This window comes from Sorex araneus, chromosome 8, assembly GCF_027595985.1.
Source record: "Sorex araneus isolate mSorAra2 chromosome 8, mSorAra2.pri, whole genome shotgun sequence".
NCBI classification, from domain to species: Eukaryota; Metazoa; Chordata; class Mammalia; order Eulipotyphla; family Soricidae; genus Sorex; species Sorex araneus.
The window spans coordinates 7429728-7497913 of record NC_073309.1 but is presented as its reverse complement, the minus strand read 5'-3'; the positions used below and the strand labels follow the sequence as shown (position 1 = coordinate 7497913).

The 68186-nt window shown below is 52.8% G+C and overlaps 5 protein-coding genes across 7 annotated transcripts in view; 2 read left to right on the top strand and 3 right to left on the bottom strand.

The window, feature by feature from the left end:
- The window catches only part of GABARAPL2 (GABA type A receptor associated protein like 2), an 8836-nt gene extending 5776 nt beyond the window's left edge, over positions 1 to 3060 (top strand). Inside the window, exon 4 of the mRNA XM_055146190.1 lies at positions 2460 to 3060. Coding sequence (XP_055002165.1) covers positions 2460 to 2550 — 91 coding nt within the window. The 3' untranslated portion in view covers positions 2551 to 3060. The remainder of the gene's footprint in view (positions 1 to 2459) is intronic.
- Positions 3061 to 11262: 8202 nt separating this feature from the next.
- On the bottom strand, positions 11263 to 25873 carry ADAT1 (adenosine deaminase tRNA specific 1). Of its 2 annotated transcripts, XM_004600865.2 has the most exons (10): positions 25765 to 25873; positions 23416 to 23606; positions 23140 to 23208; positions 22333 to 22387; positions 22000 to 22130; positions 18621 to 19128; positions 17637 to 17782; positions 17153 to 17252; positions 14903 to 14989; positions 11263 to 12640 (listed from the first exon to the last, which is right to left on the bottom strand). In XM_004600865.2, the coding sequence occupies exons 2-10, from the start codon at positions 23582 to 23584 to the stop codon at positions 12508 to 12510; spliced, it is 1398 nt and encodes a 465-aa protein (XP_004600922.2). In that variant the 5' UTR covers positions 23585 to 23606; positions 25765 to 25873; the 3' UTR covers positions 11263 to 12507. The 2 variants fall into 2 exon arrangements, with proteins under 2 accessions (XP_004600922.2, XP_055001740.1); XM_055145765.1 differs by lacking the exon at positions 17153 to 17252.
- Positions 25874 to 28903: 3030 nt separating this feature from the next.
- Positions 28904 to 42343, bottom strand: KARS1 (lysyl-tRNA synthetase 1). Of its 2 annotated transcripts, XM_004600515.2 has the most exons (15): positions 42185 to 42342; positions 39171 to 39347; positions 37133 to 37292; positions 36017 to 36182; positions 34681 to 34774; positions 34143 to 34329; positions 33931 to 34056; positions 33081 to 33200; positions 32012 to 32174; positions 31755 to 31928; positions 31533 to 31618; positions 31155 to 31240; positions 30177 to 30303; positions 29482 to 29625; positions 28904 to 29027 (listed from the first exon to the last, which is right to left on the bottom strand). In XM_004600515.2, the coding sequence occupies exons 2-15, from the start codon at positions 39314 to 39316 to the stop codon at positions 28929 to 28931; spliced, it is 1878 nt and encodes a 625-aa protein (XP_004600572.2). In that variant the 5' UTR covers positions 39317 to 39347; positions 42185 to 42342; the 3' UTR covers positions 28904 to 28928. The 2 variants fall into 2 exon arrangements, with proteins under 2 accessions (XP_004600572.2, XP_004600573.2); XM_004600516.2 differs by lacking the exon at positions 39171 to 39347 and having other exon boundaries at positions 42185 to 42343.
- A 47-nt stretch (positions 42344 to 42390) lies between these two features.
- On the top strand, positions 42391 to 48694 carry TERF2IP (TERF2 interacting protein). Its single transcript, XM_004600514.2, has 3 exons — positions 42391 to 43156; positions 45139 to 45266; positions 47424 to 48694. The coding sequence occupies exons 1-3, from the start codon at positions 42514 to 42516 to the stop codon at positions 47817 to 47819; spliced, it is 1167 nt and encodes a 388-aa protein (XP_004600571.1). The 5' UTR covers positions 42391 to 42513; the 3' UTR covers positions 47820 to 48694.
- A 2361-nt stretch (positions 48695 to 51055) lies between these two features.
- LOC129406778 (cytoplasmic polyadenylated homeobox-like protein 2) lies at positions 51056 to 53644 on the bottom strand. Its single transcript, XM_055145589.1, has 4 exons — positions 53641 to 53644; positions 52395 to 52585; positions 51238 to 51405; positions 51056 to 51106 (listed from the first exon to the last, which is right to left on the bottom strand). The coding sequence occupies exons 1-4, from the start codon at positions 53642 to 53644 to the stop codon at positions 51056 to 51058; spliced, it is 414 nt and encodes a 137-aa protein (XP_055001564.1).
- Positions 53645 to 68186: the final 14542 nt, after the last annotated feature.

Below are 68186 nucleotides of genomic sequence, written 5' to 3'. Positions count from 1 at the left end.
GGCCTTCTGCGCTCACCGCCTGCTGACCGGCGGCGCCTGCCTCCCTGCACTTCGCCGGACTGTCCTCCTCACGCAACTCTAAAGGAATGTCGAAACGGTGTGTGGCCAGCTCTGACTCCAGGCCAGGTTACTCCGTCTTTATCTCCCTCCCTCCTCTCTCTTCCTCTCTCTCTCTCTCTCTCTCTCTCTCTCTCTCTCTCTCTCTCTCTCTCTTTCTCTCTCTCCTCTCCGCCCAGGGACGCCTCCCAGTCGGGGGTTGCTCGAGGCTGCTGAAGTGCTCGTAGCTCCAGCAGTGAGCAGTGTCTGTTTCCAGGTTCCTTGACCAAGGGATCCCCTGGGTGTAAGGACGTGGCGCTGCCGCCAGTGAGACCGTAACTCGGCTGTCAGTGCCAGGACTGGCCACTCGGAGGGGTCTCGGGCTGGCCCACCCTCACCGACCAGTCACAGCAGCTGTGCTGTGCAGGCTGCCTGGGGTCCATGGTTTGGTGGCCAAGAGTGTCCGGGTGGATGATCTCGCCCGGGTGTGGCCGCTTCCTGTGTGTGAGCATCAGAGGATGGTGCCCGTTTCGCAGGACGGTCAGTCCCCAGAGTCACCTACAGCGCTGAGCACGGCTGGCTGTCGTGGTCGGGGTCTTAAGACAGACGGCGGAAGCCTGAGTATAGACACTCGGCGGGCGGAGAGAGGTCCTGGCAAGTCGGTGTCTTCCAGAAAGACCAGAATCTCCTGTCTGGGGGCCGTTTCTCAGCCCGCTTCTCGTAGAGTCAGCATTTTTTTTGGTGCCAGGGGTCAAAGCCAGGGCCTTGTACATGAGAAGCGCGTGCTCTGAGCACTGCCAGCCTTAGCTGTGGTATCACAGGCTGATGGGGGCCGGGGGCTTGCATGTGGGAGCCCTGGGCTTGGTCCCGAGCAGCCCCGGTGTAACGCAAAACCGAAGGGACAAACCGGAGTCTGGGTCGGACTCGAGACGGCCTTGCTCGGAGGGAGGAGGCCAGAGGGGTGTCCCAGCTCTGCAGGGCTCTGGGGCCCGGGGGTCCCCCTCTGCTCACTGCCAGCCGTGGCATCTGTGCCACAGGAGTGATGTGAAGTCTCCTAGTAGCCTCATTCCAAAAAGAAAGAGGCCGGGTTGATTTCACTATAAGGGATTCGCCCAGTATGTGAGTTTTCGGTGTAATCAAATCAAGGTATTTCACTCTTTAAATACCGTCTTCTTTTGACTCTTGTATATGTTTTACCTTCAGCGCATCCCAGCTCAGATGAGTCGCATTTGAGTGCTGACTGAGCCGTGGCCGGTCTGTGGGGCAGGGCCTCTGGGGGCAGTGCTCCGGGAGCGGCCTGCCTTGCCCCAGGCTGGCCACGGCGGCTCAGGGCCAGCGTCCTCCGCCACAGCGCGCAGACGAGCGGGGACGCACCCCTTTAGGACCTGGCCGTGATTCAGAGCGGCAGTTGGTGCCCCCGCCGTGGCCTGGCCCCCGCAGTCTGACACGGCCTTGAGGGGGCTCCCAGGTCACAGTCTCGCTGCTGTAGCCTCACTCCCTACAGCTTGTGTGTAGGGAGTGCGGCTACATGCGGCTCGCATGGCCCACAGACACCCGGTTCCCCGATGGCTTGCGTGGCCTGCACACACCTGGTTCCCCGACGGCCCGCGTGGCCCACAGACACCCGGTTCCCCGATGGCTTGCGTGGCCTGCACACACCTGGTTCCCCGACGGCCCGCGTGGCCCACAGACACCCGGTTCCCTGATGGCTTGCGTGACCCGCACACACCTGGTTCCCCAACGGCCCGAGTGGCGCACAGACACCCGGTTCCCCGATGGCCCGCGTGGCCCGAGCCCACCAGGTTCCCCCACGGCCCACGTGGCCCGTGCACACTCTTGTGGCCCTCACACACCCGGTTCCCTGACCACCTGCGTGGCCCGAGCACTCTTGTGGCCTTCACACACCCGGTTCCCGACCACTCGCGTGGCCCGCGCACGCCCAGCCCCGGGTGTTACTAGGCTCCTCTGGAGCTGGCCCAGCCCGGTCTCGCGGCAGCGCGCTCCCGCCCACACGTTTAGTTTGACAGCAGCTATTTCTGACGCTTCCTAGGAAGGGGGGCCGGGCCTCTCCGGATCCCCCACGCAGAGCCAGAGCTTTCTGCGTTCATGTGAGGGAACGCGTCCCCCTCAGAGCCGCACAGCGTCCTGCGGGGCGGCTTCCCCCAGGCGAGCCGGGACAGACTCCCTGGGCTGCCCTCCCCCCCCCCCCCGTCCTCCCACGCCGGGCACCAGCAGACTCTTCGGGGCTGGAGGCTGGGAGCGCGCAGGGGGGCAGTGGCCTGGGCTGGAAGGCTAAGGGGAGGCCAGTGCCGTGGCTCCGTCCCACTCCCGTCCCGCTGCAGTGCCTTAGCTGTCGCACAGCCCAGACAGGCGGGCTGGGTCTGCGTGCCCCCTCCTCAGCGTGTCTGTGTGTCTCCCTCCAGCCTAACGATGGGACAGCTGTACGAGAAGGAGAAAGACGAGGACGGGTTCTTGTACGTGGCCTACAGCGGAGAGAACACCTTCGGCTTCTGAGGGCCGTGCCGGGCCGCGCCTCCCGCTCGAGTCCCTTGTACATAGCCGGCCGCTTTCCGTTCCCGCCAGAACCGCCCACGACAGACGCCTGTTAGTGCATTTGTAACTGGATTTAGTTCTTTAATATATTATTGGAAGGTTTTGTTTCCTTAGAGTAGTAAATTATCATAGAGTTTTATTTCGAGTTTTCTTTTCTTGCTCTGGCCTCATGGCTTCCCTCTCCCGGGAGCTCGTTCCTCCGGGAGCCGTGGAGATGTTTCCATTCGGGTTATTCACGAGAAAGGGAGGAGCCGACACTTACTCTGGATTATGTTTGAAACACGAGATGGCTAGGTATTAAAAGCATCCAGATGCGAGATGGCTAAGTATTAAAGCATCCAAATTAAATCCTTCGCAATCAGAATGCTTCACTAGATTTTGCCAACTGCCAATCATGTTGGACTGAACTAATATGTTCCTCTTTCTGAAACTATTAAATAATTAACAATAAAATTTCCTCTTATAAAGGCATTGCAGTGTCCCTGTGTGCGTTATTCGCCCGTGTTTGGATGGGTGTGAGAAGCAGGTCCTGCATCTGCTGCTGCCAGAAGGGTTTGGGCCTGGGGCGCGGGGTTTACGGTCTGGGGAAAGAGTTTCTATCACGAAGGATTGTTAAAGTGGTTAGCAGAGTCACAGCACCCCAGTACCACGGCCAAGACCAGGTAGACTCTGAGAAGTTCTGATCTCACCACGGCCTTCTCGCTCCCCTAACCCTCTGCCTGATGGGAAATAACTTCCGCTGCTTCTGTTTCTCTTTGGAAGTACAATTAGGTATGAACATTTGCCTTATTGTTTTTCTGCTGTGCTGCGGGTCAAACCCAAGGTTTCCATATGAAGGCCGGGCTTCCACCACCAAGCTTCTCCAGGCTAGTAGACTTGTTCTTATAGAGAAGAAAACATACATACTTTTGCCTTTTCATTTAGCAGGCTGTCTCAGTGTCCTTTCCAGAGGTTTGAGAGTCTTCATCTATTTTTCTATCAAACAGTATTATACTGTCACTCTATGTTTATCACTTACCTAGTTCCCCATCAGAGGTACCTGGATTATTTGCAGCCTTTCACTGTTACACAGCGTGTCGTGATAAACCACCTCCATACAGGGAAGTGCTGCTCTTCAATCCCTTTTTAAAAAAACAATTTTTTTTTTCCAAACCCACTAGTTCCATGATTTCTCATAAATCACGGGGTCAGAGTGACAGAACAGCAAGCAGGATGCTTGCCCCTGCATGCAGCCAACGTGGGTTCAACCCTGGGCACCAGATAGTCCCACAGCCCCTCCAGGAATGATCCGAGTGCAGAGATAGGAATCAGCGAGCACCGTGGGTGTGGCCTTCCCGCCCCCAAAATGGACAAAGTCACATGTATGTCTAGGCTTGCCAGGACAATGCCTCGAAAGATGAAACGTTTAATTTCCTAAATCTGAGCTGGAGAAATACTACGTAGGGTGCTTGCCTTGCACATGACTGACTGACTGACCCGGATTTGAGCTTTGGCATTCCATATGTCCCCTGAGCACCCCAGGAGTGACTCCTGAGCAACATCGTGTGTGACCTAAAAACCACCATAAAATTCTTCCTTTTTTTTTTTTTTTTTGAAGTAACAGATTTTATTTAGAGGTTCCTGAGGGAAGGAGGAAGGGATAAGTGGAAAAGAAAAAACAGTAGGAGTAACGCACTCAAGAGAGAACGCGGGCTTCTCCAAGGGTGGAGGAAGCCCCTACACATAACCGAGCTTTAGACACAAAAGTATGAAAGCATAAAAGTACACATCTCGGGGGCTGGAGTGATAGCACAGCGGGTAGGGCGTTTGCCTTGCACGCGGCCGACCCGGGTTCGAATCCCAGCATCCCATATGGTCCCCCGAGCACCGCCAGGAGTAATTCCTGAGTGCATGAGCCAGGAGTGACCCCTGTGCATCGCTGGGTGTGACCCAAAAAAGCAAAAAAAAAAAAAAAAAAAAAAAAAAAAAAAGTACACATCTCAAGGGGGAGATGCGGGCGACACATGTGCTCGGGCACTACATGTGCTCGGCCACGAGGGCACAAGCAACACATGGGCTCAGGCAGCATATGTGCCTAAAATTCTTCCTTTCTGTATTGGAGGCCAGAGAGCCGTGCAGATGTGACATCATGAAGAAGCGATCACCCAGCCATCAGGGGATAAGGAGTTCAAATCACTGTCAAACTTCCTTACTGGGAAGCAACTGAGACCTTGAGCTTTACTTCACCAAATTAATCATCCCATCCCGTGTTAGCTTCTTGTGATCAAAAGATGGTTTTTGTTGTTGCTGGCAGTATCTTTTTGATGCCCCCTACCTGACTCAAGACCACCTATGGTCCTCTTTGTTTCGTTGCAAACGTGTGTGTGTGTGTGTGTGTGTGTGTGTGTGGAGTGGGGAGGGGGGAGGGACGAGGGAGGGAGAGAGGGAGAGAGATAAAGAAGTATATTGTAAATCATGGGCCCTTAAAAACAAGTTGCCTCGTCACTAGCCCAGAAGCAGAAAGGCCAGACCCCCTTGGGACCCAAATACTGAGCTCCTTGGAGATGCAGAAGATGAAGCACCACCTAGAGAAGGGGGGAGCCCCTCGGCAAAGGAGCCGCTTCCAGAGGAAAAAAGCTCCGGTCGGAACAGGAAGGCCTGGCAAGAGCCCGGCGCTCCCCTCCGTGCCGACGCCCTTTCCACACAGACAGCTCCGGGCCCAGCAGGCCTGATGGCAAAGCCGCCATCCGCAGCTGTGGATGCGCTCCCGCGCTGTGGCGATCCAGCCCTCAGTGCAGCGTCTGTGCTGGGGGGATGCCAGTGTCCACGTGTGCAGGGGCCTGTCACGCCCTCCTAAGACCCTCATGTGAGGCACCCAGGAGGCAAACGCCTTTGGGGAACTCCCACTAATGGGTGTCAGTTTCCAACTGGAAGCAGGTTGACACTGACTTCCGGGCGAGCGAGATGCAGGGCGGGCACCACGTCTGTGCACGCGGCACCGTGCTGGCCGCAGCGGGACCCCCTCAGCCGGGTGGGGCTCTTCCCACTGCCCTCCCTCCACCTCTCCCTGTGCTGCCTGCCTTTTAAAGCAGCTTGCTTTCTTCCTAGTTTTCCGGCCATACCCTGCAGCCTTCAGGATTTATTCCTTCCTGGCTTTGTGCTCAGCGGTCACTCCTGGCAGACTCAGGGGACCATATAGGGTGCTTGGGGGCCGACTCGGGTTGGCTGCAGGCAAGGCAAGCGCCCTGACCCACTGTACTCTTCCTAGCCCCCCAAGGCAGCCTTCCCCGCGCTATGAGACAATACAGAAAGCTCCATCCGCCTTAGCAAGTCCTGTTCGAGAAGAGCATTTCCTCACGGCACACAGCTGAACATGTCTGGGAGGACGCTGGCCTCTGGAGTCACCAGTCAGCCTCCACCCTATCAGGGGCCCAAACTGATGGCAATGGCTGGGGAACCCGTCCGCAGCCGGGAGAACGGAGCAGGGCATACACACGTGAAGTCACTTAGCACTTCAGAGCCACCTGTTTGCGTCACAACCACATGCCCACAGATGCACGAGAGTAGAGGGAAGAAGGTTAAGTGATATCAGGGCCTTGCATGCGGCCGACCCAAGTTCAATCCCAGCATCCCATGAGCCCACAAGAAATAATCTCAGAAATATAATACCTTACTAGACGATGTAAGTAAGTCCCACAACCACACTGCTGCCGAGTGGCAGGAGACACCAAATTTGAGATTTATTTATATATTTGGGAGCCACACCTGGCAGTGCTTGTGGGACCATGTGCGGTTTTATGCAACTGGAGTCAGCCTTAGCCGCTGTTCTGTCTCCCCAACCCCCAAACTTGAGATTTAAGAAGAGAGACAGTCGCCAAACCACCCTATTAGCAGTGGCTTCACACTGCTGGAGGCTGGGGCACAAATAGTATGAATAAAGCATTACTCCTTCCTCTGGGAGCTTACCGTATGTGATAAACAAGTCAGCACATAATCAAATAATTACAAAGCAATGTAGTAAGTGCTGGAACAGAAAGTATTACTGGAATGGAGGAGAAAATAGCTATTACCTATAAAGATAATGGGGAAAAAAAAGCTCTATATGTAATATCAAGCAATAAAAATAGATTGGCAATCTTTCTTTTAAAATGTAGTTTCTTGGTTGGAGCTCTGTGCTCAGGGTCACTCCCGGCAGGCTCAGGGGACCATATGGGGTACCGGGGATTGAACCTGGGTCGGCCTTGCCGACTGTATGATCTCTTTGGCCCCAAATGGGGTTCTTGGTGTTTTTCGTTTTGTTTTGGTTTTTGCATCACCCTTGCTGTAGGCTCAGGGCCTATTCCTTACTCTGCACTCAGGAATCACTCCTGGAGGTGCTGCTGGCATTGATCCCGGGTTGGCTGTATGCAAGGCAAGTGCCCTACTTGCTGTACTGTCTCTCCAGCCCCTATTTTGTTTGGGGGCCACACCCAGCAGTGCTGAAGGCTTACTCCTGGCTCAAGGGCCCTACCTGCTGTACTATCTCTCCAGCCCCTATTTTATTTGGGGGCCACACCCAGCAGTGCTGAAGGCTTACTCCTGGCTCAGGTGCCCTACCTGCTGTACTATCTCTCCAGCCCCTATTTTGTTTGGGGGCCACACCCAGCAGTGCTGAGGCTTACTCCTGGCTCTACACCCAGGGATCAGTCCTGATGAGCTAAGGGTCATATGGAGTGCCAGGGATCAAACGTGGATCAGTCTTATGCAAGGCAAAAGCCCTACCAGCCATTGTATCACTCAAAAAACTAAGAAATTTTGTAAAGGCACAGGACAGGTGGGCTGAAATAGACCCCCTGCGGAAGGGGTGAAATCCCGCACGCCATCTGCACATCAGATCACAGGCTAGTATCCAGGTGCAAAGCTCCCACAAGTGCACAACCACCCATCCAAAATGGGGGAGAGGAGATGGACGCACACTTCTCCAAAGAGCACACAAGATAAGGCAGAAGCGGGGCCAGAGCGATAGCACAGTGGGTAGGGCATTTGCCTTGCACGAGGCCGACCTGGGTTCTATTCCTGGCATCCCACATGGTCCCCCGAGCACCGCCAGGAGTAATTCCTGAGTGCAGAGCCAGGAGGAACCCCTGAGCATCGCTGAGTGTGACCCAAAAAGACAAAAAGGATGAAGCAGAAGCAGTATGGAAAAGGCCTTCATCATTACTGGCTAACAGACAGATGCAAGGCAGGGCGATAGGGAGGGCATCTTAGGCTGGGAGAGCAGCTCCGAACAGACCAGGAAGCAGGCAGTGTTGGCGCAGAGCTGGTGGGAATGTGGCGGGCGTGTCGTCGGGGCAGCCTCGGCGAAGACAGTCTGGAGACTTCTTCAGGTCCGACCGGAGTTTCCATGTGACCCAGCGCGCACCCAAAGAACACCAGCACTCATTTGAAGATGTGCGCGCCCCTGAGTGCTCAGGGCAGCCCCGGAGCAGTCAGGGGGCACAGGGCCAGCCCCTCTCCTGTACCAGGCTGTGCACCAAGGCCTGGCACACACTCCGGGTCCCTGCGGGGACAGGACGGCCCCCTAAGAGCCGAGAGCCTCTGAGCAGAGCCAGTGCACCTTCGCTTGACCACATGGTGAGCACGAGACTGCCCCGTGTTAGCGCCTCTTCCCTGCAGCCGAAGCTGGAGGGTTCCACGGCCCAGGCCCCTGCCGGTGGCACTGCCTGCTGGGTCCCAAGCACCACAGCCAAGTGCGACAACGACCGAGTGTGAGTTCTGGGAAACGAGGCGAGCACGGCAGCCCCTGGCCTTCAGCTGACTCGTGAGCACTGGGCGCGGCGGCCTGGCCGCAGCAGAGGCAGGGGGTGGCAGACGCGGGCTCTAAGGGCGGGAGGACTCTCTCCTGCTCTCCACCGGCAGGCTGCAGTGGGTGGGAGCGGGCAGAGCACGGCTGCGAGAGCCTCTGGCGGGGCAAAGCTGGGGCTGCCACCGTGCCATTGCTGGGGTGTCCCGGAGAGGTGGTGCGGGCAGGCCTCGCCGTGGCACTGTGGTCAGGTGCCAGGGGCCCACCGCCCGGCTCCCCCGGCACAGGATTCAGTGCGCTCTTCTCTCCTGGCCGCTGAGCAAACGGCCGTCACAGTTTCCATTGTGCAGTTCCCTCTGCCTGGAGCCCAGCCCAGGCTCGGGGAAGATGTCTGGAACCGGCAGACGGGCCCCCTGGACTCCCGGCCTCTGCTTTCCCCATCGGCCACGTCCCCAGGCTGGGCGGAACACGCCTATTCGTCCCCGAAGCTGATTTCTAACCGGAATGAGGGGCAGGAAGCCAGGCCCAGCTTAGAGCCTGGGGGGGCAGCTGAAGGCAAGGATGACGGCCAGCCGCCTCCTCCCTGCCCCCAGCCCCGGTTTCCCGGAGAAGGGCTCTCTGTGCCCAGTTATGAGAAATCCTACCTGGGATCGAACACTTACACGGAGCATTCTAATTGGAACCACGTTTTGTGGCACAGGCGACAGGCTGGGAAGCAGAGGAAATACTTTCCCCCACATTTAATAGGAACTGGCCGAGTTGGTACTAGCACACAATTACTTGAAAGTCCAGACCAGAACCGATTAAACTCTACCAAGGAATTAGTAAGCACATGTGATTAAAAATGGAAATAATTTTTTTTTTGGCGGGGGGGGGGGGAGACGACTTAACACTCAGCAGTGCTCAGGGAACTTCTTGTTTGCCGGGGATCAAATCCAGGGCAGCCACTTGCAAGGTAAGTGCCCTATCTGCCATACCCTCTCTCTGGCCCCCAAGGACACGGTGACTTGTAAAAACATGTTTAAAACTGAGGGGTAATGACAAACAAAATGCACAGATCCGAAGGGTGGAGCTTAGTAAGTATCTACCCATGATGCTCCAGTGAGAACAAAACGTTTCTCAGCCGAAGCACAGGCTCTCCCTGCCGGGGACCCAGTGTGGGCCGCAGGCACTGCAGAACAGACCACGATATCGTCACCCTGCAAGGTCCCCGTGACCCTGTCCGCTCAGCCCCTCCTCCTCCTCTTTCCTCCAGGCACCAGCCCGTCCCCTCCAGAACTCAGGCTGGTGCTGCCTGCAGCTTGTCCCCAGGACGCCCCCTTGTCTCCATGGACAGAGCTGCCGGGAGAGGAAGCACAGAGGGAAGCTGCTGGCCTTGCAGGTGACCATCCGGCGCCACATCTGGTCCCCTGAGCACCTCCAGGGGTCACTCCTGAGCACAGAGCCAGGATGAGTCCCTGAGCACTGCTGAGGCTCCCAACCCCTCTCCCCCACACCCTGCTCTCCGTCCCCTAAAGAGAACTGCAGGAGCCCGTGAAAGTGCGCACGGACACCCTCTACTTGCTAGCAAGTTCCCTCCTCCTGCCGGCTCACGACGCCTTTAAACAGCCCGGTGTCCCCCCACCGTGCACGGCGGCCGGTGGCAGCTCGGGGGTAATAAATACTGCCCGCAGCCGTCCGCTCTCGGCCGGGGAGTGGAGCACTTTGGCAGGGCTGGCGCGGAACATTGTCTCAGAGCCAGAAGCTGCTGCCAGGTCCAGGTGGAGGCCACGTCCCCCTCCTCCCCCTCCCCCCACGGCCACGCCACAGCAGGATGCGCCCAGCTGGCAGCGTCCCCTCCCGCAGGAGCAGGTGGCCGCGCTGCCCCAGACGCTGAGCTCACGCTTGGCACCCCACAGCTCGCCGGGCCAGCAGGCGCCGTCACCCCAGAAACCACGCACGGAACAAACACCAAATGACTGAAGTCGGCCTCTCAGAATTCTAAAGAAAAAGGGAAATCATGCAGTCTTGGGACTGCCACTCGTGGAGATGGAGTGATGCGGAGTGGACACGTGGCCGTGGAGTCTGGGGCAGCATAAGGCCGGCGGTGGCCCCCAAGGTCAGACACGCTCTCGTCCCCGCAGCACCACCGGGGTATTTCCCGGGGCTCCTCTAGTTCTATATGCGTGCATGTGTGCGCGTGCGTGTGTGTGTGTGTGTGTGTGTGTGTGTGTGTGTGTGTGTGTGTGTGTGTGCTGGTCCACACCTGGCAATGCTCTGGGCTGCTCCTGGCTCCATGCTCGGAAGTCATTCATGGCAGTGCTTGGTGGGCCCACTGGTACTGGGACCGGAACTTGGGTCTCCAGCATGCAAAGCTTGTTTTTGGCCCACCGTGCTCTCTCCAGCCCTATTTCTGTAGTTGAAATAGGAAAATCTTTCTCCATTACTTTTTTTTTCATTTCTAAGACTTATTTTTTAAACAGGCACTGTATTAATGTCTTCAAGATTCTAATAAAATCTAAAGAGTATTCAGTGAAGTTTCCTTTCACTGTCGGGCCCAACCTTCCTCTTTGCCTCTGTGGCCCCATTAGTGGTTTCTGGGTTCCTACGCTGAGTGAGTACTGGCAAAGCGGACAGATTCCTTTCACTTTCTGTTTTTTGGAGAAGTGTTCTGGGTCTTGCCCGGCAGTGCTCAGGAATCACTGCTGGCGGTGCTCAGGGAACATACGGGATCGAACCCTGACTGGCCACATGGAAGGCAAATGTCCTACCCATTGCACTATCACTCTGCCCCCCCCAAGGACTTATTTTGGAAAAAAAATTTCAGGGCTGTCAGGGGCTTGGGATGTGCCCCAGTGCTTTGCACATGTGAGGCTCGGGGCTTGGGGTTTGGTCCCGCCACTGTGACACAAAACAAGAGACGGGCAGCTGGCTGGGAGGAACGTGTCTCACTTCTGTAATGTATGGGGGGAAAGTACTTGTGTTCTCACTCAGACTTGTGCACAACTGTTCAAAGCAGTTTGTTCCTCAGAGCTGAGAAGAGGGAGACAACCGCTGACCTAAACGTCCATCAGTGCTGCCTGGGCAAACAAGGCCTAATCCCGCCGTGGAACCGCAAGTTCGGTTCATGCCATACAGCCTGACTCTTGGAAACATGCAAGGGAAGAAGCCAGCCACAAAACACCAAATTCTCCATTGATTCCATTTCTACAGGAGGTCTGGAACAGAGAGATCTGTGAGACAGAAAGTACTTATCACTTTGGTGGAGGGTGGGGAGGGGGACAAAATTCGAAATGACAGCTAGTAGGCACTGTACCGGGTCCGAGAGTGCACTCTGCAACTTCCTCACGAGGAAGTTCTAAAGTTGATGAAGGAGACACTGCTTTGTGGGAATCAAAAACCACTAAACTCTAGGTGGATTTCATGATATGTGACTTCTATGTCAATAAAACTCTTTAAAAATACTTAAAAACAGAGATGCCCAAGAACCGTCCCCGTAGTCAGGGCGTTTCTGTTTTCAGTCAGCAGTTGGAGGGGAGGAGCTTGAGAGCCAAACAGAGGGGGGTGCACCCCAACGCTCAGGGGAGACGCCTCTCTTGGTCTTTCAGGAAGGAAACGCCCACCGAACAGCAGCAGGAACTTGTTGCCACGACGGCAGGTCGAGGTGGAGGTTGGCGGGTCCGGAGGGCTGACGGCACGCGGTGGCCACAGGTTCGACAGGAAAGCGGATATTGGCGGGCAATTCCCGAGACACTTGCCGAGCTGGCTCAGACGGCGGGTGGCCCTCCAGCGGAAGGAAGGCTGGACAGGGCAGAGGTGCCCTTCGTCAGGCAGAGTTCCAGCGCGTGCGCAGGGCCCGGCCTCCCCGAGGCCCACCGGGCACCAACAGAGCCCAGGTCCAGCTCCCGGCATGGCGCGTTCTGCTCCCATGTTTCAGGGAAGCGCCAGCCCCAAGCGAGGGCAGGTTCCGGGCATGGGCGAGAGGCCACGTTAGCCGAGAGCGTTTCCGTCCAGTGCAGGTTGTTCCGTGACGCAATTTCCTTCCATCTTGGGAGAGATGCGTAGCTCCGATAAATCACCAACCGGCCCCCGGCTCCCAAATCAGCGGGAACGTGGCGGGGGCTCTTCCCGGGGGGAGGAAGCGGCTCCCAGACTCAGGGCCCTGCACGCTTCCCTTCTCACCGGAACTGCTGGTACTCGGCCGGGTTCCTGAGCCAGGAGGCGAAGGCCTGCTTCCGGAGCGCGCTCCAGGCGTCCTGGTACGTGGAGGCGGCGTCCTTGTACTGCTGGTACGTCTGCAGCGTCTGCGCCCTAACGCACACACACCAGTGAGCAGAGGCTCTCGGGCCCGCTGCCCTCTGTGGCCCCGGGGGTGCAGGGGCCGTCAGAGGGTGCAAATATTACAAGACTCGGGAACAGGAGGGCTGTGGCACGCTCCGTGTCCTTCACGGAGTCACTGTAAGGGACAACCGTTGCTGGCACGGCGTGAGATTCAGGCCATGTCCCTGTGAGCCACATGGGGCACATGCCCCCGTGAACATGTGATAACAGGGGAAGCGTCCTGGGGGTGGGGAGGGCAAGCCAGTGGTGCCAAGGACTGACCCCAGGTGGCGGCTCTTCTGTGATCTCTCTGACCCCAAGGGTCCTACTTGCTGGCTGATATTTTTCTCGGTGCCGACCGTTTCCCCCAGAGGATCTGTATGTGCCTTTGCTCTTCTGGGTTTAGGCCAGAGCCGGCAGTGCTCAGGGCTTACTCCTGACTTTTGATTTTTGTTTTTTTGCTTTTTGGGTTATACCCAGAGATGCTCAGGGGGTTATTCCTGCACTTAGGAATTACTCCAGGTAGTGCTTGGAGGACCATATGGGATGCTGGGAATTGAACCCGGGTCAGCGCGTGCACGGCAAATGCCCTACCGTACTATCGCTCCAGCCCCTTACTCCTGACTCTGCCCGGGGATTGTTCTCGGGGGGTGGGGGGGGCACATATGTGATGCTGGGGATCAAACCAGGGTGGGCCGCATGCAAGGCAAGCCCTGACACCGCTGTCCTGTCGCTCCGGCCCACGCACCAGAGGATCTGGCCGTTAGAAGTCTCTCAGCTGCATTTCTCTGACCAAACTCAGGCACTTCCCATTCTCCCGTGTCCCGTCAGCTGCTGTGACAGCGCTGGGCAGTGCCTGTGACACTCAGGCCCAGAAAACAATCTCTGAGAAGGGAGTCTCTCCTTCAGCCAGCGACCAAAGTTGGGGCCGACTTCTCAGAGGCCTCAGCGCTGACTGGGCCCTGACCTTGCTCCCTCCGAGTCGACAAACGGAGAAGATCGAGCCTTACGGCCTCCCCCCAACCGCTTTCCCCTGACTCTGCTCTAACTCTTTGGTTTCTCACCAAGTTCTGAGGAGAGACCCCGGTCACTTCAGCAATGCTGCTCAGTCTAGCAAACAGTGATGTCATTTTACCCGAGTCCCAATTTCCTAAACACAGCGTCTGTCGAGCTGGAGACGGTTCAAAAGGCTGGAGCAGATGACCTGCCTGCAAGAGGTCCCAGCTCGGTGCCAGCACCCCCTGAGCAGAGCCAGGCATGGCCCAAAACAAAAGTAATCAAAAAAACTTTTTTTAAGGCTATGGTTAAAATCTCTCCTGGGGCCAAATAACAGTATAGTGGGTAGGGAACTTGTCCTGCAGGCAGCCGACCCATCTGATGCCCTGTCCCCCATGTGGTCCCACTAAGCGCCTCCAGGAGTGATTCCTGAGCAGAGCCAGGAGGAAGCCCTAGGCGCTCCCGGGTGTGGCCCTAAAACCCAAACCCAAACCCAAACCGCTGTGTCACAGGGTAACAGGCACAGCAGAAGCAGGACGGCTCCTGAGCACTCTGGGGTATAGCCTCACAAAACCAAAATAATCAGTTCCCTTCCCCACTCTGTCTGGAAACCTCAAAGAACTCTCCCTCCCTCGGAGTCGCCACCCGAGTCCTAAGACAGGCCGGGCCGACTCGCAACGTCGTAAGAGACAAAGGAAGTGCTTCTCTGACGCGGAACGTCCACTGAACGGCCACATCTGGGCAAGTGTAGTGGGGTTGGTTGGGGGCAGTGGCTGGCCTGTGGCTGAGGTCTGAACTGAGCGGCAGTTTTGGGGCCAGACCCCCGCCTGCCTGTACCTACACAGACCCCCGCCTGCCTGTACCTACACAGACCCCCGCCTGCCTGTACCTACACAGACCACCCCGCCTGCCTGTACCTACAGACCACCCGCCTGCCTGTACCTACAGACCACCTGCCTGCCTGTACCTACAGACCACCCCGCCTACCTGTACCCACACAGACCACCCGCCTGCCTGTACCCACACAGACCACCCCGCCTGCCTGTACCTACAGACCACCCGCCTGCCTGTACCTACAGACCACCCCCGTCCTCCTGATGCTCCGTGCCCCCAACCGCCAGCCCCGCACCCTGCACCACGCCGAGCGCCTCGCAGGGGGCCGTGAGGACGGCAGAGCACCGGCCAGTGAACGTGGCTCCCGGACAGGCGTCCTGCCAAACTCAACCATGGCGGGCACAGCTCGGCCAGCGGCGTCACCTGAGCGAGTCCGGCCACTGGTCCTCGGGGATGCTGGCGAGCAGCTTCTGGAACGACTGAAAGAGCTCGGCTTTGCAGATCCGGGATCTGTTGGGGACAAGACAGGGTGGCTATTTGCTGCGGACCCGGCTCTATCACGCAAAGACATAAAGCATCACGTGGGGTTCCCTTCAGAATGTTCCAGGGTCCCCATCTGGCAAAAAAAAAAAAAAAGAGAGAGAAAAAGAAAAACTTGATTTTCCAAGGCCCAAATTGGTTGTGCTGTCAGCAGTGAAATCACCACAGTGACATGCTGAAGTGGGATAAAGACTGGTGTGTGGTGACAGTCCCCACGCCCATCAGACCGCAGTCAGGAGAGCTGGGACCCGAGCAGCGTGGGGCCAAGGCCCCCGAGGGCAGCGGCTGAACCCCCCAAGCACCCCACAGGCAGCGCGGGCTCCAGAGGCCTCTGCACTCGTGTCAGGCTCCCTGGAGGCAGTTCAGAAACGTGGGAGCATGAGATTCCTTAGTGGTGCCACTGAACCTTGGCCCCGAGTGTCCCCCCAGCTGTGGTCTGACGGGATGTGGCCCCCTTCTTCCCCTCAGAGACGCAGCAAGGCACGGCGGGTGCGAGCGCCAAGTGGGGTCTGGTTCTTACCCCGTGGCCTGTACGTTCCTCACTGATGGGAAGTGCCTGCCCGGGGCTCGTCACTGCTCATCGGGGAGCCCTGAGCCTGTGTGGGTCTCCCTTCCCTTCCGGGAGATGCGGCTCCACACACTGGGAGACGGGCCGTGGGCATGCAGGAGGGTGAGGACGCTGTCACTCAACCAACAAAACCAAGAAACCAAGGGCCAGGGAGGTGGCTCAGAGAGCTGGAGCAGAAAAGCCAAAAAGCAACACACACACACACACACACACACACACACATCCCCGCTATCCCCATATGGAGCAGAAAAGCCAAAAAGCAACACACACACAAACACACACACACACACACATCCCTGATATTCCCATATGGAGCAGAAAAGCCAAAAAGCAACACACACACACACACACACACACACACACATCCCTGATATCCCCATATGGAGCAGAAAAGCCAAAAAGCAACACAACACACACAAATCCTTGATATCCCCATATGGTCCCCTGAGCACCGCCAGGTGACATTCCTGAGTGCAGAACCAGGAGTAAGTCCTGAGCATCACCAGGTGTGACCCCAAAACCAAACCAAGCCAAACACACACACACGCTCTGGCAGTGCAGCAACCGCTGGAGAGTGACTGGGAGCCGTGCCTGTGCCCGCCGTCTGCAGCCAGACAGCAACGCGCTCAGCCAAGGCCACCCGGGGAAGAGGTGACTCTGGGGCGGGGTGGGAGCACACCAGACCCCCAGAAAGCTCCCAGACCGTGGGGGGCGCACAAGGCCCCCCGCCCCCGCCCAGAAAGCACATGCACCGGGAAAGTGCATGTTAGAGCGTGTGGAAGCCGGAGGCTGTGGGGCCCGGGGCCCGGGAGCAGCGAAGCGCAGCAGCCGGCACCCCTGCACCCGGGTCAGCGGCTGAGCGCTGGTGCCCGAGGAGCGCAGACACGGGCCCCCACTCCTCCCGCTGACACCCTGTCTCGCGCCTCTGCCCCACAGTGGCCGTGCTGCTCTGCGGGGGCCGCCCGCCCGTGTCCCCGGAGGCAGAGACCACACAGGCCCCGCTGGCGCTTGCTGCCGCCGTCAGAGATGGCGCCCAGGGCCGCACACACAGGCGCGTCACGCCGAGACCCAGGTAGGAGCTCCTGAAAACGCTCATCGTAGGCTAGCGTCAGGATTCCCTCTCTGAAAACAGACGCTTCCCTCAAATCTGGCATATAAACGCTCACGGCAGCTCTGACTCACGATGGCCAAGAGGGAAACTACCCCAAACTCCCATTGATAAACATCGAATTACGGACGAACAGATGAGCCAGAGGTGCTAAGAGGACAGGCCAGTCCTACAAAGGAATGAAGGAAGGACACAGGTTCCCCTGCGGGTGAGTCTGCAAAACACAATCACGTCAAAGCAGCGGGACACACAGGGTCACTCACTGGATGGCTCAGAGACTTGACAGGTGCAGGGCAGATACATTCAGGGAGACGGCAGATAATCCGGGTTACCAGGGATGAGGAGAGCGGGAGGGGTGGGGAGTACAGGGGTGTTGGGGGGGGAGGGTGTGTAATGGCCGGAATGTTCTGGAATCACGGGAGGGGTCAGCAAACGTCTCCTGGCCCAATGGCTGTACCTGGCCTGAAGGCTTCTCATCCCTTTCTTTGTTGTCCCCTGGGGAAAGCCGTTCGCGGTGACATCCAGGGGCTGCTCGGGAACTGCGCTCCAGCTGACAGCTACAGGAGGGAGGTGCCATGTTACAGTGGTGCCATTTTCTGAAAATGCCCAAGGCGCCTTTTTCCATCTTTTTAAATTTTTTTTTGCTTTTTGGGTCACACACGGTGATGCACAGGGGTTACTCCTGGCTCTGAACTCAGGAATCACTCCTGGCGGTGCTGGGGGACCATATGGGATGCTGGGGATTAAACCCAGGTCAGCTGTGTGCAAGACCAATGCCCTACCCGCTGTACTATAGCTCCAGCCCCAGGATTTTTTGTTTGTTTTTAGGGACTTGCTCAGGGTCAAAGAGCATGACCTTGACCCAGCGTGAGTCTCCCCAGCCCCTCTTGGGCCAGTTTCCAGATAAAACCGTCCCAAGCAAGTGGAACCGGGTCCCTTACCAGCCCCACAGGGAACCAGCCGACCCGCGCCGTCAGCCCGTCTGGCCTGCACCGCGCAGCGGCTCTGGGCAAACAGCTCACTGGACTGCACGATTTTCACTTCTCGGACTCCGAAGCCGCTGGGTAAGGCTGAGACGTTCCTACACCTGAACGAGAGGGGAGGTGCATCTGGCTTAGGTGCGCCCCTCAGAGAAGAGGGGCATCTGCCTTACAGGCCACATCAGTGCTCCTGGACTATAAAAGTTCCTTTTCCTTTAGTTTCGGGTCACACCTGGTGATGCTCAGGGGTCACTCTTGGCCCCGCACTCAAAGTATAGAGATGCTCTGGGGACCTCTGGGATGTCACGAATTGAACCCACATCAGCCGTGTGCAAGGCAAGCCCCTTAACTGTTGTATTCTCTCTTCAACCCCAAAGTTTATGATTGTTTAAAAAGTTGGGGCTGGAGTGACAGTACAGCCAGCAGGGCATTGTCTCGCCAGCAGCCGGCCCGAGTTTAATCCCCTGCACCTCCTATGGCCCCCCAAGCCCCACATGGAGTGATCCCTGAGTGCAGAGCCGGGAGGAAGCCCTGACACCACCACGTGTGGCCCAAAACCAAAGGAAAAGGAAAAAAGTTCCTATTTTTCCGCAATACTAGGGACTGAGCCCAGGCCTGACGTGCCCAGAGCAAGTATTCCACCACTGAGTTATAGCCTGGGCCCCGTAGTTTTCATTTTCTTCCTATGCATCATTTTTTAGGTGTGTGTGTGGTAGGGGGGGCACACCCAATGGTGCCCAGGGGTCACTCCTGAGGGGGCTCAGGGAGCCATTTGGGGTGCTGGAACCTGGGTCGGCCATATGCAAGGCAAGCATCCCACCCGGCCCCTCCTCTCTTCACTAAAGATGCCAGCCCCGGCCTGGCCACCGCCCGACCTGCCTCCCTAGGAGCTGCGGGACTGCGGGCAGTTCCTGGCTCTCTGGGCAGGCGCTGCCCGGGCCTCACCTGCCGGTCAGCGCTCTCTGCATGGCCTCCTGGCTGTACGGGCACTTCCCGATGACCACGGCCGACAGGTAGACAGGCTCCTCCAGGAAGTGCATCAGCAGTGCCCCCTGGCACCCGAGGACATTCCACCGTGCCAGCTTGTCGCTGCAGGACATGGAGCGGGTCCTGTCCCCCCGGCCCGGCTTCACCCGGAGCGGCCCCACCCGATGGTAGGCGGCCCCGGGCAGGTGCGAGTCCCCCGCCCCTCCGGGCACGCACTTGGCCCCCGTCCGATACACGTCCACCACTGCGGGCCGGCCGGGGCTGGCCGGGGCCTGCCCGCTGTCCCGTGGGTGGGCCGCTTCCGAGGCAGGGGGCTCGGGCTCACGCCTCATCCTCTTGTTCGCAGGCTCTTCGGGGCCTTCGTGGGCACCCGTCTCCGCAGAGGGGGTCCAGGCGCCGTCTCCGCCGACCGGACGGCACGGCTGATCTTCCGGCGCCAGCATGGGGATGATGGAGGCGTCGCCACCTGCACACATGCCGTCCCTCAACCACGGGCCTCGCCAAGCCGCCACCGTGGGACACCGGGAGCCACCGGGGGAGCCTCACAGCCTGTCCGCTCCCCCCGGGGCCACATCCGCCCCGGGCCTCTGTTGGGAATGAACGTTGTGCAGGGTCCCGAGAGGACGCGGCTCCACGGCCCGGGCACATGATCTGCAGGGGGAGGCCGGGCCGCGCCCACACGGCCAGCACCAGCCTCACGGCCCGGGCTCCGGCCCCACAGCCTCTTCTACACTCCGCGGGGCAGGAGCTCTGGGAGGGGGCCGAGAAACTGCAGTGTTTTGGGGGAGGGTAACGCCCTGCTGCACTCAGGGGCTGCTGCTCCCCATCCTGTGCTCAAGGACCAGGCTGGGGTCAGGCTGCCTGAACTCTCTCTTTCTCTTTCTCCAGCCACAAAGAGAATTTTTTTTTAATGTTTTGTTTTTTGGGCCACACCCAGTGGTCTCGGGGTATTCCTGGCTCTGCACTCAGGATCGCTCCTGGCGGGCTTGGGGCACTCTGTGGTGCTGGGGATTGAGTCCCAGTTGTCTGCATGCGAGGCAGGTGCCCTCCCTGCTGCACCATCATTCCACACCCCCGAGATGGAATGTTTTACCAGAATATTTACCAGGGACGTTAGGCCAGGACTTCTCCACTTCCATGTCACCTGCACTGAGGACCAGACCCCTCATCCTGGGGGTGTCCTTAGAAGCAGATACCAGACACCATGAGCTCTCATGTCCCCAACCTGAACCTTTCCAAGATCTCCAGACTGCTCTCTGGACCAGGAATTCATCCTGAAACTGGTGACTTCAGTGGAACGCTACCTATCCCAAGATGCCTTGGAAAACAAAAGCATTTGACCGGGGCTGAAATGACGGTACTGGGTGGGGCTCTTGCCTTGCACGTGCCTGACCCGGGTTTGATCCCAGGTACCACAGAGTGTCCAGAGCTGCCAGGAGAGATCCCCGGGCACAGAGCCAGGAGGAAGCCCTGTGTACAATTGGGCGTGACTCAAAAACAAAACAAAAACAAAACAAAAGCGTGTGTTCTATCTCACAGTTAAACACAGCTTGCTGGCACATGTTCCAACAATCTAGAGACTGCAGTGACCACCCATTGGCCTTTTCCCTTGCTGGGCAGCCGTTTCTGACCGACTCCGTGTAGGAAACCAGGTACAGCGCCCCTGGAGAAGGGAGCCGCTGCTTCCAACGCGCTCCTCGCGGGTGGCGCTTTCCCAGAGCGTCAGGAATCCATCTGCAGCCCCGACGGGCGAGAGGGAAAGCAGGAGATGGAGCGGCGGGAGCGTTGCCAGTGGCTGGCTGGCAGCTCTCCAGAGCCCTCACAAGGTGACACCGACTCTGGGTGGTGGCACTGACGGGGGCCATCCCCTACTCGGCAGCTCTGAGATTTGATTCTGACAGATGCCTAGACTTGGCGGCTGACTCACGAGGATCAAATGCACAAAGGTGCAGTGGCTGTGCAGACACCCATCGTAAAGGGAAGGAACGCCAGGGCGGCGGGCGACACTCCCGGGGCTGTTCTTTCTGCAAACTCTACCTCCCAGCTGGCGGCGCCCGCTGATGGGTTTGAACCACAGTCAGTCTCCGAAACTCCCAGATCGTAAGAGCAGGAAAGGGCTGCTTTGTATTTTTGTTTCATGTGATGGTGGGGATCAAACTCGGGTCCTCCTGCATGCAGAGTCTGAGCCCAGCCACCGGTGCTAATGTGTCACTTTTGAAGTCTGATACCCAGAGGAAAAGTTTATGTTCTTTTCCCAAAGCTTTCAGGGTGAGGCTATTTTACTGCCATCGCTGAGCTGTCTAAAAAGGAAGAAATTCTTCCCCCTTGTCAAGAAAAAGAGAAGGCAGAAACCACTATCTGGACTGGGTCTGATCCTTCTGCCTCCTGGACTCATCAAGACTTATTTATCCCAAGGGGCTGGAGTGATAGCACAGCGAGTAGGGCGTTTGCCTTGCACGCGGCCGACCCGGGTTCGAATCCCAGCATCCCATATGGTCCCCTGAGCACCGCCAGGGGTGATTCCTGAGTACATGAGCCAGGAATAACCCCTGTGCATTGCCGGGTGTGACCCAAAAAGAAAAAAAAATAGAAGACTTATTTATCCCTCGCCGGGGCCCGAGAGAAGTATAGCAGGTAGACGTCTGCCTTGCATGTCTACCTGGGTTTGATTCTGGCATCCCTGAGCCTACCAGGAGTGATCCCGGAGCACGGAGCCAGGTCTAAGTCCCGAGCACCGGCAGGTGCAGCCCCTCAAAAACAAACAACAAAAAGATTTAGCCTGCGCTGCCCATGGCTGCCCCTTCTCCCGGCTCTCAGGGCCAGACAGAGGTCCCTCTTTCCTCGAGGGTGGGGGGAGGCACACTGGGGGCGCTCGGGGCTTCTTCCTGGCTGGGTGCTCGGGGATCACCCCTGGTGAGGCGGGGAGGGAGCCACGCGGGAGGTGAAGCATCTTGCCTGCTGTGCTCCCGGGGCTGCTCCTAATCCCCGTCACACGGCAGCAGACAAGCAGGAGACGGGGCGGCCTCAGGCAAGGACGAGACGGGCCTCAGGACAAGCCACGGGAGAGGCAAGGCTTTGGCTCCCGAGTCCCACGTGGCTCTCGGGCCTAGAGCAGGGGCTTGAAGTTTACTGTCCTGATCAGCGCCAGAGTAACAGCGCGGCCCCCCTCACCCGCCAGCGGAGACCAGGCACACTGACCTTCCCGCAGAGCCCCGCCACTGCTCAGAGCCGCGGCTCTGCCAGCACTACGGGTATGCATTTTTGCTTTTTCAGAGACGAATCAGCGATTCAGACAGAAGGGGGTAGATGACGCAACCCCCGCCAAAGGCTTACGTACAGGGCGTGTGGCTGGAGAAAAACACAAATGAGAGGCCGGGCCTGAGTCTCCACTGCCCCTTCCGCGTCCCCGGGACGAAGATGCTCTTCCCCTTCCCGGCCGCCGCCAGCTGGAGCTGATGGAGGAGGTACCTGGCGGGGTGCAGATCATGAGAAGGAACCACCGAACTCCACGGGACAGACGGGACGAGACGGGCCGGGGTCACTGCTGACCCCTGGGCCCGGGAGAAGCACCCAGTATGGCGGCTGGCTCTGCTGAGTGCGGGCGGCCGTGAGCCAGCACTGCTCCTCCCCGCCCTCGCCCTGGCCTCACTCTCCGGGGCCAAGGACTCACCTCTGGAAACTCCTCTTGGTGATGACCTCAGCGTGGCTGTCGTTGAGGACATCTCCTGGGGCAAAGGGACACCAGGTGAAGAGGCCTGGTCTCCAGAGCGGAAGGCCCCGTTTGCCCTCACGCAGGGAAGCCCCGACGGGCGGGTCTCAGCTCAGCGCAGCCCCCCACACTCCCGGGGCTGCGGGGGCTCTGGAGGATGTTGGGCAGCAGCTCCGGCCTCCACTCCCGAGGGCGAGTCACGTTCTCTTCTCCCCGCTCCCCCTGACAACATCGATCAAGTCCCGCAGGGCTCAGTGCTCAGGGCTGACTCCTGGCTCTGTGCTCAGGGCTCACGCCTGGCTCTGTGCTCAGGGCTCACTCCTGGCTCTGTGCTCAGGGCTCACGCCTGGCTCTGTGCTCAGGGCTCACTCCTGGCTCTGTGCTCAGGGCTCACGCCTGGCTCAGTGCTCAGGGATCACTCCCGGCTCTGTGCTCAGGGCTCACGCCTGGCTCTGTGCTCAGGGATCACTCCCGGCTCTGTGCTCAGGGATCACTCCCGGCTCTGTGCTCAGGGATCACTCCCGGCTCTGTGCTCAGGGCTCACACCTGGCTCTGTGCTTAGGGCTCACTCCTGGAGGTGCTCAGGGGACCATATGGGGTACCGGGGATTGAACTGGGGGCGGGCTATGAGCTACCTCTCCAGCTCCCAGGGAGCCTCTGGGAGGTGGCCTTGGCTCCCCCTTCTGTCCTTCCCAATGGGGCTCCCTCCCTGGGCCAGGAGCAGTGGGTCTGCCAGGCTCTGCACGCCGAGACCCGGCTCAGGCTTACCGCTCTTCCTCATTTTGGACTGGCCGATGCATTTCGTTCCTGTCCCCATGGAGACCACTTCCTTTGTCACTGCGGGTGGGGGGGATGGACCGTTACAGCTCTCGGAATCGGAACGGTTCCCAGAGCTCTGCTTCCAAGTCTGCACCCGGCTCCCTAGGAGTTCCCTGGGCGCACCTGGCCGAGGCATCCCGCGGGGTCATCCAGGGCCTGCAGCGAACAGTGCCCCCTGGCGGCAGCTGCTGCTGCTGCTGCTTCTGAGCTGGCCCCGGGGCTCACCTTGCACAGGTCTGTCCGGGCCATCGCAGGCCAGGTCCACAGTGGGCTGCACCTTCACCACCGCCGCTAGTAACGTCCACTCGCGGTCGGGCTCCGGCTTCCCTTGCTTGGGCAGCCGGGTCTCGTAGTGCTCGTAACACAGCCGTGCAACCTCGTCCGCGGTCCACATGGTCTGAGTCGCTGCCCAGGCCCTGGTCAAAAGCCACAAACATCAGGTCAGCAAAGAGCAGAGCTTCGCACCCATCTCTGGCCCTTCCTTCCTCCTACCCCCCAGCTCCTTTCCCCCCGAATGAAAAAAATCAAAGCCCCAAATCTCCGAGACCCCAGTAGGCGATTGACAACTGCGTCTGTGGCTCAAAACCCATCAGGAGGGGCCGGAGCGATAGCACAGCGGGTAGGGCGTTTGCCTTGCACGCGGCCGACCCAGGTTCGATCCCCGCCATCCCATATGGTCCCCCAAGCACTGCCAGGAGTAATTCCTGAGTGCAAAGCCAGGAGTAACCCCTGAGCATCGCTGGGGTTACCACAAAAAAAAAAAAAGAAAGTAAAAAAAAAAAACCATCAGGAGGCAAGCGTGTGGCTTCTAAGTGGGGGCACCGACTCCCTTGGCCGGACCCTCCTCCCACGAGGCCTCCCCTACCCGGACTCTTCCTGCCTCTCAGAAGCATCTCCCTTTTCCTAATCTCGCAGCAGAACTCTACCCCCCTCTACAAATCCGCTGAATCCCACGGCTGCCCCCGGAAACACCATTTCTCCTAGAGTCTCAGGACACAGCCGTGAGCATAGGGCTCTTACCTCCCCCGTCCTGCCTGGCAGGGCTGGAGGCAGCGGCCCTGGAGAGCCTTTCTCAGCCTGAGCTCTGGCTTTGTGCCACCTAAGGATGACAGTGGTTGTTGACTTGTTTTCACACCGGCGATGCTCAGGAGTCAGGCTGATACTGGTGTAGCTGCGGGGGCACGAGCGCCCTGCCCACCGCTATCTCTCTAACCCCCTTCACTTGGGTTCCCTTATCTCTCCAAACAGGTCTAAAGAGGGCAGGAGACACAGTACAGGGGTGACTGGGTATGATCCTTGGAACTTCAGTTTCCTATGCCCTGCCAGGAGCGATCCCTGAGCACAGGGCCAGGAGTAAGATCTGCATTTTCTCTATGTAAGTCTGTCCCTGGGTCCATTGGCAGATGCTCCCAACCAATTCCAGTTTGGTGTGACTGGATTCCACTTGATTTTTGCGCAGTCAACTCTTAGACAATGTTCTTTTTTTTTAATCTTTTTTTTTTTTTTTTTGCTTTTTTTGGGTCACACCCAGCAATGCACAGGGGTTACTCCTGGCTCTGCACTCAGGAATTACTCCTGGCGGTGCTCAGGGGACCATATGGGATGCTGGGAATCGAACCCGGATCGGCCGCGTGCAAGGCAAATGCCCTCCCCGCTGTGCTATTGCTCCAGCCCCAGACAATGTTAATATACCTTGACAGCCCCAAGTACAAGCCCACCAATGACATACATGGTGACGGTAAATCCGACCACGGATTCAAAGCAAAATTCTGGCAGGAACGGAGTGACTTTAAATTCAGAATCATAAGTCTTGGCTAAATCATAAATCTGGGTTTAAATCCAGCATAAATCTTGGTTCTGTTGAAGGGACCAAAAAAAAAAAAACCCAGAAAAAAACCCCAAGGGAGTGGCAGAATCCTCTCTTTGGGTGGTGGTGTACTCATTTCTGGGGCCATCACAGTGTGCTTAATGAAGGCAGAAACTCTGCGTCAAGCACTGCGGGTTATAGCGCCCCCTACCCGCCACCCCTGGAAATATATTAAAAAACGGATTACATATTAAAATAGATGAAATGTTTCTTCTATTTAATAATTAAAATTAAATTTAATACATAGAAAATGGATATATGGGGTCCACTGTAATTCAAAGTCACTCTTTTTTGTTTTTTTGCCTTTTGGGGCACACCCGGCAATGCACAGAGGTTACTCCTGGCTCTGCACTCAGGGGACCATATGGGATGCTGGGACTCGAACCCGGGTTGGCCGCGTGCCAGGCAAACGCCCTACCCGCTGTGCTATCGCTCCAGCCCCTCGAAGCAACTCTTTTTCTGGATCTGGAATAAATTTATAAGGCAAAACAGATTCCCCCACACCAACAAGGTTCCAACTAGCCAGACACTCGCCCAAAGCAAAGCAAAAGGTGGAGCGGCCGGCGTGGGGGGCCATTCGGCCACTGCGGGCCCGGCGACCACGGCACGTCCACGAAGCGGCCCGGCAGGAGGGACGCCCCCCGACCCGGCAGGGAGAGTCAGCCGTGTACCCCACTCCGCGCGCCCCGCGATCGCCCACCGCCCACCTCCACAGCGCGCGCTCTCCGAGGGAGCCGAACCCGCGGCGCAGAGACGTGACGTCACAGAAGCGGCGCTCCCAGGCCCCGCCCCTCAGGCGCGCGGTGCACGCCGGGGCTTGTAGTCCTTCCGCGAGGATTGCCCCTGGCACGTGGGTGTGGGCTGTGTCCTGTGAGGCACGGAGGGGTGAGCGGACTGCAGTGGAAGATGACTTCAAACAGCGTGGGGCGATGCAGCTCGGAACTCGAGTAGTGGAGCTCAGAACGCAGGTCAGAATTTGTCTAGAGAACTGTTTTATATCCGTCGATCTCCAAAAGCAGTTTTGACCAGGTATGTAATTAAAATTTTTCTAGATGCTATGTTTCAAAAAGTCTAACAAGTGAATTAAATGAATGCTTATTACCTTTGAGCGACAAACAATGATGTTCTGGCCCTATGAGATGCTAGAAATTGTTTCTTAATTAGCCCACTATTTCAATGTATGATCAACACTCTAAGAAACTATTGTGGTATTTTATTATATATACACACATATATTGGCCACTTGGGTCTGGTTTTGTTTTTTTAGCTTTTTCAGTCACACCCAGCGATGCACAGGCTTTACTCCTGGCTCATGCACTGAGGAATTACTCCTGGCGGTGCTCGGGGGACCATATGGGATGCTGTGAATCGACCCCTCCTCGGCTGCGTGCAAGGTGAATGCCCTACCTGCTGTGCTATTGCTCCAGCCCTTGGGTCTGTTTTTGTTGTGTGCAAGGAATGAACCTTACTTATCCACTGTACTATTTACTACTCTGCTCCTGTTGGATATTGACCCTAAATGCTGGAAGCTTCACCAGTGAATTGCTCCTTTTTCTCCCCCCACAGCTTATAGTGCTCTTACGAACACTCCTAATCCCCCCAAGTCTATCTTGAACCTTTCCTTGTGCTTTAACCTTTCATTGTTAGCTACTATGGCTTGGTTACTTATAAAGTCAAACCTGGTGATTCCAGATTTTATATTTGCAATGTTACTTGCTTTTCCTTATTTTCCTTTTAAATTTGCCATACATATTTTACTATAGAGCAGTATTCTTTGCTTAAACACAAAGACCGTTAATGCTATGCCCCTAATAGTTGGGAGTTGACTGACTCAGGTATATCTACTCCTGTGCATCCATCGGAATTATGACTCAGGCTTCAGTTTCTAACACCCCAAAGAGAGGGCTCCTGCCATGGGACTTGAATGGACCCAGGGCGAGCAGCAAAGCTACCCCAGCACAGAAATGGGATGATCTGGAAGGATAAAGCACGATTTTGATGCAAGCCATTATGACTTGAGACAGGAGCCCCCCTGGGGGGAAGGAGAAGCTAAACCAGCCCGAGGACTTAGTCTGGGGTTTACAGTAAAAGCCTTGCTCACCCTGGGAGCCCAGAGAACTAAGTTTCCTTGCTACTTATGGGACAGAAAAGCAAATAGATGCCCCTGGGAGACTGAGCAGCTCCTGGAGTTAATCCCAAGAGAATTGCCTCCACCAGAATGCGTTACCTCTGTAAATGACCAATCACGCCTGCATGCAGTCCTGTACCCCAAACCCTCAGTTTTTGTATAAAGGCTATTCAGTTCTGGAAGTCAACGGGCCACTTTTACCATGTGAGTCTCTTTGTTCCTCTGCTGGGGAGGAGGTGGCTCTTAGCCACCAAATGTGTGGCGCACTTGAACTCACAGGTGGCATCCCTGGGTAGTCATGAAGTCTCTTATTCTCTCCCATTAAGTAGTTTTGGGGCCACACCTGGTGGTGCTTGGGGTAGGGGTGGGGGACATGACAGGCCTATGGTGGCAGGGACTGAGCCTGGAGCTCCTGCACATAAAAAACACACGCCCTGCACTCCCCAGAGTACATCATGGGCTAGACCACTTACACATCAGCCCTATTGGCCGCACTGGACGAAACCTTCAGGTTGCTGGAAATAGGTATTTTGTCAAGAATCCAGAGGCCTAACCATCCAGTAATTATGTAGACCTCAATTGCTGAAGATGAGAAAATTCTCTTTTGATTTTTGGGCCACATCTGGCAGTGCTTAGGACTTACTCCTGGCTCTGGATGCAGGGATCAGTTGGGGAACATATGGGGTGCGGGGGATTTAATCTGGGTCGGCAATGTTCAGGCAGGTGCCCTCAGTGCTGTATTATCTCCAGCCCTAAGACTCGGTTTTCTTGCTGCCTCTTGGAAGATCATTGGCTTGTCCCCACCCTTATTGCTGGGGTAGAAGCTTCCTCCAAAACTAAGAACCACTTTCCTTGACACATAAATCTAACGTGTGCCTGACTCCCTCTCATGTCTTTAAAACAATTCTGGCCGGAGAGATAGTACCAGACTTGGGGTACTTGCCTGACACACTGCCAACCCCAGTTCAATCCCTTGACAAGTATTTGGTCCTCTGAACAGCACCAGGTGTGGTGCCAAAACAAGATTTTGATTCTGAGGGCAGGGCAGGATATCTGTTCTCGGGTTCACCTTTGGGATTAGTACCGTCAGTATCAATCTCCACAGTAGAATCCAGCACCAATATTCAGTGCAGCCAGACCAAAGAGGTGCTCAAAGTGAAGTCCTCGGGGGTCTGGAGAGAGCGCAGTGGGGAGGACACTTGCCTTCAATGTGGCCAACCTGAGCTCCCTCTCTGACATCTCATATGGCTCGCTGAGACCCCCAAGTACAGAGCCAGGAGGAAGCCCCGAGCACTGCTGCCTGCAACCCCCAAACCAAGTATTAAAAGGCCCTCTAGTCCTGAAGGTCCTTTCCTCAGACCTGTCTCTATTGTCTCCCAGAAGAGGTATATGTTCCCTACATCTCTTTCTCAAAACAGCACCTACCATATTATCCTACTTAATTAGCATGTAATCCTCCCACAATACGTCTTTTCACGGATTCCCTTAGAACAAAGCCCAGCACGGAGCAGGTATTAATGTCTAAGTTCGTTGAAGTGGTCTCACCCTAAACATTTATCATGCCAGCAGTGTGAGAAGACAAACAGCTGACATTCCAATGAATTCCTCTATCTCTCTGCTGGAACTGATCTAAATGAGATAGTCAAGTGGGTAGTAATATGCAAGAATTCCCTGGTGGTCTTTGATTGACCTCCTGCAGAAATGCAAAGACACCCGAGTTAAAGAATTTGTAGTTTTAATTTTCTAGACAGAAGTGCCAGTTGCTGTGCTTTCCACGGCGTCAGAGGCTGCTACGTTTTCCTTCTTGTCTTCTGGTTTCATGGCGGGAAACAGAAGTACTTCCTATAGGAGAGAAATAGTTTGAAGTCGAAAGCTCAGCTCTGTCTTTCCCAACTATCCTCCATTCTTTGCCCTCGGAGTAGTGCTAGCACCAGAGTTCTGTGCACCCCGCCGAAAGCACAGATGCATTCTCAGAGCTGGGGCCACACCGGTGCTCCTAGGGGTCAGTATGATGTAGGCATCGAACCTGGGCCTCCAGTGCACAAAATGTGTCCATGGGCCCTTTGAGTTAGCCCAACTGAGGGCCTCTCACGATGAGAAGATGGAGAACTAATGTGCCTCTGGCCCCGCATTTCTCTCCGAGTCTGATTTCCCCATCAGCCCTTACCCTCAGGGGGTGGGCTTAAACCCCGGGTCTGCCCACTCCTCCTTCCTCCCAAACACTTTCACTGGCCGCCGTGTCCAGCCTCCTCCACAGGACTCATCAGGGTGGTGGACGCTGTGGGGACCCCGCTACCTTGATGTTGTTGGAGTCCGTGAGGAACATGGTGACGCGGTCGATGCCCATGCCCCAGCCGGCCGTGGGCGGCAGCCCGTACTCCAGGGCAGTGCAGAAGTTCTCATCGATGAACATGGCCTCGTCGTCACCAGCTGCCTTGGCCTACGGGAGTGGATCCAAAAATGGGGACACGGAGCCAGGCTGCGCCATTTCTCCATGTCTATCCTAAGAAACTCAGGGGTAACCCATCTGGGGATGCTTGGAACACCCAGATTTCATGGGGAATTGGTTTCTGAGCACCTCCAGATGGAGTCATCTCCCCAAGACCTGGAGATTAAGATTGCACAGAAATGCCTGAGAACCCTCCATGAAACACCTCCGCGGCCAGGGGCGCTGAGCACTCAGGGAGGCTGATTTCCAGGCCGCCCAAGAGTCCTCATTTCCTCAGACACCCAGCAACGGCAGAAACAGTGCAGGAAGCCAGGCCGAAGGGGAAAAGTCGGGTGTATGAATCTTGATTGGCTTCTCACCCCCAGCCACACGGCTAAATGTACCATCTAAGAAAAATGATGCTCGCTAGGCCAGCGTAATTAGCTGGTCTCTGCTTGAGGTCTGACTTCTCCACTGAGGCCGGGGCTTCGCCCTTCACCCCTGGGAAGTCACACTTCCCAGGCGCGCTGATGAACGCTGCGTTTGCTCAGATTCTCTCTCACCTTGGCCTGTTCCTCAAAGAGCTGCCGCTGCCGCACGGGGTCATTGAGCTCGGTGTAGGCATTGCATATTTCCTTCTTCATGACGAACAGCTCAAAGCGCTCTGTCAGGCCCTCTTTGGAACGATGCCTGGGGGCAGGAGACCAAAGGGGAGGCTGAACACACAGGCTCCCTCACTGAACGGCACCTGCAGCTCCTGAGCTGACAGGAAGGTCGCTCGTGTAACCTGAGGCCACGTGCCCGTCAGCACCTGGTCAGAGGTGCAGGAGTTACTGTCCTTGCACCAACCCGCCGGCAGTGTGACGACCGGGGCACGTGGCTCAGGTGCCCACAGCCACCTCGAGCCCCCCCTCCCCCCACGGACTCGGACTCTGGCTCTGGCCAAGAGCAGCAGCTGTGCCCAGGTTTGTTCCTCGGGGAAGCCAGCTGCCGCCCTTCAAGGAAGCGCTAGCGAGAGCACAGCAGGGACGGTGCCTGCTTTGCAGCTGACCCAGATTTGATCTCTGGTGCCCTGTATGGTGCCCAGAGCCCTGCCAGGAGGGATCCCAAACCCAAAACCAACCAATCAAAGTGTGAGAGGAGCCGTGGGGATAACACACAGGGTCGAGCATTAGCTTTGCACGTTGCCGCCCTGGGTTTGATCCCTGGTATCCCACGTGGTCCCCCAAGCACGCCAGGAGTAACCCCTGAGCATCACTGGTGTGACCCAGAAAGCCAATCTTTCCCCCCAAAAAACACAAAAAACCCAAAACAAGAAGGCAAGAAGGGGAGGGGGGGAAAATAAAAGCCTCTTCCAGTTCCCTTAGCCACATGACACAGGGCGGAGACACGGCCCAACGTGCCCTGAGAATGAGTGTCTTCTCCGGTGCAGGGACTCGAACCCAGGGCCTCACACACGTAAGGCAAGTGCTCTGCTACTGAGCCCCCCAACCCCAGTAACAAGGGGCTCACGCGGCAGGAAGTGCCACGCTTCGTCTTACCACTTGGCCAAAGGGCTCATTATTTGCGGGTGGTCACAGATGAACGTCGGGTTGATGCAGGTCACTTCCAGAAACTCCCCAACCAGCTGAGGGGGAAAGCAAGTCGAGTTAGCCACCTGAAAGGCACGGTGACCCGCCCAGCCTGTGGAGGAGTGGCCTCGGCGATCCCCCACACCGGAGGGTCAGCTTTTCCCTGAGCCAGGGGACAATTAAGAAGCCACCACCGGGACTATATGACAGAGCCCAGCACCGCAGGGGCGCAGAGCTTGGCAATTATCCTGCTTCAGTCTGTAGGAAACCCTAGAAAGTGGTTTTTCAGGGTTGAGGTTATTTAGGGGGTGCAGGGGCTGGGTACCCGCGGAGGGCCGAGCCCTTCACCTTATCTAGGAGTCTGGCCGTGGTGCGAGGTGGCGGGCACTCCACCTCTTTGGCCACACAGATGTCATCCAGGATCTTGCGAGTCTCTGTGGCACAAACACACAGGTTAGGATGGCAGGCGGTACCCAGCCCCAGGAAGTCCGTAAGAGAAGGTGTGGGGGGACCTCGCCCACACCCAGGTTAGGGCAAGACCGGGAGAGACAGGCCCGCGCGTCCCTCTACCTTCAGTGTCAAACAGTTTCGTTTCCGGCAGCTTCATGCCCAGGGCCTTCTCCAGCTCTTCGACCATGCTGATTCTCCGGAAGGGCGGGGTGAAGTCTATCTCACAGGCCTGGCCCTCGGGGCCGTCCGGATGGTAGATGACCTTGTAGCTGCCCGTTATGTGCTTCACCATCCCTGAGAAAGGATCTGGTGGTGAGAGGCCCAGCATGGCCCCTGCAAGCTGGCACAGCCTCAGACGGCCAAGAGTCGCGGCTCACCTGAAACCATCTTCTCCGTGATCTCCATGAGGTCGTGGTAGTCGGCATAGGCCATGTAGAACTCACACGTGGTGAACTCAGGATTGTGTGTCAAGTCGATGCCTTCATTCCGGAACTGACGTCCGATCTCATAAACCCGGTCGATGCCACCAACCACCAGCATCTATAACACATGGCCAGAGTCACTCCGCCAAGCCTCCCGGCCTTGCGACAAACGTCTACCTAGGCTGGAACCTGGTGTTGAAAGCTCAGCTGCGCGTGCCTGTCTACCAAGACGCCCAGCGCCTTGTTTAGGAGCTTCGGTGAGTCATCATTCTCTCTGGCCGATGTGAGGAGAAGCCTGCAAGAAGCCACTTGGGGGTTCAGGTGCACATACCCCCGTGAGACTTCAACAAGAAACTACTCAGATGCAAGTGCCAGAGAACTCACCTGGCAAAGGGGTGAGAGGTTTTTAGCTGTCAGACTAAGTGGAGGGCGAGTTGGAAACTGTTTGCTATCAGACTGAATACGATGGAGCAATGGTGTGAGTGGGGCTCGTGCCGGGTGACACGCAGTGGGAACAGGTGGGATCGTGAACACTGTGCGATCAAACCCGAGCCTGCTCCTCCTGGAGATTAAGCTCCAAAGGAACTTCTTTACAGTTTTTCTGTTGCTCAAACTAGTTTTAGTAGGTCCTGTTGTCTGCAACTAAGAATTTTATTTCAAGGGATTTATGTTCAATTTCCAGAGGTTAAGCTCTTCTACAAAAAACTCAATGTCAGATGGAATCCAAATTTCACAGCTTGAAGACTACAAACTTCTGAATATGATGGGTGCCAAAGCAAGCAAACCGATAGCGGTCAGAGGGTCTGTGCCCCAGGAAAGAAGATTCTCTTGCCTTCTGGCCTGCAATGTTTTTATGGACCTTGTAGAGAAGATCTAGAAGCATTCAACATACAAGCCTGTCAAGTTCAAATTTCTCCCGCTAATGTGCCCACACTGACACCCTGACCCTCCTCTCTTGGAGATCGGCTGCCCCGCCAATGCTTCCAGCTTCTGCTCTTCTAGGAAAACAGCGTCTTTTTATTACCTTATGGTAGAGTTCTGGAGCAATTCTCATGTACAGATTCATGTCCAGCTCATTGTGGTAGGTGATGAAAGGCTTGGCCACAGCTCCTCCTGGGATGATGTTCATCATGGGCGTTTCGATCTACCAGGGGAGAGACTGGTTCACAGAGGCCCTTACCAGAAGCCTGGGGACAGATCAGTGCATGTGACAATCTAAGCCTGTTATACTCCCAAGTGAAAGTTAAGTTCGTACCAATGTGTGAGGAGTAAAAGAAAGATGTAAATATCTTGACTTCCTAGCGTCTTGATTTCATTAATATGGCATTAACATAATGCTGAAAGCTTTTACAAGCTCTAGATGCTATTATAAATGGAATAGGGTACTCGTTCTTAATAGAGTTCAGTCTATAGTACTGTTGAAGTTTTATTCCCTTTGACTAAATCACTTTACTTCCTAGAAATCTCTTCTATACAGCAGCCTGCATATCAAGAGAGAAAATAAACTTGGCAGCCTTAGAAAGGACTCTCATGAAACACACTTGAGCAAAAGGCTCCAGAACGTACTCAACGTGTGTGGCAGTTTCATCCTGAGTGACCGTCTTTCATTAAAGCAAAAACAGAAAAAAAAAATTCCTGTAACACAAGTACACTTAAAAAACCAAAACCCTACAAAATTCCCAAATGATCTGATACGATACTGGGACGGCCCTCTAGCCTATCCATCAGTTCCTGCCTTCCTAGCCAGGGAACCAGGCTGGACAGAGACCCTGACAGGGGACCTGGTCCCGGAGCCGGAAGGACAATGACACGAGCTGTGCCGTGGACGGGGCAGGCAGGGAAGCATCTCATGAGCACGCAACTCACGCCCCCACCTCTAGGAATCCCAACTCATCCAAGAAACTTCTTATATACGTGATGATCTTGGAGCGGATGATAAACTTCTGCCTCACGAAGTCATTCAGGATCAGGTCCAAGTACCTCTGTCGATACCGGGTTTCCTACGAGGAAAGCAGCAGATGGAGAGAGCGCGCTGGCAGAGAGGACTCTATCATATCCGCCAGAGCTACGGGCTCCCAGCGCTTACCTTGTCTTTGAGGCCAAAGTGAAGATGCGGCAACATGTGCAAGCAAGGCGACAGCAGAGTGATCTCGTACGGGATGATGCTCAGCTCGCCCTTCTTGGTTTTCCCAGGGTTCCCCTGAACTCCAATTATGTCTCCCCGACGAAGCTTGTTGTTGATACGAACAAATTCTTCTTCTGATTTATAATTCCTGAGTGAAAGGAGAATGTCATTACAAATTTGGAATTCCAAGTTATTCCAAATTAATGCCAACCATGGAACATTCTTTAAAACCAGTCAAGTGAACGTGAGCTGTATTACCTCTTTATTTTTGGACCACACCTGGCAGTGCCAGGGAGTGAAACGGGCACCTACATGCAAAGCTTATCACCTTTCATGTTTAGCTGCTACCTGACCCAGGATAGCTAAGACTCTTACCTCACCACCTCCCTCCTTTGCTCCTGAACTCTTAGTACCACAGGAGTAGCCAGCCTGGTCTTTCTCCCCGACTCTGCTGCTTTGCGTCAGCCTAAGATGCCTAAACTGGCTGCTGTGTGAATACCTGGAGTTGGCCATGACTTGCAATTTCACCCCCTCTCCTCGAAGGTCATAGAAGATGAGCTTTCCCCCGGAAGCTCTTTTCGCATGGATTCTACCTAGAAAAAGAAGAGCAAAAATACTGGTAGAATCAGAGGTCATTTCACGGTGTCGTTGTCAAAAAGCCTCCCTTGAGGGCTTTCCTCAGGGCATAACAAGCATGCCAAGTCCTGCCGTTCTTTCACAACAACCAAACTGAAGCTGTCAGGAAGTTCGGGCTTTAGAGCTGTCTACTGGGGGCCAGCTGTCTTCAGTCTCCCAGCACTGCTCTGTGTGTCCCCTATCAAAGGCCTCCCTGGACTCCTGAAAGATGGGGGTACAGAGGCGACAGCAACTTCAGCATCTTCCTGACCTCTCATATGAAAATAGAAAGCAGAGGCCAGACAGGACCGCAGCAAATAAGGAGCTTGCCTGCTGTGTGGCCTGGTATTCGGGTTTGGACACGGGCATGGAGTGAAGTGTAAGCCCCAGGCACAGCTGAGAGTGAAGAGCCATGCCAATGCCATGAACATACTCAAGGACTCAAACTGACAATAAAATGAAGTGACATATGGAAAAATGACAAGGAGAAAAGGCCTTAGGGTGACGAGGAAGATAAAACTGAAACTCAAGTACAGGGACAGGGAGGCAGTAGCGGGTCAGTGATACACGGGAGAGCAGGCAGTGCCATGGACCCATCTCAGGTCCCCTGCACCTGTCAGCCATCTCTCTGGCCCCTGGATGTGCTCACATTTCTACAGCTAATAGTTTCATTACCTGGGGTGGGGAGATGCAATAAGGGTAACATTTAATATTTTAAAAATAGACGATAACACACAGGATATTAAATTCTAAATGAGGATGATCTACAACTAATCTATAGCAAAACATTTTTCCTGTGTGTGGGGGTTGGTTTGGGGGAACCACATCCGGCAATGCTCAGGGATTACTCCTGATGGTGCTCCAGGGACTATACGAGATGCCAGAGATTGAACTGGGTCGGTCAGGTGCAGAGCAAATGCCCTCCCCACCGTACTATTGCTCTGGCCCCTAGCAAACCATTCTAAAGCTACAGTTTGGAATATCTGAGAACCTGGGGCCTTGGCATTAGGCTTGGAGTTCACCCCAGAAAATCCCCCCTTCTCTAAACATTGCGAGGAATGCCACTGCCTGCTAGACTTTCTCTAGACAGGTATTCTGGCTCAGTCCCAGGAAAGTAACTGTAATAGGTTACTTGAGAGCAAACGACACCAGACTGGCATTCCTGTGTGCCCGTCCAGAGGCCTGCCACCCCAGCGCGCGGAACGCAGCAGATTTCCTACCTGCCACCCTCAAAGTGATGTCTGTCAGGTGGTCTCCAGGCTGCAGGTGACTGTATTCCTGGATGAAGTGAGTGAGCGAGACATCTACATGGAACTTGTGTGGGTAAGGGTCTTCCCCACTGACCTTCAGTTGGTGGACTGCTTGACTGCGGATCTTGTAGTATTGCTGAAAAGAACAAACACCACTTTGGAGAAGCTGGATGCTGGCAAACCAGGGACCCCCGAACAGAATATTCTGTTTATCTGACTGAATTTTGTCTTTTGGGCCAAACCCAGCAGTGCTAAGGGGATCATATATCCCAGGGGTCAAACCCAAGTCAGTTGCATACTATGCAGGTACTTTCGGCTGTGTGCAAGACAAATGATCGTACAAAAGATAGCAACCACTACTATCTCTCCAGCCCCCTCTACTAAGTTTTTAAACTAAGCCCTCTAGATCACTGTAATCACAGGATTAATTATGGAGTGGGCGTTTCCCTTCAAATATGCAGGGTGGCTGCTTTTAACCAAAACAAATTGGGTTTCTGTCCAAGCTAAGGACAATCGGGTATGTGGCTTTGTTGACCAGCTTTGTGGACTCATTAGCATGGCAATCACTGTTCATCTCTCCAATCACTGGCCACACACTCACCATATCCGGCAGGCCCAGGTAAAAAGGAATATTCTAGGGTAGCATTGAGCCAAGTTTTTCTGATGTAACCACTAAGAAATGACGCACATTTGCAGCTGTAGTGTGGATGCCTCAGTGCAAGTAAACAAATATGGCCGTGCTCCCACAGAATTATTTATCAAGAGGGTGGATGACGTGGGGCGCAAGGGAGGATCTGTCTTGGGGAACAGCGCAAATCTCTAAGGTGAATCACCTTCTCTGGGCCTGCTGGAGGCCCAGGAAGAAGAGGCTGGAGCACACGATTCTCCCAGTACCGCCCGGAGTTCAGGGTCCGCTGACTAGCCCGATGGAGTGGCGAGCCCACATCTGTCCCTCTGCAGGGCCTCGGCCCACTGTCTGTCCCAGTTCCTACTTTTCTTCTTGGTCTCTGGTCCCACGGAAAGGACTAGAAGCCTCATCATAAGATTCCCAGAGCCTCAGCTACCAGTGGGGGTCCCGGGACTCACGTTGGGGTCCAGGGTCTCCTCCTCAGCGCCCACACCATTGTCAGTGGTGTGGTTGGTGGCCGCAGCCGTGGCCTGGCCCAGCTGCTTCTCACTGAGCTCCTTCTGCTTGGCCTCCTTCTCCGCTACTTTCTTCTCGGCTTTCAAGCGGCGCTTTAGCTCACTGTTGGGAAGAGAAAAATGTTTAGCATGAGGTTTGCCTCAAAGCTCTCTAGTACAATTTATCCCACAGCCACTTCCCACACATGTGATCAGCCTGGGGCAACGCTGTTCCTCGTTCTGTAGCTCCCGCCTCCACCCCAACACCTCCCTTTCGGGTCTCTTAGTCACTAAGAGGCAAAAGCAGTGGGGAGGGGGGATGGGGGAGAGTAAGCTTAGAACTAAGGAGTGAAAGACTTAAGTCTCTATTTTGGTCCGTGATTCTTGGCATTAGATCCCAACTAAAATTAGACTGCACCAGGACAAAGAAAATCCTCTACTAGTTTACATTTAAAATAGAAAAATGGGAAAATGGGTTATCCCAGAAACCAGCAAGGCCAGCTTCTGTGCGCAGGGCGCTCAGCCTTGGCTGCAGCAGCCCTGCCTCCCACTGCCCTCCCCCCGCCCCCCTAGGAATCAGTCAGGGGGAGCTGGGGCAAAGGGCGCCTGAGCCCGAGACACCACTGACAACCTGTCCCTAATCTGGCCTCCCCACGTAAAGCCCCAACCTGACAATGAAACGGGCAGAACTACACGTGGCACTGGACGGGGGAGAGATGCCATCTCCGGAATCTGGATGTCTGATTACCCCCACCACCAGTTATGTGGCCCCAGGCAAACAGCTAAGCTTCCGGTCTGTAAGATGGGAGTAATGATACTCCCATTACTCCTCCCCTTTCCCGTGCTGCTGTGAAGACCGAGACAAGGTAAAGGAACGTTCCTGGCCCTGACATTTGGTAGGTGTGCGAACAGGAACTAGTGTAAGTACTATCACTGTCTTTCTTGTTTGGGGGTGGGCTGGGGGGTGACACACTTCTCCGGAGCTGCTTCGGGTATGGTGGTGCTCTGGGGACCACGGGGAGTGGTCAGATGAGCCCGAGCACAGAGCACACACCACAGCCTGCTCAGCGTCTGGCTCTCCTCACTGCCCTCTCCATCCGCACCAGGATTGAAATCTGACAGATTTGGATATATTTCTGATGAAATTCTTTGCTTTCCAAACTTGTTATTTGTGACTTAAGATTAAAAAATTGAAGTGATGGGGATAAATGGTATGCCTTGTGTCTGAACCCAGAAACAGACCTGGATAATAGAACCATGGCCAAAGGCCCAGCCCTGCCTGCATACGGTCTCTTTAGGGTACCATTTTAATTTCTCAACAAATTTAGAGTTTTAAAGCTTGGATCTGAAATCATCTTTACAGAAAACAAATGGAGGGTTTCTCTGAGAAGTAAGAAGATTAGGTAACATCTGTTTTGTGGCAGTGGTGAACAGACATCCCCAAAAGAATGAGGCCGTCATGCTGGATGTCAGTCACTGGGATGTCAACAGATAATAGCCCTAGTCTCCATTCAACTAGAATAAAGCAAAAGGAAGAATAAAAAATCCTAGGGAAAGACCTTAGACTAGATTCCAGGAAGCCAGAAAAAGGAAAACAGCCCATACTAAGAATTCCTTATCGGGGCCAGAGCAAAAATACATCTAGTAGGACACTTGCCTTGCAAGTGGCTGACCTGGGTTTGATCCCTGTTACCCAGACGGTCTGTGAGTCCACCAGGAGTGACCTCTAAGAAGAAAGCCAGGAGTAAACCTTAAGGAAGCTGGCTGTGCCTCCCTCCCACCCCCAAAACAAAACAATCTCTTAATCATAGAAGGGTTTTACTGTCCTAGAATAAGGTCCACAAAGTCATCTCCAGAATCTGGAGAAGGAGAATTTGAAACGCGGAAGTGGAGAAAGGCTATTTCCTTCTCAGCAAGCACGGAGGCTGAGCCTAACACCTGAGAACTAAGGAAGGGAAAGGCTTTCGCTCCCACAGCAAGGAAGAAGGTAACAGGCACCAACCTTCTTTTATCAGAAAGTGGCTTGTCCTTGTGACTCGCTGTGAAAGGAGCAAGTTGACACAGTCGCAGCTCCCTCTGCCCCCACTGTGCCCAGGAGGGTTGGCGCAGGGACCCCCTAACAAGCCTGACAGCCGCTTGCGTCAACATGGCAGAACACCCTGGAGCTAATTACCACCACCTAACAGGAAACAGAGACGTCGTGTGAGACGGGGTGCCCGGTGCAGTATACCCACCCGCGCGCCTGCCTGCCCTCCTGACTTGGTGGGGGTGGGGGGCCCAGCACAACCCCTCAGAGTCCCACTTAAGAGCCCGACTGACTTCAATCCTGTAACTCCCTCACACGCTGCTCAGTGCTGCTCCTGCCAAGAGCTCAGGCGAGGCCCCGCTTCCCATGTGTAAGGGCTGGCGCAGCCTCACCCAAACAGAAGGGCGGGGAAGGGACGGCTCAGCATCAAGCACTGGCTGCTTGGCTCGACTGCAGTCCCAGCAGCTCGGCTGTGGGGGACCCCCAGCAATCTGGCCACTGCAAGCCAGCAGTGTGAGCGCTGCAGTTTAGAAAGTGGGTCACAACTGGCAGGCAGTGGTACAATCGCTACAGTTAAGAGTGTGTAACTGGGGCTGGAGTAATAGTGGGAGTGGGTAGGGCATTTGTCTTACACGCAGCATCCCATATGGTCCCCTGAACACCAACAGGAGTAACTGCTGAGTGTAGAGCGAGGAGTAACCTCTAAGCACCGCCGGGTGTGGTCCCCAAACAAAAAGCATGCAATCCCCAGCAAGCATCACAACCAAGTCTTCCAGCCCTACAGCCAGGCCGTGACAGCTCAGTCACTGCAGGAGCAGCCAGGACGGTGACTAGGGAAGGGGGAAACAGGCAGCTCTCACTTCCTACCATGACATTCTCTCAAGATGAAGTACTAGGTCACAAAGCTGGCAAAGGAAAGTGTGCCCTGCCCCTCCCCCAAACTGGGAGTAGCGCTTCTGGCCTTTGAACACCATGGGGGTCCAAGTATCTTTGGGAGTAACCCCAAGTAGAAGGAAAAGTTAATTATACAAAAAATATATTACCCCAGCCACCAGAAGAACATACAATACCACCAGCATCTTCTATTTGAGGGCCACACCCCGCTGTGCTGGAGGCTCCATTCTCAGAGATCTCCCGGGGAGTGCTCAGGGGACCATAAGCACTGCCAGAGATGGGCTCTAGGCCTTTAAGAGCAGTAGCTATGGGTCGGGGTCAGAGAGATAGTCCAGGGGGTAGGAATCTGCCTTGCACAAGGACGACCTGGGTTTGATCTCTAGCATCCCATGTGGTCCCCTGAGCTCAGGGGACCACTGTCAAGTGTGCCCCCACCAAAGAACTGTGGTGGCTGTAATTTAATAAAATTCAGGAAGTAGGAACTTGTTTAGGACTCACCTGCAATTTACAACCCTAAAACTTAATGACTGATGTAAGAGATTAAAAGTCTCGGTCAACTTCTTTCCCCAAAGCGGAAACCCCTACGCACAGGGGAGTGATATACTGAGCTACTATCGAGCTGTAGATTAGGTCACTTCCCTTTTCTGGAATATCTATCTCATAAACCCGTAGAGGAAAAAAAAATTTTTTTTTTTTTTAAATAGGAGTTTCCCCCAGGAGTGATATATTGAGCTACTATAAAGCTGTAAATTAGGTCACTTCCCTTTTCTGGAATATCTATCTCATAAACCTAGAGGGCAAAACAAAACAAAAACCAAAAAAAAACAGGCGCTTCCCGCAGATGCAGGCAGCGCAGGGCGCACAACTCGGACCCCTTTGGCTACCTCTCTGCACCCCTTAATCATTTAGTCAGCAGAGGATGGGAGAGTCCACAAGAGGACAGAACCCTAGTGCACCAAGTCAGCAGTTCTGTGTGGAACCCACTTCTCCCGGGGGACCCCGAGATTCTACTAGCTATGCCCGGCCACCCCCCCAGGGCTGAGAAACACTCCCTGCAACCAAGGCCTGTGCTCGGTGCCTCAGGGAAGGTAGTATTAAAGGGTGTGGGGTGGTATTAAAGGGTATGGCCAAGTAACACAGCCACAGGACTGATGCCTTTAATACACTCCTCTGAAACGCCAACGGGAGACTCAACTCCCCCCGCCCCACCCACACCTGGGGGCTCCGAGGCTTATTCTGGGCAGGGTGCTTAGGGATCATTTTGGGCGGCGCCCGGGGGGTTAGAAGGCAGTGCGGGGCCTGGGATGGAACCTGGGTCGGCCCCTGCAAGGCAACCGCTCGCCCACGGGGCTCTCCTAGGGGCCCCACGCTTAGCACGGGAACCAAGCTCGCCTCTTGGATCCCGGCCTCCGAACCCCGGCTCCGTAACGTTTGCGCGGACCCCCGAGATGACCGCCCGGCGCCCAAACTCCCCCGAAGTCCGTCCCTGCCCTAGCAGACGCCAATTACGGGCCAAGAGTTAGAAATCGGTAAGCACGGGGTGGTCCCGGCGGCGCCGCAATTTGCAAATGACAACCACCCTCCCCCTACCATATGCGGGCGCTGAGGTGAGGAGAGAGGCTGCTCTGCGCCCATCCCCCGCGGGCTGTGCCCTCAAACCCGGCCACCCGCCGTCCCCGAATCTCCCCCCCGGGTCGGGGCACTCGGAGCCGGCAGCGCCGACCCTACGGGTGGAAATCGGAGCGTTTCTCCCGCCTTCCTTCTCGGGACGCTGATCCCGAGGAGGACAGGGAAAGAGTTGAGTTTCGCTTTGCTCCCCAGGGCCCCCTCCTCCACCACCCTCCGTCGTCTCCCTCGGGAAGGGCTCGGGGGTCCTGGGCCCCCGGCACGCGGCTCCCGGGAGCACCCTTGGGAGCCCGGGGCACCCTGGGGGCTGTAGTTCCGGGGCGCAGCGGCTCCCTGATCGCGGCGTGTCCAGACCCACGAGTCTCTCAGGCCGGCCTCCGACACCAGCCGCGCCGGACTGAGCCGCAGAGACGCTTCCGCGCGCTCCCGCTCGGTCCCCCGGGGCCTCCGTGACCCGCCGCGACACCTACTTTTTGCTCAGCTTGGGCTCCCCGCCGTCCACTTTGGCCGCCTCCGCCTGCACCGCTGCCATCTTCCCGCGGGTCCGACCTGAAAGGAATGAAGTCCGGCCCGCAGTTTCCACGGCGCGCGGCCCCGCCCCGGATTCGGGGGTCACGGGAGGAAGTCCCGCCTCTTCCGGGGCGGAGCCGGCATCGCGCAGGCGCCGTCGTAGGCGCTGCTTGGGGGCGGGGCGCCTGAGGACGGCTTCCGCCGGCTGCGCGCGGGGAGCGGCTGGTCGCCTTCCCTGAGGCGAACGATCGTTGGCCGCGGGGGGTGGGCTTCTCTTTCGGGGCGGGCCATGGCCGAGGCGCTGGAGCTGGGCAAAGACCCCAACGGGCCTTCCCACTCCTCGACCCTGTTCGTGAACCCGGATGGCTCGTCCATGTCCTTCTACGTGCGGCCCAGCCCGGCCAAGCGGCGCCTGTCGACGCTCATCCTGCACGGCGGCGGCACCGTGTGCCGGGTGCAGGAGCCGGGCGCCGTGCTGCTGGCGCAGCCGGGCGAGACGGCCGCCGAGGCGACGGGCGACTTCATCTCCACGCAGTACATCCTGGACTGCGTGGAGCGCAACGAGAGGCTCGAGCTGGAGGCCTACCGCCTGCGCGCCGCCGGCCCCGACGCCGCGGCCGCCGCCAGGGCCGAGCCCGAGCCCGAGGCGCTCGCGGGCCGCCTGGCCTTCTCGGACGCCGACGACGTGGCCATCCTGACGTACGTGAAGGAGAACGCGCGCTCGCCGGGCTCGGCCACGGGCACGGCGCTCTGGAAGGCCATGGAGAAGAGCGCGCTGACGGCGCACCCCTGGCAGGCGCTGCGCGACCGCTACCTCAAGCACCTGCGCGGCCACGAGCACAAGTACCTGCTGGGCGACGCGCCCGTCAGCCCCGCCACGCAGAAGCTCAAGCGCAAGGCCGAGCAGGACCCCGAGGCGGCCGACAGCGGGGGTGAGGCCCGCGGCCGCCGCCCCGGAGCCTCTGCGGACCCCAGTGTGTGTGTGTGTGGGGGGGGTGCGAGGGCGCCCCCCGCAAGGACCCGTCCTGCTGCTCACACCCAGCCCTGGCTGGGGGCTGGTCCTGAGAGGAAAGGCGCGCGCAGAGGGGATGGAAGGTTCTGGCCCCCGCCAGCCCCACCTGCTGCCCTGGGAGGGGGCCGGGTCGCTGTGTACAGCCTCAGTGGGGGCGGGGTCGGGCCCACCCAGGACCCCGGTTTCAGCCCTGCCCCTGCCTGTGGGCCGGGAGCACAGCCTGGAGCACCCCTGAGCACCCCTCTCCCGCGTTCTGGGCGAGCTTTGGAAGTCGGGTTTCGGCGGGAGGGCGTGTCCGCTTAAGGACGTCCTCTGAGGGGTTCAGAAGCCGCCTGGCCTGGAGTCTACCCGGGCTTGTTCCCGCATTGCTCACGGCACTGCATATGGTTCCCTTGAGCACTGCAGGCTGTGACTTCCTCCGCGGGAGGCCCCCCGGACCCCCCCACCCCCGACCTCCAGGGTCTTGTCGGTTGGGGCCCCTCCCTGGACCTTCCCGGTGAAGTGAGCGTTTAGCTCAGTGGAACTGGACGTCAGGACTGGGCTTGGACGACGACTGGTGCTGCAGAAGCCTTCGGGGTGCAGCCCAGAGACCCTGTTGGTTGAGGAGATAAGCCTCTCCTCCACTTTCCCGTTATCCCTGCGGCTCTTTCACATAATTGGTAACAGTGGAAGTCTGAGGAGCTAAGTTCCTTTCTTCATTCCGAGAAGGCCTCAGTTACCAGCCCGAACCTGTCTCCCTGGGAAGATGTGTTGGTATATTCTTTGGGATGTGATCCTGGGCCTTTTCTCTGCCGGCAAAAGGGTGGGTGTGGGCAGCCGCGGCTGGGATGAAGATATCTGGTCTTCCAAGTGGTGCTCAAGGGCCCTCCTTGGCAATTCTTGGTCTGGACTGTTGGGTTGAATGCTGGGACCTAAGGAAGTGGTGCTGCTCTGGCCTTGCAGTGCCAGGGACGACCAGGGCCACCCCCAAGGGTCTGGGAGACCTCCAGGACTATTGGTGATGCTTAGGGAAATCAAAGTCGATACAACTGACTATTAAGACTTAGCAGTTAACTTTTGTTAAGGGAAAAGGAATAAAAAGCAAAGGGGAAGGGGATGTTTAGCTTTCAGAGACCCTCTTTTTTTTTTTGTAGCTGTTTTGTGTGCATTGTGGTTGTACCTCTAAGAAGCACCTAACCTGTGATTTGAGGGTGGCCAGCATCAGTGATCAGACATAGTTATAAAGCCTTTCTTTACCTGCCTCTGTAGGGTCAACTGAAGACCTTTCTTAGCAGTCAGTTTTTAGCAGAAGCTTAGTTGGAAAAAGAAGACTTGGACAATTCAGCTTCTCTGTCCACCTACCTGTTTGCTTTTCTTAACAAGCGGTTCCTTGGGGCACCCCTACTTTCAGATCTGCTTCCCATAGAACCCAGCTTCTTTCACAGTTGTGTTAAATTGTAAAATGAAAACAGCAGAAAAGATGACTTAAACGGAAGTTTCCTTTTACATGCCAGAATCTGGGCGTCCCCTCTGTTAGATTCCCAATACTTGCAGGAGTATTTTGCTACTCTCTTATTCCCCCCAAGAGGGTGCTTGGTTCTTTTAACTTCACAAATACTTGTTTTAAAAAATAAAACAACCTAGGAAAAGTATGTCTTTGAGGCAAGTAGAAATTATTGAACATATATATACACATATATATGTATATATATATATAGTGTGTGTGGGTGTGTGTGCACAAACATTCCTATCCCCTTTGCTCTTTATTTTTCCCTTAACAAAAGCTAAGTCTGTAATAGTATTTTTTTTTCTGATCTAATCAAAGATAAAAACAGACACAGTTACCACCCAAACTTAACAGAATGTGCTTTTTGGTTTCTGCAAAAGAGGCTAATTCCAATCTGGTGCTGTTCACTTCATTAGAGCCACAGAACAAGAGAACTCCAGACTTGCCAGAAGAGGAATTTATTGCAAAGAAAGACATCAAGGAGAATGAGGAAGCAGTCAAAAAGATGCTTGTGGAAGCCACCAGGGAGTTTGAGGAGATAGTGGTATGTTAACAGTGCTTTTTAAAAAGTTCTTTCTCCTTTGAAGTTGATCACCTGTCTCCCGTTTTTGGCCTATGACTTCTGCCAGTCTCTATGTCTCCTCTTTCAAACACCTCAGACCCAACCCAGAGAGGTAAGGGAGAGGTTAAAGATGAAGAAGGAACGTAGAAAGCAGGACTGATCTAGACTTGGGGCATGTAGTTTTGAGTTCCAGGAGTTTTGAGTTCCAGGACAACAACTTAAGGGTAGGGCATTTGCCTTGCACGCCTGGGTTCGATTCCCAGCATCCCATATGGGCTCCTGAGCACCGCCAGAGGTAATTCCTGAGTGCAGAGCCAGGAGTGACCCCTGTGCATTGTCGGGTGTGACCCAAAAAGCAAAAAAAAAAAAAAAAAGGGAAAAATTGTTTTCCAACAGTTTAAAGATTTCGCGTATGAGGAGTGCCCTCTTTAATTTTTTTTTCAGTGTTAAGGAATGAAAAACTGTTTTTCTTTCTTTCTTTTTAAATCTCCTCTCCCCAGTAGTGCTACAGCCCTTTGAAGTTATCTCCCCAGTCCTGGATTTCTCTCTCTCTCTCTTTTTTTTTTTTTCTGTTTTTGGGCCATACAAAGCTGCAGAGATTACTCCAGGTGGTGCTTGACCATACAGAAGTGGTACAGGGATTGAACCAGTGTTGGTTGAATGTAAGGTGCTATACTATCTATCTGGTCCCTGGACTAATCTTTTGAAAATGTTCTTATGTCTTTAAGGGAAACAAATGTAATGTTTTAAAAGTAATTTGCTGTGCTACATCAAGTTTAACTTTTTTTGAAACTATTTTTTAGCTTTTCCATATTCTCTATTCAGTCTAGCTTCTAATAGCTCAAGTGCTTTGTTGGAATCCCATATATAATCATAGAGAAAGGCAGAAGTTACAGAATAATGTGAAATTTTATTATTATTATTTTTTGCTTTTTGGGTCACACCCAGCGATGCATAGGGGTTATTCCTGGTTCTGCGCTCAGGAATTAGTCCTGGCGGTGCTTGGAGCACCATATGGGATGCTGGGAATTGAACCCAGGTTGGCTTCACACAAGGCAAATGCCCTACCTGCTGTACTATCACTTCAGCCCAATAATGAGAAATTTTTTAAAAATCCTCAATTATACGTGTCTATTTGTCCCAGAAAAAAAAGGACCTTACAAATGCTGCTTTATTTTTTTTCACAGAAAATAGACACATTTATTCAAATTACACACTGAAGGGCAGGGAAGAGCTACTGACTACAGATATTTCCACATGAAAATGCAACCTTATTTTAATACTAAGAAAAATTGATTAGGCCTCTATCTCAAAAGGAATACTATTTAAGTGTTTGTAATTGGTGCCCTCCACCTTTCTCAGAGAGCCGGGCAAGCTACAGAGAGTATCTTGCCTGCACGGCAGAGCCTGGCAAGCTACCAGTGGCATATTCAATATGCCAAAAATAGTAACAAGTCTCAAAATGGAGACGTTACTGGTTCCCACTCGAGCAAATCGATGAGCAGCGGGATGACAGTGACAGTAATTGGTACATTAAGGAATGCAGGATTTATGGATTATTGACTTGTGATGTGATTTATTGTTAATTTTTTCATTTTCTATAAACTTTTAAATGTTCTAAATACTTCTCAAATGACTTAACAGGTCTCATTTCACATATCATACTTTGTACAGTACCTAAATGTAGTGTCCAGGTCCAAATATATTCATACAGTGTTAAATTAGTTTTATGTACTGTCATTGACATAAAATGTAGTTCCTATTCTTACAGAACTCACATAATCTCAGTGATGTCACACTTAATACTGTAGTCATTATGCACACACGTACACTTGTGTATGTGTATTCCTTGCATATATATTTCATATTCAGTATGTCTTAACACTTTTTTTGTAATGCCATAGTTAAACACATATATGCATGTGCAGGCACATAAATGTTCCTCACCTGTAGATACACTTCCTATCTTCCCCATCATGTGTATATACATCTGATTTAAGTAAATGTAGGAAATAACATATGAGAGGTCATAAAGGAAGTCTAGGCTGATTGGAGTGAAAAGGTCAAGGAGGTGGGCTAATTAGGACAGATCAGATACTGCTGAGTAACTGAAGTGGTCCAATTTCTTCCTTTTTCTAGGTGGAGGAGAGTCCTGATTTTGAAATACACATAACAATGTGTGATGATGATCCTCCTGAAGAAGACTCAGAAACACAGCCAGAGGAGGAGGAGGAAGAGGAAGAAGAAAAGGTTTCTCCCCCTGAGGTGGGGGCTGCTATTAAGATCATCCGACAGTTAATGGAAAAGTTTAATTTGGACCTATCAACAGTTACACAGGCTTTCCTGAAAAATAGCGGTGAGCTGGAGGCTACTTCCTCTTTTTTAGAATCCGGTCAGAGGGCTGATGGGTATCCCATTTGGTCCCGACAGGATGACTTAGATTTACAAAAAGATGATGAGGTTACTCGAAATGCATTGGTCAAAAAATTTGGTCCTCATAATGTAGCTCGGAGAATTGAATTCCGAAAGAAATAATTTGTAATACTGTGAATAAAGAAAACTATGTGGCAGATGAGGCAATGAAAAAGATTTCTGTGGCTATTGAACTTTAGAGGGTTTTTTTTTTGGTGTGTGTGTGTGATGGTTATCAAACTCAGGGCCTCACATGCGCAAAGCGTATAACTCTACCACTGAGCCACATCCCTGCCCAAACTTCAGAGATTCTTATTTTGGAGCTGACCCTTGTCTTTCGGCCAATGCTATCATTGCTGTAGAAATGTTAGGTTTTGTACCCAAGCAGAATTGTATAGCAAGATAACAAAAGAAATTGATACACTTAGAGCTCTCTCTAGCAGTATTAGTGTGTTTGTGAATGGATAGATCTAAGCCAGGTTTACATAGTAGTAAGCCTTTTCTGGAACGGTGTCACCTCTGTTGGTGACAGGAGCTAGTGAAAAAGTCAAAAGGAAAATTAGGAAGATAGATTTTTTTGTACATGAATAAAGACTCTTGAGATTTGCAGAAGCTTCTCTAGGTTATAATGGTTTCCAAACTAAGAATCTGGGAATAGGGAAAGTTAACGAAACCTTGAGTACTCTCAAATCCCAGTGAGCTCTGCTTTGAAAACTCCTTATTCCTTTAGCTTTAATATTTGGGATCCCTGCTTCTTGACTGTTCTTTTCTTGGAGTATTTGTCTGTTACTTCTGTAATATATGTTTCTCTGTAGTTCTGCAAATCACACAAAACTTTAGAAGTCTCAAGAATAGCCTTATTTGGTTAGTAGTAATGTACTCTTATTTATTGAGGATAGTTTTGTGCTGAGGATTGTGCTAGACTTAAACTAATGCTGATGTTCTTCTTCGTTGTATTGTTTCATTCCTGGAAATAAAATTTTGTATACAAATCTTCAGCAGGTGTCTTATTAAATTCACAAAACCTTTTAGAGATGGACATTTATTAGAAACAATAAAGAGGTTCCATTTCAGAGCCAGTGGCCTTTAGGAAGAAACTAGTTTTGATGAGTGGAGCAATGAGAAGATCTGCATCTGAGAGCCCAGGGGAGAGGAGCAGCTGGGAAGAGCAGGTGTGCCAGATGGCGTGCTGCACCACGTCCACTCACCAGTCCAGCCACCGGCAGGGGCACCACTGCAGGTGGTTGTATGAATTATAAGACACATAGCCAGCTTCCTTGCTGACGAGAAGGAGGGATACAACTGATTATTTGAGAGTTGTTCCTTGAATGGGATAATGGTTTCCATGCCAGCATTTTGAGATCCCCAGCATAAGTAAACATTGTTGGCCCTAGTAGGTGAGGAGAGAAATGGGGGAGGCTGACAAGAGAATTTATTTACAAGTGCGCCCTTCATGGGCTTTTTGTCTCACATCCCTACTATTGTGTTCTGGAACCATCAGTTCCATTCAGATACCTTAACTACTGCTCTTGGAGGAGCCTAGCTTAAGTCCAAGTACTTGATTTTTTTAAAAAATATTTTTACTGGGGCTGGAACGATAGCACAGCAGGTAGGGTATTTGCCTTGTATGTGGCCGACCCAAGTTCGATTCCCAGCATCCCATATGGTCCCCTGAGCACCGCCAGGGGTAATTCCTGAGTGCAGAGCCAGGAGTGACCCCTGTGCATCATTAGGTGTGACCCAAAAAGCAAAAAAAGAAAAAAAATTTTTTTACTTTTTATTCATAAAATATTATATGTATTCTATACAATGGAATACTATGCAGCTGTTAGAAAAAATGAAGTCATGAACTTTGCATATAAGTGGATCAACATGGAAAATATGATAAGTGAAATGAGTCAGAGAGAGACATAGAAAGATTGCACTCATCTGTGGAATATAAAATAACAGAATAGGAGACTAACACCCAAGAATAGTAGAAATAAGTACCAGGAGGTTGACTCCATGGCTTGGAAGCTGGCCTCACATTCTGGGGAAAAGGGAGCTCAGATAGAGAAGGGAACACCAAGTAAAATGTGGTTGGAAATCTCGCGTGGGAAGGGAGATGCATGCTGAAAGTAGACTAGAGACTGACCACGATGGCCACTCAATACCCCTATTGCAAACCAAAACACCCAAAAGGAGAGAGAGAACAAAAGGGAATACCCTGCCACAGAGGTGTGGGGAGATGAGATTGGAGGGTGGGAGGGATGCTGGGTTTATTGGTGGTGGAGAATGGGCACTGGTGAAGGGATGGGTTCTCGAACATTGTATGAGGGAAACATGAGCACGAAAATGTATAAATCTGTAACTGTACCCTCATGGTGATTCACTAATTAAAAATAAATTAATTAAAAAAATTTTATGTCTTAATTTTTGTTTTTAGTCCAAGCCCAGCAATGCCTCAGGAGTTACTCTGGGCAGTGCTCTGAGGTCGTTTGGGATGCTACAGATCGAACCTCGGTCAGCCCACATGCAAGGCAAGCACCCTACCCACTGTAGTATCTCCAGCCCCAGTATTTTACTTTTTAAGTTGTAACAAGTCTCACAGTGGAGACATTACTGGTGCCCGCTCGAGCAAATCGATGAACAACGGGATGACAATGCTACAGTGAGGAGGTTATTTTTCATTTTGGGCTACAATTGGCAGTGCTCAGAGCTTACTCCTGGCCCCTTGCTCAGAGATAATTTCTGGCAGTTCTCTGGGGACCATCTGGAGTATCAGAAAAATGGTTTACCAGCTATACTATTTCTCCAGCCCCCCAGTTTTTAAAAGGTAGCTTTTTTGGGGGGTTGGTGATGCCAGGATGAAACTACTCCTATAAAGCATATACTCTCCCTCTGAGCCACATGCCTGCCCATGTTTAGTAATACTAGCATAAACAATCCAGGGGAAACTGGTTCTTCTCTCATAAGACTAAAATACAGGTCCCTCACTCCAACTTTGCTGTGGCTGGTTCCTCGGAGAGTTTTGCTGGTGATCGCTTTGGCTGTAGAGGCTGCAGTAACCTGTGTCATCTTGGGGAGATGTCGGCCAGAATGGAGGGGACAGGGTCTCTCCAGAGGCCTGAGGGTAGCGGCCCTGCTGTGGCTGCCTCTGATAGGAAGGCCAGGGGTGCCCAAGGCTCCCAGGACCCTGCATCTGCTCCTGATGGTATTCCCAGGTGCTTTCTCCTTGGTCGTGAGGATGGGGAGGCTGCTGAGGATGACACTGGTCCCCACAATGCTGCTGTCCCTCCTGTTCCATCTGTGCGCAGGAAGCATAGTGGGGAAGGAAGGGTCCAGTGAACTGCCTTGCCTCTACTCCTGCCCATTCTCCGTCAAAATACTGCACAAATGGTGTGAGACGCTGAACACGTGTGGCTGAGCTGCTACCGGGGGAAGGATAGGCAGAAGAAGGCCCATTTCCTCTATCATTTTGGCAAACCCCAAAGCTGGTTTGATTTGCAATGACGCCTCCAGGTGCTGGTCCCTCCTGCTGGGAACAAGCAGCTCCACTCACGAGAGACCCTTGGAGGTGAGAGGCGCTCTGCATCTTGGTGGAGTTGGGAGCTGGAGGTCTGGCCTGAGAGTCCTGGGACACTGGCATCTTGTTTTCCTGTCTCCACCTGAGGAAGAGTCTGCGTCTCTCTTCTAGTGCAAGTCTGGCTCTCTTGTTCTGGAACCAGGTCTAAAAGGAAAAGACAAAATCGTTTTGCCAAACACTGATTATATTCTTCAGTGCATTACTAAATCCCGGGACCTCTTCTGCCTTTTTTTGTGGTAGTGTTTTCTGACAGAAAAACTTGCTCCGGGACCAGGTCTGTGGTTAGGGACTGGGGTGGGGGCGGGTGTGCGGTGGGAAGGGGTCGTTCTACACTAGCTGCACTTCTGCCGACAGTGGCCCTCGTGGTTGGCATTAAACAAGATCATTTGGAATCTTGGTCCCGCCTTGCTGTCTTGCCACCCGTGTTCACAGAGACAAACCGCCAGGACGGCCAGCTGTGCCTCCCACACATTGTTCCTGCAGATGCTGCTTTCCCCAGGCTGCCATCGTGCTGACACCCTTCCTACCCCGTACTTCTTGACACCACACCCACTACTTTGTTTTATTTGGGGGCCACACCTGGTGGTGCTTAGGGGCTATTTCTGACTTCACTTACTCTCCAAAATGTACTAAGACGCTTACTGGGGGAGATAACTCAAGTGATGGAACACATCCCTCCGGTGATCTGAACCGGAGCTCACTTGATCCCTGCCACACATTTTCTTCATCCCACCCCCCCTTGCAGAACCTCAGGATATGGCCACTGAAAAAAAATCCCTTATCAGTCCTAACCACCTCTCCTGACTAGTGTGCTAACATATCCATTCGGCTACAATAATATAATAAAGACATTAAACAAGAGAAAAATAGGGGCTGTCCCAAGCAATCGAGAGGGTCACCAGGGCCAGATCCAGCTGTAGGTGGGGCACCATGTGGCATCAGTCATCCCAGGGATTGGATCATCGTGCGCTCCACCCCTTTGAACTAATTCTCTAGCCTGAAGCACAGTTTTGTGATAAAAATGCTATCATAATGCTTCACAAGACTTTGTCTATTTTTCATATTGTGTTTATGCCACTATCTTCTTATAAAATTCACCCTTTCTAAGGAAACCCGTAAGATCTAGAACTTACATAAATTATAAACGCTTCACAGTGGAATTGTTTGGCCAATTTTTTTCTAGTTTCATAATCAGGGTAAGGGCTTTGTGTAAATTCTGCTTTTAACTTTTGCAATTGTTCTGCACTAAATCGATGTCGGACTTTTGTTTTTCGTTCGTTCTTTGTTTCTTCTTCCTTGTCAGAACCCTTGTCATCTGGCTGATCTGCAAAAATGAAGTGGAGAGGAAAACATTGGAAAACGGGTTAGAACCACATCAAAAAAATGTATTTCAGAACAGGGGTTTATAAAATAAAACCGTGGCCTAGCCTCTTAGTCACACACAAGAATCAAATGGCATTCTAACTAGGAATCAAAGAGCCCCCTCCAGCCAATGGGATGTATTTGTAACTATAGCTCTATTGAAACCTCATTCCCATTCATATTGTCTGTGACTGCTTTCAAGCAAACAGCGGCCAAATTAAGTAGTGACTTAAGCTTGCTGATGAATCACAAAGCAAGCATTTACTCTCTCAGATCAGGGAAGTGACTTTTAAGAGTGATGATTAGAGAAAGCCTTGCCACTTCCGCTCTGATAGGAGACAAGTAAGTGGGCTACAGTTTGCAGGTGGGGAGTGTCAGAGTGGAAGACTGAGGGCCTTGCAGGATTCTGAATGTCAATTCTAGGATAGGTATTGATAAGTCTTTGTTTTGGACCTGTCCAGTCAAGGGTCAGGTCTAAAACAGAACATATCAATACTTATATTCATTTCAAAAACCATTCACAAACCAGTAAAACAAACTGGAGCCATAGCACGGCGGGTAGGAAATTTGCCTTGCAAGTGGCTGACGCAGGTTCGATTCTTCTGTCCCTCTCAGAGAGCCCGGCAAGCTACCGAGAGTATCCCGCCCACACGGCAGAGCCTGGCAAGCTACCTATGGCATATTCGATATGCCAAAAACAGTAACAAGTCTCACAATGGAGAGGTTACTGGTGCCCGCTCGAACAAATCAATGAACAATGGGACAACAGTGCTACAGTGCTATAATTTTGGACCTGTGCCCTATATTTCAAGTGTAAAGCTTTACTTTCAATAGCTTTCAAGCCTTTTTTCCAACCTTATTCTTTTCTTGGTTCTTTTATTTGTTTTTGTGCCACACCTGACTGCTCAGGGCTTACTCCTGGCTCTGAGCTCAGGGGTCACTCCTGGTGGGATCAGGGGACCAATGGGATGCTGGGGATGGAATCCAGCTGGACCACATACATTGCATGTGCCCTACCCATTGTCGTATTGCTCCGGCCCATCAACCTCATTCTTTTCTCTTTGTGGCTTTTAAACGATTTTAATTTTTTAAAGTTTGCGTAAAATAAAATAAATTTTATTTATTTGGAATTCAACCTGGGCCCTCATACAGGAAGGACAAGGGCTCAGTAGCTTGGCTCTCCTGCCCCAGTTCTTCTGCACTGGATTTCTAGTACGTTCACATTCCCTCAGTGAGCTCCCTCCCTTGCTCCAGCTCACTGCACTGTTTCCGTGACACTTCAGGACATTTGTGCTTAGGTGCTGCTCTCCTCTGGGATGCCACACCCTCTCTCACCTCTCTGCTCCCAACCTCCCATTCTTACCTCAAAACTCACCTTTTCAGGGTGGTCTTACCCCACCACCTCACTTAGATAAATGTGATCATTTCCTGGAATCTCATCGTTTTCCTTGCTCTAGTTGCAGTTTCTGTAGCATGCTCCTGCTCTAAGTTACTAAATGAGCTTTCTGATTTTCCCTCCCCCTTCCAAACATACTTCCTCTCCTCTGAATGATGGGAAACTGCAGAAGCTAGTATTCTTATCTTACTTATTGACGTTTTCGAGAAGCCTAAAATGTCAGTTTACAAAAGTGGACTTTCGGGTCAGACGCTGAGTAGTTGAGCATCACTTCGAGTCGCCTGGGGCTCGAGCACTATTTGGGAGTGCTGCCCTACCCAAACCCACACCCCTCAAAGTTAAAACAACAAAAAAGGCAAACCAACATGCCTTTATTGTAATGGAAATTGTCCTGGAACTCTGCACAAAAACAAACATCCCCAATAAGTATATAATAAATCCTTCTCCCTGCCCTGCAAGGCCTGGGCGTGGGAAGTGTGCCAAAGGCTGACCTTTGCTCTCTCTCAGGAGTTATATATAGTCCTAGTCACTAATAAACTTTTATTTTTGTTTTGGGGGCCACCGCTGGCAGTGCCCAAAGCTGATTCCTGGCCCTGTGCTCAGGGGTTACTCTTGGTGAGGCTTAGGGGACCCTCTGTGGTAATAGAGAGCGAATTCAGCTTGGCAAGTGCCTTATCTCCTTTGGCTCTTAATACATCTCGAAAGAATGAACTAGAACAACATTGTCTAATGAAGCTGATGTTCAGCCGTTAGGAAAGCCCTGCTGGGTCTGGAGAGAGTACAGCAGGGAGGGTGTTTGCCTTGCACCAGATAACCTGGGTTTAGTCCCCGGCATCCCACATTATTCCCCACACAATGCCAGGAGCAATTCCTGAGTGCGGAGCCAGGAGTAAGCCTGGAGCATCGCTGGATGTGGCACAAAAACAAAAAAAGGAAAAAGAAAAGCCCTGAGTCCAGGCTGGAAGACTCCAGGAACTGCAAGGTGGAGGTCAATGGAGGGGCCGCTGGGAAAGGAGGAAGTTGAACAGTGATGGGAACCCTTGAATGCCTCTGGAGAGCAGAGCTGTGACCAGGGGTGGATGCCTGACACACCTTGTCTGTGCCAAGAAACTCGAGTCTGACGAAAGCGCGTCTCCAGCACAGAGCCAGGAGGAGCCCCTAAACACCATCAGGTGTGTCAACACCCACCTCGTCACCTCCAGTAATCCCGAAACAGAAGAGCAAGGTTTGATGAACACGTACTGATTTCAAAATCACAAAGCAGCAATAGTAAATAAGAAGTGTGGTTCTATTGGCCTAACTTAATAATTTTCAAGATTAAACCATAATGATGTACTTTCAAAAAAAAAAAAAGAAGTGTGCTTCTGACACAAGGGTGTATCTGTAATTTAGAAATAAATATCTGGAGGGCTTCCCAAGCAAAGGGGGTTGGGTCCTCTATAAGAGAACCAGGGCTGGATGGGTGGTGCTTAAGGGGCCTCCAGGGCTATACCTGGTGGTTCTTGGGGGTGTGGATGTCTAGGATGCTTTGTATGTGCAGGGCACAGGATCCAGCCCTTGAGCTACGCCCTGCACCCTGCCTGGTTTTAGACAGAATAGAATTGAGAGGTAAGAAATGAAATTCCTTCCATTTTCTGTCAATTGATTTTCTTTCTTTTTTTTGGGAAGGGGTCACACCCAGCAATGCATAGGGGTTACTCCTGGCTCATGCACTCAGGAATTCCTCCTGGCGGTGCTCAGGGGACCATATGGGATGCTGGGAATTGAACCCGGGTTGAGCGTGTGCAAGGCAAATGCCCTCCCTGCTGTACTATTGCTCCAGCTCTGTCAATTGATTTTCAACAATAATGTGAAGATAATTCAGTGGGGCCAAGAACAGTCTTTTTTAACGAATAGTGCTGGGGCTACTGGCTATTTAGAGAAGAGAAGGGAATAAAAGTTCATTGGAAAAGGAGGAAAGAAGGCAGTACTGACTCTCTTGTTTTAGACCAGGGGTGGGAGTGGAGTAGGGGTGGAAGCTTTTTTTCTCCCAGGGGTCCTGTGAGTATTTAGAACCCTGTTTCCAGGCCTCAAGGCAGACAGGCTGCAGGCTGCAGGGCAGAAACAGGTGAGCTGAGTAGAAGGACCCCTACCTGTTCCTTCACGGGCCGGCCCAGACCTCGTGTGTTTGCTCCTCTTCCACGGTTTGGATCCAGAGCGGGACGTTTCCAGCCCCTGCTTCAGAGCAGTTTCTTCCATCGCTCCCTGAGCGGGTCCAGGAGCAAGCTCTAAGCACTGCCGGGTGTGACCCCCTCAAAGCAAAACAAAACAAAACAACTCTGAAGGATGCCAGACCCTAGGGGGGACCTCAGGGGAGAAACCAGCAGGAGCAAGATGCCAGCCCCCACCTCAGCCCCCCACCCCACCCTGCAATTAGAAAAGGAAAAGCTGCTCAAAGTTCAAATCCCTCTAACAAGCCCACGGCAACAATGACTTATTATTATTGGCTTGGAGGTTACACCCAGTGAGATTTAGGATTTACTGCAGGCTCAGTGCTCAGGGATCACTCCTGGCAGTGCTTGGGGGACCCTATGGGGGGTTGGGGGCAACCACACCAGGGTTGACTGCATGCGAGGCAAGTGCCTTAGGCCCGGCAACACCTCTTAGAAGCACAAGTGCCAGGCCACGGGAACTTGAAGAGCCATACATAACCCCTTCCGGAGGCTGTGTGGGGCTCTCGCCTCTCTCTGGAGCACTGGAGCACTGTCATCCCATTGCTCATTGATTTGTTCGAGTGGGTTCCAGTAACATCTCCATTATGAGACTTGTTGTTACTGTTGTTTGGCATATTGAATATGCCATGGGTAGCTTGCCAGGCTCTGCTATGTGGGCGGGATACTCTCGGTAGCTTGCCGGGTTCTCCAAGAGGGATGGAGGAATTGAACCCGGGTCGGCCACATGCAAAACAAAAGCCCTACCAGCTGTGCTATTTCTCCTATCTCTCTGGAGAGGTTTTTAAATACGCTTCCTTTTCTCCTTCCCTTTTATTTAATCTACTCTTTAGTTTTTGGGTGACGCCCGATGGTGCTCCTGGCTCTGCTCAGGGATCACGCCTGGCCAGGCTCAGGGGACCATATGGGTGCCAGGGATCAAACCCCATCTGCCAAATGTAAAAACGGTGCCCAACTGGCTGAACCATTTCTCTGGCTCTCTCCTTTCCTTTTAAATAAAATGTCTTTGCTTCACCATGGGTGTCCGGTGTCACCTGACCGCTGCCTTGTAAGTGTTGGGACCTAGTGTCCCTATTGCATAAGTGCTGCCTGAAATCTTTAGCAGTCTTGTCCTTCCCGCCTTCCCCAGCCAGGCCCAGGGGGCTAAGCAGGAGGTCAGAGGTTACTGGGGCCACCCGCTGCGTGCTGACCCCCCAACGGCATCAAGAAGCTGGCTGCGGGACCTCTCACCAGAGGCTGACCAGAGGCTGCTGTTCTTGGGCCTTTGACATACAAATTGTATTCAGACGGTGTGTGCGGAGGGACCCGGTGGCTTCTTCCCCATCAGGCAGGAATAATTCTGGCATTAATAGAGTCAGAGGGCCAGAGCGACATACAGTGGGCAGTGTGCTTGCTTTGTATGTGACTGACCTGGGTTTGATTCTCGGCACTACATATGGTTCCCCCAATTCCGGCCAGGACTGATTCCTGAGTGCAAAGCCAGGATTAAGACCTGAGATTTTTTTGGCTACTGTGTGTGGCCCAAAATCCAAAAAAGGGAAAAATACTGCTCAGAGGAGCAAGGCAAGAATGAGTTGCTTCTCACGGATCCTTGGTGGGACCTTTTCATCCCACCCAGGATGCATCAACCTAGAGCGAGCCAGGATGTTTTGAGACCTTCATTTTGGAGAACAGGGCTAAGTTTCAACTTCTGAGCAAAATCACAGCATCTCAACTGTTACATGTTTGTGAGGCAAGGAAAGAAATATCTACAATGTGTACACTTGTAAGCCTGTTTAAAAGCTAACGATCAAACAAAACTGGGCTTGCTATTCTATAGGGCTACCGGGATGTTCTCTACCACTGATAACATCCCCAGCCCAGAATTGAACACTTGAGTGCCTAATTCTATTGGAAAAAAACCTCGGGTCTAATTCTGTGCCCCAGTGTATTGCTCTGTCCACCAGCAAAAAGGAATACCACAACATTCACTTGTAAAAAAGTAAAAGATCAAACTGTACAAAAGTCTAATGCTCCCGGAAAAGAATCTAAACCCCCAAACGTTAATTCAGCATGAAAGACACTTACTGGTGGAGGGCCTAGAGGAGCTTCCGTGTCGAGTCTTTCAACGGAGGACAAGGCTGAACTCTGCAGCAAAACCATTTATTCTTTCACGGGAACCCACCCTAAACGTCTCCACCCTACTAATTCCTTTCCGGGTGCAGTAGACAGTTTTGTTTGAATCTTCTCTTCCCTTTCTGGAGCAAAGATGGTTTTTCTCCTCGATTCGCTAGTGGAAGCCTTGTTCCGAATGCAGGGAGGCCTTTGGGGCCGAGTGAGTGGTCCGGAGCCTGGTCAGCACTGGCCCTGGTCTTCCCACTCAGATCTGAGGGACACTGCTTTTTCATTTCGTTTGGTCATTTTACTTTTTGGGGTCCCCAGCCCTACTCAGGGCCCCCAGGGATATACTTGTTTGTGCGCACAGGCAACGTGGTACTGGGGATCACTCAGCACTGCAGCCCTTTGAGCTGTCTCCCTGGCCCCCAACTTTAAGATTTTTTTTTTTTTTGTCAAGTCACGGTGAATTACGAAGTTATTCTCGATTGAGTTTCTTGGCTTACCATGTTCCAACATTGTAAGTTGAATGCTGCGCTAGGGTCCATATCCATTCACTAATCCCCAGTTTCCCTCCTAATGCCCTTAAGCTTTAACAAAAAAATCTTATTTTGTTTTGGGAGAACTTCTGGGACAGAACCTGGTTACATCCCACCGTGCCAGGGACTGACGCAGGCCTCTTGTGTCCAATCCCACAAGCCTGCACTCTAGCCCTTGAGACATCTTCCCGCCCACGAGGCTTTGTTTTTTTATTTTTAATTTTAATTTTTATTTATTTATTTTTTGCTTTTGGGGTCACACCAGGCAATGCACAGGGGTCATCCTGGCTCTGCACTCAGGAATTACTCCTGGCGGTGCTCAGGGGACCATATGGGATGCTGGGAATCAAACCCGGGTCGGTCACGTGCAAGGCAAACTCCCTACCTGCTGTGCTATTGCTACAGCCCCGAGGCTTTGTTTTTTTTTTTTTCTTTTTGGGTCACACCCGGTGATGCTCAGGGGTTACTCCTGGCTCTACACTCAGGAATTACTCCTGGCGGTCCTCAGGGGACCATATGGGATGCTGGGATTTGAACCCCGGGTCAGCCGCGTGCAAGGCAAACGCCCTACCCGCTGTGCTATCACTCCAGCCCCACCGAGGCTTTGTTTTTTAAAATATTTTTTGGATCACAACTGATGATGCTCAGGAGTTATTCCTGGCTCTTCAAACCTGTGCTCAGTTACACACTACAGAACCATTGGATTCTCTTTGACCATAATTCAAAGAAACCACAACCACTAACTATGTGAAGTGAGTACACTAATTAAATAGCTGGTTATTAGGGGCATAGGATATACCTCAGTGGTAAAGGTCATACTTTGTGAAATTCCACACGCTCTTGAGGAGCTGTGAAATTCCCAACCGTAGGGCTGCATAAGCGCCTCACTGGAGCGGGGATTACACATGAAAGGATGTTCGCGGGCTCTCCGGGCAGCTCTCTCTCTCGCCGCCTGTGTTCGGTGCTCTCGAGCTGCTTCTCCACCCGGGACGGCTATTGCCTTGGACAGAGGAAGAAAGAATGAGGGCCAAGCTGGTTGCTGATTAGTTGCCATTTATTCAATCTCTCGTCTCTCCCAGCTCTCTCCAACCCTCTGTGTGTGTGCGCGCGCGCGCGCGCGTCTGTCTGTCTGTCTGTCTAACCGTGCAATTCTTTCTTCCCACTGTACCTGTCTCCCCTATCTCTTTCTCTGCTGTCTCTGTAACTGTCTCTCCTTCAATCAATCCCTTCATCAATCAATCCACCCAACCATCAATCCATTTCTCTCACCCTTTCTCCCTGCAGCCGCTCTTTTTTATCCTCTCACCACGCCTCCCCAACCACGCCTCCCCAGGGGAAGGGTGATCAAAAATGTTTTTCCAGACATCCCGACCACCTGTAGCCCACAAGGGCAAAACAGCCCTTAAGATGTGTTTCTTCGATCTTTAGATCTGCAACATAATTGTTCGAGCAGGCACCAGTAACGTCTCTCATTGAGAGACTTATTGTTACTGTTTTTGGCATATCCAATACGCATGGGTAGCTTGCCAGGCTCTGCCACGCGGGCTCATACTCTCGGAGAGCAACTTAATTAGCATCTTTAATTCTTCCTAGTATTTACCATTCTGTATGAACACAATAATAGACACTTTTAGGCTTATAGGGTGACTCTCCTGGGGACATCTTACCACAGACTCAGACTAGAGTGCTCAGACTAAATCAAATATTCCTAATCCCAACAGGGTCTAAATCTAATTATTTTTTATCATGACAGAATTTGTCCATGACCAAGCTCTTAACTTATAGTTAAGCATTAGGGCGCTTTGGCCAGGCCCATTTTAATGCCAGAGTAGTTCATAGCTCACCGCTTGCCCTGGATCTGTCCAGTCCCTTGTCAGGACCCTGCTTTCGGGGAATCTAGGAAGTAAGGGCAACTGAGGCTTAAGTCGAGAGAGCAGATGCCCAGGAGGTAATATTGTCTGGAGTCAATCAACTCCCAAGCCACAGGCTTGTATTTTTAACTGTCTTCCTGTATCCATACAAAAAGCAATTGCTCTGAAATAACTAACCGTGCAAAGGACATTAAGGAGAAGAGAAAGACAATATTTACAAGTCAGGTCTGATCAGGAGACAAAGGTAATTTACTGGTTAAGGGGCAATCAACAAACACAAGCTTCCAGTGGCCAGGGAGGAAGGACAAGCCAACATTATCCTACAATACTTCTCATGCAGAAAGCTTGGGTTTGATCCCTAATACCACCCACTCATGCCCCCCCCCCGCCATCTCCCCAACACAAACACATTTATACACACAAAGAACAAAATAAAAAACAAACAACCCAACCAACCAGATAACTATAATATTAAATTTTACAACTTAAAAACATTATTTTGCCCTTACACTTTACATAAACACTGGTTTATAAAGTTGTTTATATGATTTGTTTCATACATTCAGTATTCCAACACCTATCTTACCATCATTGCACCTTCCCACCACCATTATTTCCAATTTTCTCAACCACCCCTTAAGTCTGCCCCTATAGCAGGACCTCTAAAATTTATTTTATATTGCTTGTTGTAAATAGTTTGCTGAAAGAATGATCAAAAAATGTTTCCTTAGAAGAAAGTTAGTGAGGATTGTTTAATCTCACCATGGAGCCCTTAAGCCCTCCTCTAAGAGATTACTAAAATGTTGTTATAGATTAAGCCTCTGTATTTATATTTTGTCAGTTGAGATTGGTTGCCTTCTACATTACATCCCATCCAATCTGGTGTGCTACTCCTGGTTTATCAGTGTTGTAGAGTTTGAGATGTCTCGTGGCCGAGAATGCAGCCTTATACTTCAGGAAGTCCAAAATTTGTAAGGGGGTGATACAGCTGGAGTTAATTTTTCAATTGGGGAGTGCCTTTTGGGCATGTTCGTGACTTCCAGGGCTTCCAGAATTACAGGGAAATGGGAGGAGGTAGTCCATCCCTGATTCCATGAAAGCCTGGAGATTTCAGTCACAAAATATGCATATCTGGGGCTAGAGCGATAGCACAGCGGGTAGGGCATTTGCCTTGCACGCGGCCGACCCGGGTTCGAATCCCAGCATCCCATATGGTCCCCTGAGCACTGCCAGGAGTAATTCCTGAGTGTAGAACCAGGAGTAACCCCTGTACATTGCCGGGTGTGACCCAAAAAGCAAAAAAAAAATGCATATCTGAGTTTTTCAACAGATTGAGTTTTGGATATGGCTCATCTTGTGCAGTAGAGTCCAGCCGGGAGCATGGTGGCATTGTGGAGTGTGGAGTGTGGAGTTTTTCAGCTTTCAGGCTCTGTTAGGGCAGATGCTGGGCTTTCCTGACCCCATCCGTGCCTTGGATGACTCAGCCTTGAGTGGGGTCCAGAAGAAACTCTTGAACGTGCACAACTTTATACTATAAGAAAAATCACTGATATTCTAAAATAGTGAAAATGTATGGTATGAAAGCTTATAAAACAAAAGGATACAACCCAACAAAACAAATTAAGAAAAATGTCATAAAATACTTTATATCTGTTTAAATGAATATGCAGAAAACTCAAATACAATGAACCTTGCAAAATTCTATTACAATGGAAAGTGAAATTTGATGTGTAGTGCATTATTTTGAAATTTGAAGTCAATACTATTACAATTATCAATACACTATATGACACAAGCCACAGATTATTTTGACCAAGATATAGTTGTCTATAAGCACCGACATTCAAGTAAAGCGTGTTTTGAGTAGCAAAGAATATATATATTTTAGGGGAGGATACAGCCGGTGGTTCTCAGGAGGGACAACTGGCTATGTGCTTTGGGCCAAACCCAGTAGTGCTTGGGGACCCAAACACAGCGCTGGGATTTAAACCACTACTGTGGCCAAAAAGCCACAAGCCAGGCAAGTGCCCTAACCTCTGTATTATCTCTATGGCACAAAGAATATGTTTGTAGTATTCAATTGATTCTGTGAAAATAGTAAATTTTGTGAATAAGATTATTAACATATAGTGGGGATAAGGCAAGTGCCTTAAACCCTGTCCCTATCTTTCCAGCCTCTACAGTATCTTATTTAATGAATCCAGTTAAAACCAATGATTGCTGCCATCTCTCTCCTTGTCAGTGGAAGAAACAAATTCCCGGAGAGGTTTGGAGTTTATCCTTAAGCCCCACTGATAAGTTATGCAGGAGAAAGAGCCGAGAGCCATGTATCTCTACCCTGATCTGATCTTATGAAATAATTTGTATTATTATTTTAACACTGTCCAGAAAACAGAAAACTGATCCATGGAACAACATCACTTAAAGCTATGCTACGTGGAATTTATGACAACAATAAAAATGTACTTCCTTGATGTAAAAAGAGAAGTGGCAGTGATGATTTATTGTGTACAGATGTTGAATCATAATGCAGCCCATCTAAAATTTATGTAATGCTCTAAAATCAAGGTTACAGTAGAAGTCTACTTTAAAAAGGGGGCCTTCAGGGGCCAGAGATATTACAATAGGTAGGGCGCTTGTCTTGTATGTGGCCGTCCTGGGTTCAATCCCCAGCACCGCACATGGTCCCCTAAGCTCTGCCAGGAGTGATCACTGAGCGCAGAGGCAGGAGTAAGCCCTGAGCACAGCCGAGTATGCGCCCAAACAAAACAAATCAGTAAGTAAAAGAGGACGGGGTGCCTTCAGAGAATTCGAAGTCAGTGAAAAGGGAGGGCTTCAAGGGCCAACTGCTAGCTTTGTGTTTGGTTTTGACTGTGTAGATGTGTACATGACAGGGAATGTGGCTATAATAACTTGGTAATTTTGAGTTGCAAACTGTATCCACGCAACTCTCTGCTCTGGGCGACCTCCGGCATCCTAACTGCTGAAAACAAATGTTTTATCTAAGGAGCTGCCTCAAAACAAAATTTTCCAGTCAAAGTCCACGCTCACCCTCAGCAAAAACGTATTTTTGTCAACTGCAAAGAAATGTTTAAGGCAAATCATATTTGTATAGAATTTTTTTTGGGGGGGGCCACACCTAGCTGTGCTCAGGGCTCAGTCCTGGCTCCGTGCTCCGAATCACTCCTGGTTGGACTTGAGGGACCATGTATGGTGCTGGGGTGCAAACATGGGTGGGCCACGTGCAAGGCAAGCGCCCTACCACTGTACTATTGCTCCCGCCTTCCTTCATTTCTGAAGGACAACTTTGACAGAATATTCTCCTGGCACATTGAATAAACCATTTCACTTTCTCTGTCTTCTAAGACTTCCTTTTACCACCCCCATCCCACCTCCCTCTTTTGGTGGGGAACAGGGGTCTGGGACATACCCTGTGGCACTCAGGTTCCATGCTGGGGTAAGTCCTGGTGATGCTCAGGGAATATGGCACTGGGAATCAGCTCCAGGGCTCCAGCATGCAATTCCTGTGCTCCAGCCATGGGCCTTTCTCTTATCCCGGAGAAGGTAATTTGACTCATCTTTTCTTTTATCGGGCCACAGCCAGCTTTCAGGGCTCACTACAGACTCACTCCTGGCAGTGCTTGAGGGACCGTATGTGGTGCTGGGGAATCGAACCCTGTCTGCTGCTTCAGAGAAAGTACTCTTCCCTCTGTACTATCTCGCCAGCACTTGGAGGTAGTTTTATTGAAGTGATGGTGGGAACAAATAAGTTTATTGATTTATTGATGTTCAGATCTCTCCCCAGATGCACAAACAACTCAGTTATTATCTCTTGAAATAAATGTCCTTCCCCCTTCTCTCTTGCCTCTCCCCAGAACTCTTTTTTAAAATTTTTATTTTATTTTATTTTTTTTATTGAATCACCATGTTGAAAGTTACAAAGCTTTCAGGCTTAACTCTCAGTTATACAATGCTCAAACACCCATCTCTTCACCAGTGCATATATTCCACCACCAAGAATCACAGTATACCTCCCCCCAGCCCCCACCCAGCCACCCCCCCAGCCCGCCTGTGTAGCTGATAAATTTCACTTTACTTTCTCTTTACTTTGATTATATTCAATATTTCAACAAAAAACTCACTTTTTTTTTTTTGCTTTTTGGGTCACACCCAGCGATGCTCAGGGGTTACTCCTGGCTTTGCACTCAGGAATTACTCCTGGCAGTGCTTGGGGGACCATATGGGATGCCAGGGATCGAACCCGGGTCGGCTGCGTGCCAGGCAAACGCCCTACCCGCTGTGCTATCATTCTGGCCCCAAAACTCACTATTATTATTTGGAGTTACAGACAATTCTCAAAAAATTAGAAATTGAACTTCCATCTGACCCAGCAATACCACTCCTAGGAATATATCCCGGAGAGGCAAAAAGGTATAGTAGAAATGATATCTGCATTTCTATATTCATTGCAGCACTATTTACAATAGTCACAATCTAGAACTCCTAATAATCATGATGTTTGTTCCTAGGGCCTAGTTCACCCACAAGGCCCTCTGGGTGCTGTGGAAGAGAAAGGGGAGTCTCTGGGCTTGAGAGATGGTACATGTTTAAGGCACTTGCCCCATGTGCCACCCACTCCTTTTTTTTATTCAGGCACCGCAGTCCCCGGAGCACCTTCTGGAGCAACCGAAAGCACAGCGCCAGGAGTAGCTGCTGGGGGTGATCCTAATATTCCCCCACGCCCCAAACAAAGGGGGTTCTTTTTTTTTTTTTCATCTTGGGTCACACCTGAGCAGGGTTTACTCCTGGCTCTGCACTCAGGAATCAGTCCTGGCGGTGCCTGGGGGACCATATGGGATGCTGGGAATCGAACCCGGGTCGGGGGCGTGCAAGGCAAACGCCCTACCCGCTGTGCTATCACTCCAGCCCCAAGAAAGGGGTTTCTCTGCAGGACTCCCGCACAGCTTGGTGCCAGGAGCGCCTCACCTCCCCTTTCCCAAGGGAGAGGGCTCCGTGGCCAGTTCTGCCCACACCTGTGCCCAGGGCCAGTGCTGGAAAAGTCCCCTGAGCTTTCCCCAAGCACCCCATTAGGAAGGGCGCAGTGAGGTCCCCCCGGCAGGATTCTGATGACCTCTGCAGCCAGCCTCACGGGCGTGCTCGCCCTGCACGCCCTCCTGGGCCCTTCGGCCTCGGCCCAGCAAGTTCAGCCAAGCCCTGCAGCAGCTTCGTGCACCCGGCACCGGCGCAGGAGGGGTCCTGGCGCGGGACAGGCTCGGGTGGCCCAAGGGAGATCCCGCTAACGGCGGGGCACCTGGGCGAGGGGCCCCAGGGAGCCAGGACCACCGAGGGCACTTGGCGAGACCGCCTGGCGCGGGCTCCGGTGATGCATCCCTTGGCCCCTGGGCCTGTGTTCTCGCGATACCATCCCTTGCCCCCTGGGCCTCTGTTCTCGCGACACCACCCTCTGCCCGCCCGGCTGTGCTACTGCGATGCCATCCTCTGCCCGCCTGGCTGTGCTCTGGCGATACTCTCCTCAGCCCCCTCCACCCGTGTTCTCGCGATACCATCCTTTGCCGCCCCGAGCTGACCACGTGCTTCGCCGAGGCCTCTCAGGCTCTGAGCTGGCCGGTGGGGCACCTGGACACGTTGTGGCTAGATCCCCGAAGGACAGGGTGCCCGCGCCCCGGGGCGATGCCCTCCTGGGGGCGCTGCCGCTGGCTCCTGACCCCACCCTGGCTGCAGGCCCTCTGGCGGCCTGGCACCCTGGCACCGAGCGACGGCTCTGCCCGCTGCAGTGTGGGCGGCCGGTGGCAGCAGGAGGTGATGCCGTTGCCAACCTTCCCCAGCCGTATCCCCTCCCGGATGGATCCGATGGGCAAGCCGGCACTGGAAGTTGGTGGGCGTGGCCCCAACCCGGTCTGCTGGGACTAAAGGACAGGTCCAGACTTTTGAGGAGCCCCTGCCTCTGGCCTTTGCTGCCCCCGCCAGACCCTCAAACCCTACACCAGGCATAGGGTTTCCACTTAGGTCAAGGGGTGTGGAGGTGAGCCCACATTATTGGATTCGTTCTCAGGACTGCGCACTGATGCAAAGCAGGGATACTTGTCAGAAAAAGACGAGAGACATGATTGAAGGCCAAAAAACCAGGGATACCTCTTTTATTGGGGTCTGGGGGTGGGCATGAACGGGTTGGAGCTATACCTGGTGAGGTTACTCTGGCTCTGTACTTTGGGGACGGTTCCCTGTGGTGCTCAGGGGACTATTTGGTGACCGGGGTTGAACCCCAGTCAGCCACATGCAAGACAACCCTTTAACCTGGGTACTTCCACCCCAGCTGAGCAGGGATCCTCCCATAGCTGGTTCCGTGGGATTGTGTCTCCAGGGAGAGAGGTGGCAGGTGACTGGACTGAGCGGCTGTGCGTCTCGGAGAGCAGATGTGCCGCTGTGCGTTAGACCCAGTGCCCTGTGTCCCTGTCCGTGTCCTTGTCCCACAGGTGTCACAAAATGATCTTAACCCTCAGGGTCTTCAGACACTCTGGGTGCTTTTGTTGTCCAATGACTTATTTTCCCTCCTTTTGAAACATTTTTTTAAACATAAAGAATTGTGATTCACAAAGTTATTGATAGTTGAAGTTTAGCCATATCATATTGCAACGTCAATCCCACTACCAGTGTCAACTTCCGTCCACCAGTGTTCCCAGGTTCTTTCATACCCACGCCCTCCTCCCCCTCACCCCCACCCCACCTTGACAGGCACATTTCAGAGTTCGGTGGTTTCAGTTTAGACCTCTTGCTGTCAGTGTTGTTGAGTCTGTGCTTTGGATATGTGCTTTGGATATTCCACTCTCCCAAAGTATTTTTTTTTTTTTTTTTGCTTTTTGGGTCACACCTGGCGATGCACAGGGGTTGCTCCTGGCTCTGCACTCAGGAATCACTCCTGGCGGTGCTCAGGGGACCATATGGGATGCTGGGAATCGAACCCGGGTCGGCCGAGTGCAAGACAAATGCCCTACCCGCTGTGCTATTGCTCCAGCCCCATCTCCCAAAGTATTTTTTTTAAAATTATTTATTTATTTTTTAATTGAGTCACCGTGAGAACAGTTACAGGGCTTTTAGGATTGAGTCTCAGTCATACTATGCTCAAACACCCATCCCTTCACCAGTGCACATGTTCCACCACCAATAACCCCAGTATAACCCCCCCCCACTCCCCTTCTGCCTGTGTGGCAGATGATTTTCACTTTACTCTTTCCTTACTTTGATTACATTCAATTTTCGACAGGAAACTCACTATCATTATTTGGAGTTTTTCCCCCAACAGTCAGACCTGTCAGAATGGCATCATTAGATTGTATGTTTTCTATTGTTGGTAACAAAGAGCATAAGATGTTGCAGGGTCGTGAAAGCGGCCGCCCGGATTTGGAATTCTGGTATTAAGTCCAGAGGTATTTCT

What these genes read in the sequence shown, in the direction of transcription:
- KARS1 (XM_004600515.2), bottom strand. Translation starts at nt 39,316, where the DNA reads ATGTTGACGCAAGCGGCTGTCAGGCTTGTTAGGGGGTCCCTGCGCCAA. An exon ending in CATCACTTTGAGGGTGGCAG is followed by an intron (nt 34,775 to 36,016) that starts GTAGGAAATCTG and finishes TTCTTTTTCTAG; the next exon opens with GTAGAATCCATGCGAAAAGA. An exon ending in CTCCAGAACTCTACCATAAG is followed by an intron (nt 32,175 to 33,080) that starts GTAATAAAAAGA and finishes CATGTGTTATAG; the next exon opens with ATGCTGGTGGTTGGTGGCAT.
- LOC129406778 (XM_055145589.1), bottom strand. An exon ending in GTGAAGCGTTTATAATTTAT is followed by an intron (nt 51,406 to 52,394) that starts GTAAGTTCTAGA and finishes TTTTCCTTTTAG; the next exon opens with ACCTGGTTCCAGAACAAGAG. An exon ending in CTCACCTCCAAGGGTCTCTC is followed by an intron (nt 51,107 to 51,237) that starts GTGAGTGGAGCT and finishes TTCCCCCGGTAG; the next exon opens with CAGCTCAGCCACACGTGTTC.
- TERF2IP (XM_004600514.2), top strand. Translation starts at nt 42,514, where the DNA reads ATGGCCGAGGCGCTGGAGCTGGGCAAAGACCCCAACGGGCCTTCCCAC. An exon ending in CGAGGCGGCCGACAGCGGGG is followed by an intron (nt 43,157 to 45,138) that starts GTGAGGCCCGCG and finishes TCACTTCATTAG; the next exon opens with AGCCACAGAACAAGAGAACT. An exon ending in GGGAGTTTGAGGAGATAGTG is followed by an intron (nt 45,267 to 47,423) that starts GTATGTTAACAG and finishes TCCTTTTTCTAG; the next exon opens with GTGGAGGAGAGTCCTGATTT.
- ADAT1 (XM_055145765.1), bottom strand. Translation starts at nt 23,584, where the DNA reads ATGTGGACCGCGGACGAGGTTGCACGGCTGTGTTACGAGCACTACGAG. An exon ending in TTTCTCCAGCCACACGCCCT is followed by an intron (nt 19,129 to 21,999) that starts GTACGTAAGCCT and finishes GCATGTGTGCAG; the next exon opens with GTGGCGACGCCTCCATCATC. An exon ending in GCTGGTTCCCTGTGGGGCTG is followed by an intron (nt 14,990 to 17,636) that starts GTAAGGGACCCG and finishes TGTCCCCAACAG; the next exon opens with ATCCCGGATCTGCAAAGCCG.